The following is a 60,948-nucleotide window of genomic DNA, read 5'->3' on the forward strand; positions in this document are numbered from 1 at the left end:
GAGCTGCTCCGTCGAGAAGTCGCGCCCGTTTCGAAACACCGGAGAATGAGGCGGAAGCTGCACCGGCCGCACCCGCAGCCTGCCCGTCTCTGTCGCCGCTGTCGAGGAGACAAGGCCAACCGTGAAGGGCTTGCTATTCATGCTGCCCAGCGCGCGGGGAACCACGTAGTAAGGATGCGCCGAAGGTGGTAAAGTCACGCGGAGCGCCGTGTCCCGGCCTAAGATATAGTTCAGTTGGTCTGTAGGGGTGTCCGGGTCGGTGGAGCACACGTGCCGAATGCGCTGATCAAATGGGGAGTCGTCGTCGATATTTTCGCCGTGTTCATTGTTGTGAAGATGGCTGCTGACACAGAGCATCAGTGGGTACAGCGCTCGGTTCGGCTGACCTGGGGGCAGACCGCGATCGTCGTCCTGGGACAGAATACCGTACGCCTCGACGGGCTTGGCTCCGTCTTCGCAGTCGCTGACGCGCACTTCCAACACAACAGAGGGGATCCCGTCATGGAAGAATCCCCGCATCCGGCAGTCGTGCGCCCAGTCCCAACGACTGCAACAGACACCTCCCCCGTCAAACATCGCTAGCGCCTCAGACCAGTCCAGCCACAAGCTCGCTAGCTCCGGCCCGCCAGCACCATCCATCCCGCACAAGCGGGCAAGATCCGGTTCCTGCTTCCACCGCGTGCTCTCGGCACACCACAGCCCGCTGCTGTCCGGCCTCAAGGTGGGGCAGCGAATCTGGAGAACCCGGTAGCTTCCGTGCCGAACAAGCCGCAGCACCATGTATGACATGCCGAACATCATGCCCATCTGCGCAGCCTGGGCTTCGGCAGGCCCGTCGTCCGGCAGGCTCAAGCAGACAATGTAGCCGCGTTGATGCACCTCCTCCTCCATGAATGTGAAGAGATGCTCCGACGGTGTGTTGCATGGCGAAGCCTCGTTTGCACGGGCGCCGGCGCCGCTCTGCCTCACCTCCGCCCACTCCTCATCAAACCGAAACGTCGGATAGCCGGTGAGCTCCTGCAGCGCCTCGAGCGGGTCACCACATTGAATGGCAGCGTAGGAGCCGTGCAGCTTCGCGTATGCCTTCTCCAGCAGGGGATACCAGAGCTTGCGCAGATCGTGCGAGCAGCGGCCGAGGTCTGGGCCCTTGAGCGACGCTGGCAGGTAGCTATCGAGAATGGTAGGCGTCCACCAGCCTCCGTGGCACAGCGTAACGTGGTAAGCGCCGACACCTCGCTCACGGCTGCCCGCGTCTGCAGAAATGGGGTGCCGAAACAGTCGAGCCACCTGCGCGGGGTACTCAGCGAGAGCGGAGGCGGCGCTGCACAGGTAAGCGTCACCGCCGTCCCCTCTGCACGGGTCGGTCGGCAGTACCGCGCGAGCGAACAGGCACACCTCAGAGCGCTGTGTAGAGGGCAGGTAATCACAGGGCCGCCGCCAGGGCATATCCCAGAGAAACACGTCGTCCAAGCCGTTGCGGTGGAGCGATGCGCGGCATGGCGGGAAGTCCGGGTCCACAAAATGCAGACCATCCGGAGACTGGGCAGCCATCTCCACGTCGCTGATTTCGCCTGCACAACACTCCAGCACATCTTCCGCAGTGAGCAGCGATACAGACGATTTTCCTGTCCGGTGGGCAAAGCGGTTCAGCAGGGCGCGCGCACGCGCGGTGGAGGCGGTGGCATGCGGATTCGTATAGTGAAAGTCTACCGGCACGGCGGTAGAGAGGCTCTTGAAGCCGTTCACCTCGCCGATGAGGAGCACCTCCGTCTCTTGTGGCCAGACCGTCACCTCTGCCTCATACTCGCCCGACGCTCGCTGCCGCAGCGACGCTTTCGGGCCGGCCGTAACAGCGGAGGAGGCGCCGACAATGTACTTCACCCGCATCTTGTACTGCTGCGAGTCGTTGTAGAACAGCCACGACCCGTCGGGAGCGGTGCAGCGATAGAGAATGCCGTTCTGAAAGACGGGGGTGTAGCAGCCAACAACGGCGGGCTGCCCGTATCGGTACGGCTGCAGCTGGTGCGCGGCATCAAGGGGATCCATGTAGGGACACGCGTTCAGCGGGTCGACGTGGGCCTCTCCAAACTCGTCGTCACGAGCTTGTGAGGAGACGCGGCCGGCAACGGCGGTGCCAGTCCCTGTCTTCGAAATGTCGCCCGAGCGCGGCATCGACAGCGTGTGGGCTGTCGACGCCTCCGACGCGTTTTGGGTCATGCGAGCCACGATGGCGGCGCCGCAGAGGTGCTGCTGTTCCGCCTCCAGGCGTGCGCACTCCGCCTCCAGCGCTTGCAGCTCCTTCTCCTGCTGCTTGCAGTACAGCATGTAGTGGCGAATAAGGTCGTACGCATCTGCGTCGCGCACGTCGCTGGTGAGAACCGCAAAGTCACCGCTATCATCACTTGTGATCTCTTCGCGCGACACCCCAACTGGCGGTGCGAGGATGGTGCTGACACGATGGCTTGCACGGTGCAGAACGCTTCCTTCGGTGCCCTCTGCGGTGGTGTGCGGATCCCTGTCACAGTGTAAAACTCCGAAGGCGGACAAGAGGCCGCTCCCCAGCATCGACGCGCAGGCCGCTTCAGAGATGTGGTGCGCCTCATCTTGCGAGGCGCTGCCTAGAGAGGTTGCAGTCAGCCTATCGCGCCCGGTGTCGAAACAACCAAACGAAGACTGCTGCATGTATTCCTCCAGCATGGCATCCGTGACGAAGTCTTCGTCACCGGTCGGACCGATGATGCTGCCGTCCATCGATGTCCATAGGAGGGTGAGTAGGCTCTGTGCTCACCAGCTGCAGCCCCGTGAACAGCAGAAAGGAATAGTGGAAAAAGAAAAATGCGCACGAAAAAAAAAGGAGCTGGCAGCGTTTCCGCCAGAACGCCGCGAGGTGAGCGTGACCGCCACAAAGAAGAGCCTCTGTGGAGGCCCACACACTCATGCCGAGGCGGGCCGGAGTACGTCAACGAGACTGCCTCCCTGGCGTTGTGTCTGGGGAGGGGAAGGGGAGAAGCAGAGGTGTCTGCGTTCGCGTGTGCAGTGAATGTGCAAAAGGTTCGAAGAGTCAGACATCGGCGGGGCGCCGCATCAAAAGTAAAGAAGAAAAGAGAGACGTATGCGGGATGGGTGATGGCGCCGAGCGATCGAGAGAGAGAGAGACGGCAAGCGGGGGCGAGCAGTCGATGGGGCTGTCGTCCTCAGCAGACGGCCACGTAAAACGGAGTCGTGCTCGCATCGTTGAAGGGGGACGGAAAGGGACAGAGACTTTCAGGACGCTGGCGATACCGAGACAGACAGGCAGAGCACAAAATCGATAGGAGAGCGCTGCTGCAGTCACACCCGCTCCTTGAGCGCCCACACATCGCATGTTGTCGGAGAGGAGCTGTAGGAGGGGGGGTAAGGTAGGCGACCGACGCGCAGACGATGCTCTGGCCTTCACGCTCTCCACACCTCTTTCACGCTTGGGCTTTTATTTACAGGCGATGAAGGTATAAAGAAGAGAGACATCCATAGGAAAAACAAATGGGAGAGACGTACAGCGACACTGACAACAACGCGCGAGCGCATCCTTTCCTCCCATCTGCTGCGGTTTCGAAGGGGAAGGGCGGCGGGAAGAAAGGGGAAAGTGAAAGAGGAGAAGGGGTAGGGGTAAAAGAGAGAAAGAGAGAGCAGCAGCCCGCGCGCGTCTGGAGAGCCGGCAACCAGCCACGCCAACCGCACACACTTGCGCAAATACTTGGCAGCGCACTGCCTTCTCTCACCCGTCCCTCACGCTCGGCAACGCCTTCCATTACGCCACCGTACTACCCCTTACACCCTCACTCCGATCTCTATAGGCTTCCGTCTGTGCTCTCCCATAGGATGAGGGCATCTCGGAGGAGGGCGAGAGGGAGGGAAGGATAGACCGAAGGAGTCGATGCAGTAAACACCGCTGCAAAGGACAGTACACATGCGAAACGGAAAAAAAACATCACGAAGCGTGCGACCTTACGACAGAGGATCCCATGCGAGTACAGCATCGATGCACACGCAGTCAACGGCGACCACACGCCAAATAAAACCGTTCGTCGCCACCAACGACAGGTCCCTTGGCGAAACAAAAGCACTTCCCTTGGTCGGTACAGGAGAGAGGAGAGGAGAGAGAGGGAGAGAGGTGGTAAACAAGAGCCAAAGAGATGAGGGGCAAATCCACGTCAGAGGAACATGTAAGAAATGGGGGGAGGAGGGGAAGAGGAGAAGGGCGAAGGTACCACACCCCCTTCTTCCCCCCCTCAGCGACGTCCCTATGCCACCCCGCGGAAACGGGAAGAAAGGGGGTGGGCGCACAAGCGTGCTAGATTTCACACACGCACAAACAGGCCCGCAAAAAAGGTACAGACGGAGGGGCGTTACGGGTGGATCAGAGGGAAGAGAGCCAAAGACAGGTGAGGAGCTGTGCAACAGTCGTTGAGCTTTATGCCGAGTCGCCTCGGAAGGAGAAGGGGCTCTTCCATCATCGAAGAGAACAGCGAGGCTCCGGCACATCAGAGGCCGTCGCCGCCCTGCTCTCCCTCCCTGCCGCCTCGCCAGTGACAACAGAGATACAATGGAGCGCACGGAAGAAGATAAACGTACAGGTGCGATTAGACCCCGCCACACCATCACCATTGCAAACGCACGCACGCAGACCAGCGAAGGAGTCCATCAAAGAAGAAAAAACGCGTGCGCAGTGAATGGGCATCGCCTGTCTGCTACGCGCCCTGCACACGCACCGACCCCGGCTCTGGCAACGGATTTGGCAGAGGAGGGTGGGGGCGGAGGCTTGACCATCTGACGGCGTGTAGGTGTGTGCGTGTGTGGGGGGTGGGTGTGCACGCGCGCTGCGGTGAGCGGACGTTCTCTCCTGTTCCTCTCTCCTCATCGAAGCGCTCACAAATCTTTTTACACAAAAGGTGGGCAATGGCGAACAATTACACAGCCGAACGTGTGTGTGAGAGGGAAGAGGGGGGAGTGAGGCAAGCGAACCCACAGCGACGGCGACGTCAAACCGCTATTGCTGGTGCGCCGATCCTCCCTCACAAGAGAGCGATCGCGGAAGCGAGGCAGAGCGGAAGACAGTGGCGAGAGAGAGAGGGGCGTCGGAAGCAGTGAACACACCTGAGGGGATGCTCACTGTTTCCGCGAAGTAAGTAAGAGGGGGACGGGTGGGTCGCTCGAGGTGGTCGAGAGGCGGGCGGACTCAGTCGAGAGAGAGAGGGAAACCCGCGCCTTCTGAGCTGAAAGAAAAATCGTCATGACGCGGAACAAAAACCGGAGAAGAGAGGAGAGGTCTATCACACAGACGCAGATGACAGCGCCGCGCGCGCCTCTCCGAGTGTGTGTGTTCCACGTCTCTCATCAGCTGTCTTGTCCCCTCCTCTCGACGTCGTCTCCGTTGCGAAAAGATTCACCTGCGTCCGCTCCCCACCTCCCTGCCCGCCTTTTCGATCCTTCTGTTCTCCTGCTCCAAGAAGCCGCCTCCCTTCACGTCCAGACAGAGAATTGGCGGGTCATCGCGTCAGGGCTGACGCCTCCTATAGTGACGGGAAAAAAACGTTGGTGTTCGGTCACCGGCTTGGCTCCCCACTACGTAGGCGGTCGCACCTCAGGCGGCACGCGCTCAAATCACTGTGGTGGACACATTCGTTACAGGGGCCTTGCCAGGGAGGCGCGTCTGGTGCTCCGCCTGAACGGGCTGCGGCGCTCCTGAGCGGTACAGGCTGTAGTTGGTGAACACGTTCGAGTCGCTCTCAATGCACATCGCCTGCGCCCGAACCTTTCCCTCGAGTGGAGCGTACGATAGGATGCCGACCACGTACGGACGGTGGTATTGGCTCTTCACGCCTTTGCAGTGCATGCGCGGCACCACATGATATACCTCTCCAGCCTCCAGCGTGAACCACATGCCGACGTCGCGGCCGACGACGAAGTTGCACTCGTTGGAGGGCATCTCGGGGTTCCAGCTTGTGTTCTTCTGCACCCGCTGCATGTCGCCCTCCTTCTTGGAGACCGTGAGCATGATCGGAGCGAAGCGCGCCGCACCATCTGTTAGGTCAACGCCACGCTTGTCGGGCTGCGAGAGAGTGAGGAGCACCCGGGTGTTTTCGACAGCCATAATCTCAAGAATCACGGTTGGGATGGTGCCGTCGAAGAAGCCCTTCACGCGGTAGTCCTCGGCCGCGGAGGTGGGATAGAAGACACCACCGCCGTCAAAGTATTCACAGGCATCTTTCCAGCAGATCCAAAAGCTGCCGTCTTGCGGGTCTTCCTGGGCGTCGCAGACGGAGCAGACGTCCGGGTTCTCCCCCCACTCCGCTGAGCCGTAGCTCCACGCGCCATTCCACTGGCCTGACGAGCGCCACGGGTTGCGCAGCTTGAAGAGGAGGGTCTGCTGCTTCTGGAGGGTCACGACTCGCTCTACAAAGTACGTGTAGCCGGTTCGCAGGCCGCACTTCGTATAGCGGGCGCGGAAGCCCTCTGGATCACTTTCCTGATTGCAGCCCAGGTAGCTCTCCGAGGTGTGCCCAGGCGTGCTGAGTACCACAGAGGCACCAGAACGGGAGAGTCCCACCAGAGCATCTGCAAGCTCTTCTGCCTTTGTCACGTCTAGCGCCGCCACCTCCCACTCCTTGTCGAAGCGATACATCAGCGAGCCGGCGAAGTCAGCGAGCGCCTGCAGCGCGTCGCCGCCGGTGATCGCAGCATAGGAGCCGTGCACCTTCGCGTAAGCCTTCTGCAAGAGCGAGACCCACATCTCCGCCGGGTTATCGCACACGCGCGCGAACACGGGCGTGCGGCTGAACGTGGGCAAGTAGTCGTCGAGGAGCACAGTGATCCACCAGCCGTTCTTGTTCATCAAGAGGCGGTAGGCGCCCACCGCCTTCTCTGCCGGTGTGCCCTGCATGAGCAAATTGTGTATGGCCGTCTCATCCTCCGCCAGAATGGCCAGAGCGCACATGAGCCACGAGTCGCCAAGGCTACCGTGCTCGATCGAGTGGGGCACGACTGCCCCGATGACATCGTTCACCATCGCGCACATGTCCTCTGGTAGGTATTGTGTTGGGCGCATCATGGCCATCACCGGGAAGCTGCGGCTGTCCCTGCCGGCACGCGCGAGCGCCGCGGCGCACGGCGGGAACGTCAGGTCAACGTACGGCGTGTTCGTCTCTACGCAGCGGCGCAGAATCTCATCCTCATCGGTCAGGTTGCCAGCAAGACGGCGAACGGTCTCTGTCTCCATCTCGGCATTGCGGTTGGCAGCCGCGCATGCCTTAAGGCGGTACGAATCATCGAGGGGCTTGATTGTGATGCTGCACTGGTAGCCGCAGACCTTCCCGGAGACGCACTGCACCGTCTCCAGCGGGTACACAGCAGCGTATGCGCGCGTCCAGTTATTCTCCATCACCTCCATCATCGTCCGCTCACACGTGGCAATCTGCGAGCCTGGGCCAAAGAGCAGCTCCACTTGCGCCTCGTAATCAAGAGTGTCGTTGTAGATGTGCCAGCAGCCATCCTTGACGATGCAGTAAATGAGGCCATCTTCGAAGTAGCACTTCACATCGCCCCCTACGACAGTGCAGGCGCCATAGCGGTAGGGGCAGCCTTTGTTACGGGCGCAGATGGCCTGGATGCGCGCGGCACGCGGGTCCGCCAGCTCCTGGGCCGCCTTCGCGTCCGCCTCGGTTGACTGCCCCCCGGGCGTCTCCTCTTCCGCGGAGCTCTCTGTCGAGTCCCTTACCTCGTCTGTCTTCTGCTTCACATCTTCCTCTGCCGGTTGGACATCCAGCGGCGGCCTCCCCGCCCCCTTGGGCTCTTTGGTGTTCTTCGAGTTGCAGCAGCCCATTCTGCACCGAGACGACTGCAACGGCGGAGACAGTGATGGGGGAGGTGAAGTACGGATGTGTGTGACCACAACAACAACAGAAGAGTTCGATGAAGGCGTGCGGGCGTGCTGTTTACTGAAAGGGAGGAACAGAGAGAGGGGGGAAGGCCGGAGCAACCGACAGACGCAAGGAGCGAGTGGGTGAGAGGAAGATGGGAAGGGGGGGACGTATGAATCAACAATGGTACCTGAGGTTCGTTTGCTATTCGGGCTACGGTATACGTTTAGCGCTGACGGCTTGCACGTGCATGTGTGTGTGTGTGTTAAAGACAGAAAGAGAGGGGAGGGGAGGAGAGGGGTGAGAGGCAGTTGCACGCCGAGGCTGTAGCGGCAGAAGTAGAGCGCGTCTCGTACACAAAAGCCCTCATGCGTGTGTATATGCATCGAGTCTGTGCGCCGACGAGAGTGCGAAGCAGCCCACCCTTCAAGCTTTCTGTGGCCTCTTCGTGTCACCCGTTGACCCCTTTTGCTTCTACTATGCGGGGTCGCGGCTCGCCTCGCGCGCGAGACTTTCAGTGTTTTTTGTGTAGTGGGCAGTAGCTCACGTATGACAGGGGTGCGTCACGGAGCTCCATCTTGACGGAGGGGCCGCAGCTCCAGCAGGCAGATCAAGAAAAAGGAAGGCTAAGGCTTGCTGAGTCGCTGTGAACCACTCCGCGATGCGCTACAATTCACACCGGCATCGGGGACGTGCCACCAACGCGTGCCAGCGCGATAAGAGCCCACGCACTGCCACCCCGCTTTGCGCACGCAGCCCCTGTGTGCCCAGGATCGCGTCGATGCAGAGATCATACCCCGCGTCAGTGGACATCGCCATCGGTGTGGCGCACCCGTGGTGTGCTCGCTGCAATCCACAGGCGTCTTTCACTCAGCCCGCCCTGCGCCCTTGCGGCCAGCGTTGTCAAAGATTTCGCCAAGCGGTACCAAATGAGACCCCTCCCCGCGGAAGAAGAGGCCGTAACCCTTCGAGGAAGGGCCAGCGTCGATGATGCGGAGCCATCACGACGTGGGCCGAGCGCCACAGTTGCCTTGCAAGCGGCCGCAGACACATTGCGTTGGCACATCTCGAGTTGACGCTCACGTGTAGTAAGCAGGCGACTGATCCGCTTCCAGGCGAGAGAGGATTCGCCCTGCGGTCGCGCGCGGCCCCGGTGGGCCCATGAGACGGAAGAAAGGAGGAAGAGCCCCTCTGACCCCGCCATTGCCGAGAGTAACTTTGAAGCGGCCTGCTGCCTTTGGCACTGGCTTCATTGGCTACCCGACTGCTCGGCACGTGCCCGAAACCTGTACGTGGGCGATCCGCGCATTCGTCTTCATATTCTCGGCAGGTTGCGCAGCGTTAGCGAGGGGTGGTTGGTCGATGCGGCCGTCACCATTCCCATCGGCTCAGCCTCCTATGCCCCACCCCACTCGCACAAGTCCCAGCCGGTCAGTCAGCTCGTGCCAGCGGCGCGGAGCAGACACAGACGAGGCCTCAGCCCTGCAGGCATGGCCACCTGTAAGCACTACCCTTTTAGATCTGCCACTGCACCTGCGCTGCACAGAGCTCCCTGTCGCAACAAGCGCTTCAGCTGGAGGCCCACTTTGCCTCCTTCGCGGAGAGCGGCCTGTTCACCTATCGCAGACACACGATGAATCATCTCGCGGCTTGTCTCCCTCTCGCCTTCGCTACAAAAGCCCGTTAAGAATGGCGCTCTGCGCTGTCTACCGCCTCGACTCTTGCAGGGTCCTCCACTGCCGCAGTCGTAGGGCTCTGTGACGCGGATAGGTGGAGGCAGGCACGAGCGCGACAGCTCCTGCACCTCTTCAACCCTAAGACGCTGCTGCAGCGGCACGCCCGCACATGCGACGGAAACGTTCACTGTGTCTTGCACAACTGACCCCCCCAGCTCCGGTAGCTGGCCCCCCTCTACGGTTTCGGCAAAGTCCTCGTCAGATGCAGTAGACACACCAGGGAGCCAGTCCCCACATGACGCACCATCGGCTGCTGCCATCCAGTGCGACGTATCATGCGAGGTCGCCGCGCACCTCAAACAGAGGAGAGGGCCTGCCAAGAGGCAGTACCACCAAGAGCAGCCGGCCTGACTCCAGCAGGAACCCCTGACGGTGACCGACTGCTCCTCCGTTGAGGCTGTGAGTTAATGGCGTGCAGTGAGCTAAAGATGCCTCTGATTGAGGGGGTGAGGAGGACACCCAAAAAAAGCGTCCCGTCTCTCCCTTCTCCATGAACAGTCTGCGGTGGTGGCTGAGCAGCGTCGCACGACGCAGAGTGTACCCAGGCGAAGGAGCCCCCGTGAGTGGCACTAACGTGCAGATCGCTCTTGAGGCCAACTATCGCAGTGCCAGTTCGTAGAGCGCCCGGTCCTGCCTCTGTAGAGCACGCATGAGGTGCCGCACTTACGTGCGTTGTGTCCGACGCGGCGCCCTCCCGTGGTGGAGGAACCAAATGACCCTGCGCTCGCTCAACGGAGAGTCGCTCGTGCGAGTGAACAGCCAGGCATATGTCCACAGGCCACGAAGTTGCGTCGACGATCCCGCGCTCGAAATAATCTGCAGAGGTGGCTTTCCACGCATTGCTCGAGCTGTAAGACGCTTACTGTCGGTGAGGCGGTGCGTGCGGGGGTCGGCGTTGTGAACTTAGTCGTGCAGAGGTGCCCCTGCTCCACCCGGCCGCCTTTTCTTCCGCGCCCGCCTGTGTTGGCGCCCCCTCACCATCCCCCTCCCCCCGCGGTCAGGCCTGTGATGGTGGGATCGCTTGCGTTACTGCGGGTTTGAAGGCACCTGTGCGCTTGCAACGACGACCCCCGCCTCCATCCACGTACGCGCGATACCGCATCACCCGCGCGTGCCGGAAAGCCGGGCTGCGCACAACGATCCGGCTCGAAAACTGCGCTGCCAAAAAAAGCGGAATCAATCTAACGATTCATTCGAGGAGGGTGCCGCGCCACAAAGCTCTCGGGCAGCATTCGTGTCGTGTTCACCCCCCCCTGTCAAGCGCATCATGGCAAAATATCAAGGCACAGCCGAGGGTCGCATCGTGTGCGTCCCTAAGGACGTCGTGAGCTGATACGGACAATGAAGGTGAGAGCGTGTGTTCCGCAAGGCCCCGGCCACGTCGCGCGAGTGCACGCTCCGACAGCAGCGGCAATCTTTTCTTATCCATCCAAGCATGCGCTTCCCTCTTCCGGGTAGTTTTCACTTGCGCGAACACGCCTGTTGGACCGGGTGGGCACGGCGTGAAAGGACGGAAACGGAACGGTTGTTTGCCGCCGAAGGGCTCCGCGGTCTGCTGTACATCAGCCCGCTCGGCCCGTGATGACACCTGTAGGATGGGCTGGTGCAGGCTGCGTGCCTGTCCTGCTGTGCAGATTTGCCTGCATGCTGCCAGTTACGTGCGGAGGAAGCGCGTTGGAAGAGCATCATCGTTTCCTCTTGTCCGAATGTCCTTATGCGATGGGAACGCACCGAAGTTGCGCAACTCATGCATTTACCCCCCCCCACACACACACACGCACACACACGCACACAGCTCATCCCCAGTCAGCAGCCGCTTCACCCTCTCGCAGCGGCTGTCGTAGGCTTCTATGAAGATGCCGAGAGCAGGCATGCGGCGACTCGCGTACTCCTCGGGCACCCGCACCCCCTATCTTCACCAGCACGAGCACTGCATCATCCGCTATCATCACCCTCACGTGTGCAGGGCGCGCATTGTCTCCCCAGTCCTCGAAGAGAATGGAGTGGCATCCGTGACTGGTGCGAACGCTCCTGAGCTCGGCAAACGCGGGGCCGCGCAAGTCTCGGGTTGCGCGTCAGAGGGCCGAGAGCGGTTAGCACTCCAAACTTAGCCCGTCAGAGTTGACTCAGAATGGGGCTACTCTCCGCACGGTAGAGACCGCAGACGCAGGTAGCGCATTTCTGCCTCACAAAGCTCTCACATCATGAGAAGAACGAAGAGGGGAAGGGGAGTTCACGTAAGGCCGCTTATGTATAGCCGCTGTGCACCCGGGCCGCTTTCCCGGGGGCGTGGAGCTCTTCCGTGCTGGTGTGCACGATAGAGAGATGAGAAAGAGGAGTAGAGAGAGGGGGGAGAGGAGTGCGCTGGAGAGCGCGCCAGAGAGTCTGTTATCGGCAGTTGTTGTTCAGCGAATGCGCCTTGAGCGCAGTGCGCTATAGCGGCCCGCGCACGCGAGAGAGAGAGAGGCAGTAGCAGACGGTCGCCGCGTTTATCGCTGCCTCGGCTGCTGCTGTTGTTGTGGAAGTAGCGAAGAGAGCACCAAGTATGGCACAGCAGAGCGTGCAACGGCCGATATGGTGAGCGTGAAGGAGTGGACGCACCCCTCAACGCCTCCACAGCACTCGGGGCGTCCACAGGACAAAACAAATGGGGGGATGCGATGACGAGAGGGAGAGAGGAGGGAGGGGGAGGGGGAGGGGGGTGAAAAGAGGTGCTGCGGATGCAGCGACCCCAAGGCGAAAGAGCACCGATCCGATCGTCTAAAGGGAAAAAAACATGATGATAGCGGCGATGTCAGAGAGAAGGAGAGTTGGCCTCTGCTGCGCGGGGGCAGTGCACACGCACCACGGGGGGCGGGGGGCGCGACTCAAAGTGAGTGCAGGTCCTCGTCGTGTGCATGGCGCACAAGAGAAGTTGTTGGCGCCACATGCGTCAGGTGTCTCTTCAGGCAAGACCCGGCTGCCGTACCGCAGGCGGCACCCTCCGTACGCGCAGAGATCGACTACACAGCGGCAGTGAACGAAAAAAAAAAGTGCAGCTCTCTCGCCGCGCTTTTTCTCCGCGCTGGCACACCACTCAAGAGTGGAAGGGGAGCCCATCACGCACGCGGACCGCCTCAAAGGCGTTGAGGCCGGCCATCACGCAGGGCACGCCACCATGCCTTCTCGACTGGAACTGAACATATGTCACCTCCTCGCCGCCCAGATGGAAAGAGGCCGCGTTGCGGAATGTCGGACACGCGTCGGGCAGGCGCACAAACGACACCCGCAGGCCGCTCTTGGTGGATTTGTTGGGGGTCAGCATACCCAATGTGAAGTCCCTTGGGCCGCTTTCGTTCGCCGCCATGACGCATGGAATGATGTAGTACGGCTCGTGCGCGGGGTCAAGCTCGAGCTCGAGGCCAACGTCGCGGGCAGTAACGTACTCGTACTTGTCCGGCGGATGCACCTCAGGGTTGTCAGTGCTGAGGGCGAGAACCTGCTGCATGCCCTCCTCCGCGTTGTGCCCAGTGATGGAGAGGAGTAGGCCCCTGTACAGCTCCTCCGAGTCCTCGAGGCTCCGCAGGCGGCGGTCCTTCTGCGAGAGGGTGAAGAAGGCCGCTTGCTTCTTTGTGAGCTCGATCTTCAGCACCATGGACGGGTGGCTGCCGAGAAACTGACCTGGGAAGCGGTACTGGTGCCACGCCTTCTTAACCGTGCACACCCCGCCGCCCTCGAAGAACTTCACCGCGTCCTGCCATTCCATCCAGAAGGTGCCGCCGCTTGCCTCGCTCGGCCTGCAGGACCTGCGCACCAGCCAGTGCTTCCCCCACATGTCGCTGTGCTTGCCCCACGCGCCGGTCCATTCACCACCGCTGCCGCATGGGTCGCGGATCTTGAGCAGCTTCACACGCGGGATGGAAAACTGGCGCACCTTCAGCACAGCGTACCAGTGGCCTGCCCTCAGCCCTACCGCCTTGTAGCGCGCCTCGAGCGAAGCCTCGCCCTCATTCCGGTCGCCTTTCCGGCACGCGCCCGCGTCCCTGCCTGGGGTATTAATCGAAATGAGGTAGCCCTCCCTTCGGTAGCGCAGCAGGTCCCTGAAGAGCTTCGACGACACCCTCTCCTCCTCCGATGCCATCCTCCACGTGCTTGTAAAGGGGAACGCCGGGAACCCCGTTAAATCCTGTAAGGCGTGCAGGTGATTGCCGCCAGCAATCGACGCGTACGAGCCCAACGATTTGGCGTATGCCTTCTCCAGCAGCGGCACCCACAGCTCGAATGGGTCTCCGGCGGAGTGGGCGAAGTACATGCCTCCTCCATACGTCGGCAAGTAGCTGTCTACAATGACGCTGTGGAACCAGCCGTTCTTACAGATGCACACGCGGTAGCCACCGGCCCGCTGCTCTTTGCGGCGCATCGAGTTGGAGAGAGGGTGGCGGAAAATGTCCATCACGATCTTGCTCTCCGCCACAGCCGCGATCGCGCACATGAGCCAGCAGTTGTTGAGGTGGCCCTGCGCAACGGTATCAGCTCCCACGCCGCTGCGGAATAGCTTTATCTTCCTGTGCGTCATCACCGGTAGGAGGTCTTGCGGCCGCTGCCACGTGATGGCGTTCACGTTCGCCAGCGTCTTCTCGTCGTGCGGTCGCCGCAGAGACGCCTCGCATGGTGGAAAGCTCATGTCGATGAACGGGATGCCGCTCCTCCAGCAATTGTACAAGAGCTCCTCTTCGCTGTGGCTCACCCCAGCAACACCAGCGACCTTCTGCATCTCCCTCGCGCACTTTGCCTTCGCCACGCAGTTCATCGTCTCAACATGGGCCGCGGACAGGCTGTGCGATCGGCCGAACACGCTGTACACTATCTCCGTCTTCTTGCCGAACCGCACGAAGGGCAACGTCTCCAGAGGGTAGACAACGGCGAAGCACTGCGTCCCGCCAGCAAGCGTCTTGGTCATCTCCGTACGGCCATTCTGTGCGCTGAGCACGACGGTCGATTTCGAAAAGGTAAAGATGACGTGCATCTCCATGTTCAGCGAGTCGTTGTAGAGGTACCAGCGGTCCTTGTCCACCTCCACCCGGTAGCATTGACCGTCTTCAAAAAGAGGGTAGCAGTCCCCCTGCACCGCTGGGCCGCCGTACCTGAAGCGGTGGGCCCTTTTCGGGCCCCCGCGATTCTTCGCCTCCTCCTCCGAAACGCTGCCGTTACTGCGGAGCCCCATACCGCGGTGCCACGGGATCGTCTAGGGCAGTACGCTCCAGCGTTGGTGGCAGGAAGGGAAAGGGACAGGAGGAGTGCTCACCGTGTCGCCTGCACGTGATTCAGCGATGAGACAAAGAGAACGAGAAAAAGGGCGCGACACAGTAATGCTGACGAAAACACGATGCCACAAAGTAGCTCGCATGTTCAGCCGTGTCCATTGGCTGCCACAGCGCAACGGGGGGAGGGGGGGCTCCACACACCATCCAGCCTGCCGCACAGGCCCCCACCGCCTCGTCGTGCGAAGCAGTCCTAGAAACGCGCGCTACAGCAATGCGCTAACTCAGCTCCCCACCCGCTGCGCAGCTTTCCTCGCAGCCGCACCCATCCTGCCGACCCCCACCTGGTGAGGACCCCTTTCAGGGTACCCCTCAGGCCCTCCTCACCCCAGCGGGCAGTGGTGTGGGTCGGCTACGGCCATCGTGGGCAACGCAAACAGGAGCATAGGGGAACGGGGAGGACACCGAGGGTGTGCGCGCGTCGCGTCTCTCAAGTCGATCGACGAATAAAAAGGCGCGAGTTCCACGCAGAAAATCCACGTGAAGAGATCGAAAGCGGAGAGGAAGTGCAGCGTGGGCGTCAAGCCCAGCCGGAGAGCCGTTGTGAGATCTAAAAAAAAATTCGCAGCGTTTGTCGCCCGCCGCCGCAAAACACAACACGTCAGTGCTCCTCTCCGCTTCGCCCGTCGCTGTGCCCCACCCGTCCACCCACTGCCTGGAGGGAAGAGAGAGAAAGGGAAGGGTGGGCTGACGGGCCGTTGACCTACGAGAGAGCGACGCGTCGAGCAGCAGTTACTGCGGTTGGCCGCCGATACGTTCACGGCGCTCCACACCCCTCTGCACTGTGTTGGAAGAGATGACGCGGACGCTGCGCGCACCGCTCTCCCCTTCGCGAAAGACGGGCAACGGTGCCGCGTCAGGCCGCCTCTGTCTGTTCAGTGAAGAGCCGCACGGCAGCGCGTGCGCGCGCCCCTGACGCGTGTGTGCACGAAGCAGACGCCCCGCTAGGAGCACCACTTCACCTCCCCCGATTACATCCGATAAAAAAGGCGAAAGAGGGGGTGGGGTGCCATGGGGGAGATTCGGAGGCGAATGGGCGACAGGGGGAGCGGCTCACTGTCTCCCACCACGAGAGCAACGACGCCTGTCCGTACACGCCGTTTTAGAGGCGCCCATCAAGAAGAGACGAAGAAGGGGGACAACAGGCTCGCCTCAGGGAAGAGAGGAGGAGGGCGTGCCGGCGATACGTGCCAGCGGGCAGCTGTTGATATAGAGGGAGGTGAAGAGGAGGGAGTCCAGGGAAGCGCTACATGCGGGAGAGGAGGTCTGTCACCGCAGCTACAACACAAAGAGAGCAGAGGAGAGCGAGATGAGGAAGATCAGGAGAGGGTGAGACAGAGAAGTGATGACGTCCAAGACGTCCGTGTCCGCTCTGTGACGACGTGTAGACAACAAGGTAAGAGGCAGGCGCCGCGACGCATGGCCCTCCCCCTCTTGGCGTCCTCCTCTGCAGCCCACTCCACGCGTAACCCTCTCGTCAGCCACCTCGGCGCAGAGCACCACATCGGGGCTAACAATGAAACGCACGATGTCAGCACGCCGTATTGGGGCGTCGCATATGCGCCCACCGCACTTCACCTCTTTTCCGTCGGCCGATTCCGCCAATCGAATGTGAACGCCACTGACGGGCAGCTCAGCGCAGCGCAGTGCACCGTGCAGAGACACGCCGCCATCTCGTCAACCATACGCTCAAAGCACCCGCAGTACATCAGCTCCTCATGCACAATCGATTCCGCCATGTGAGATACGCTGGCGGCGGTGACGGTGCCGCCCCTGCTGCTGCGCGGTCGGCGGTGGTTGGGGTGATGTGCACCGTCCCTGACGCGCCAATCCACACACTTACCAGCGGAAAGGCAGAGTAGGGCAGTGACAGCTGCGTCGCCGATTCCGGGAGGTGGTTGGTGACGAGGACGTAAAAGAAGACCCGGCTGTGGGCGTTCATCCACTCATGCACGTTTTCCAAGTAAGAGAGACACGAGGCGATGGCGGAGGTGAAGAGGACCTCGGAGTTCTGTCCGGCCCGCTTGCTGCGGCGATCAGCCGTCGCCGTCACCTCGAAGCCGTCGTCGTCAACGAGCACCAGCGTCGGCACCGCTCGGGTCGTGCGAAAGCCCATCATCTCACGCAGCGCCGCAGTCCAGCTTTCGACGTAGATGAATTCGATGCGGCCGAGAGCCGCTTCTGACAAGGTGCTCAGTGGGGTGAAGGGCTGAGGCACCTTGGCGTACAGGGCGGACTCCTGGCAGAGGACCACCACACTACCGCCGGCGCACTGAACTGTGTTGATGGCTGCCTGGAAGGCGAGAGACGTCTTGCCGACTGCCCGGGCACCATGCAGCAGAAAACCGTGGCCGTGGAGCGGCTGCGCAGGTCGACTTCCTTCGGGGAAGAAGACGCCAGGATCCACCGAGGAGCGCGCGGCATATCCCCGCAAGTGAACCGCCATGTCCAGCCAGCGTACACTCGCCTCACTACGGACCTGTGGCATGCGCCGAGTATGGCAGTGCGGCGCCTCAAGAACAGCGTGCAGGGGATGCAGATAAGGTGCCGGTGAGGTGGCGCCAAACGAAACGTTTTTTAGGGCGGGAACAAACAGAAAGAGAGAGAGAGGGTCGTGAGAGTGAGAGGGAGAGGGGAAAAGAGGGGCGGCACGAAGGGGGGCAGCTGTGCCCCAACACCACCTCCATGAACGCCGCCCTATGCGTCCGTGGGCCGCCATGACTGCCTCGGCACCCGTCTTTGCATCCCTGCGACGTTGCCGAGGTCCCTTTTCGAGCCGGATGAGGCGGAGTGCAGAGGATCGCAATTCCACATGGCCTACCGCCTTCCGCGAAATGCGATGAAGAGCTGCGTCTCTCTGCCACATTGCCACGAGAGCGGTTGCGCTCCTGTTCTCTGTCTCCGCTTCTTCGTACTTCGACTCGGGCAGAGGGAGCTCCGGCCGGCTAAAATCACTCGTCCACACCCAGCTGCCATGATCGCTTCTCCACACGCTCCCAAAAGAGGTGGAAGACTGAGAAGGCAGCCCCAGGAGACGCCGCGCCAGCGGATGACCTGGGCAAGGCTAGGCGAGCCACCAGCCACCCTACCCATGTGCGCGCGGAAGCCTCAGCGTACGCCGCCCTCGCCGCCCTCCCGTAAGGTAAGGCTGAAAATCCGCGCAGAGCGACTGTGTTGGTTGGTGGCGTTGCGAGCGGTGAAGGACACGGAGCACCGAATGAAGCCTCACCGTAGCGCAAATCATACGCACACACAGAGAGAGCCCTTCCGGCTTGACGGGTATTCGACGAAGGCGATACGCATGCGCGTGGGTCGGCAAAAAAAAGGGAGGAGGTGTATGTCGGTGGGGAAGGGAAAGAGATCACAGCACGAGATGGGGAGAAGCCATCGAGAAGCGGGGACAGCACGTTTTTTTTTGGTAAAGCCTCAATACCTCTGCCCGAATGTACGACGCCGTGCAACGAGAGCGAGGCATCAGTCACGCGGCGCACATCCTTTGCGCCAACGCACACACACGCCATGACTATCGTAGCTGTGGATGGCACGTCGCTGCCCTCCCGACTATCGTACAGAGGCGGCACTCGACGACACCTTTTTTGGGGGGAGGGAGGGCTGTGTTACGCTTTTTGTGTGTGTCTCTGTGAACAACCGCGCCAGTTAAACGGCCACCAACGGTCAGCTCTCCTTTCCATTAACAACGTGCGCGGGTACGGAGAGGCCCGGTTTCACCTACAGGAGGGCCTCCCTCATTCACTGTGCGCATCACTGAGCCGCCACGCTGCTGCTACGTCGCCTCAGAGTTCGCTGCCTGTGTGCGATCATCGCCACCAGCCACCTTCCAAGCAGGCACGGCGTCGTCAGAGCCGAAGGCTACACGGTAGTCTGTGTACAGGTCCTTCATGAACCTCAAAAGGCCCTCGCAGTGGGGCAGCATCGTTACAATGACCCAAAGAGCGCAGATGAACCCCACGACGTACTGCAGCGTGTAGGCGCGGTCGATTCGCTCCTGCAGCCTCCCGAGCGCACGGAGGCCATTCTCATACGCGGGGAAGGGGACAGAGGGGGTGGGTTTGTCCAGAAAGGTGCAGAGCGGCTCCCAGCCGTCGCCATAGCGGTACACAAGTAGTGAGCTTGGCGGAATCGACATCCTCACGCTGTCCTCGTACAGCTGCAGCGCGACCGCTCGCGAACGCTGTAATCGACCGTCACTCGCCTCGCTCGTCCTCTCCTGCCTTTCCTGCTGCGCGCTAGCTGTGCCTCCAGAATGTTCGCCAAGGTCATCCGTGTTTGTGGTGGACAGAGCCTCGCTTTCACGGAATCCTCGCTTCAACTTCGCCGCCTCGGCAGCGAGAGAGCGACGCAGGGTGGTGACAGAGGACATCGCGAGGTCCCAAGACTTTTCCGCGCGCCGAGATGACGCAGAATCAGCTGCAGCAGCCATTGCCGCCCCAGAGGCATCGTCGTCAACGACCATCTTTCTCATCATCACCTCAAAAGCCTGTACAATTCGATTCCTTGACGCGCGCCTCGTCGAGAGCTGCAGGCGCTTCAGATATGCGTCGTACTCTTCTGCCCACCTATCCTTGTCCGTCTCCTCCACCAGGATCACCTTGGTGTAGCTCGGGGCCTGGCGCAGCAGCACGTCGTACGCCATGGCACCCGGTGGGCCAACAACGGCATCATAGTCCGCGAGCACCTTGGGGGGCAGCGCAGTTGTTTTTCCATCGAGCAGCTTGGACCACTCGATAGGGTGCGTCCTGGCGTGGCCTTGTTGATAAGTGGAACAAAGTGTGTAGGGTGTGTAGCCCAACTTGCGCAGTGCAGGCGTGAGCGCGCCACCGTCGGGCAGCATTGTCAAGCACAGCACCCGCAGTCGCAGAAGAGAAGCGCCGCGGAGCATCGAGGCAGCGCCGCGCTCGCAAAGCGGCAGCGATGCGGCAGATGAGGATGTTCGAGTCGACCTGCGCGAAGGTGCGCCGCCGCTTTCCGTCGGAGGCAGCGCCCTCCCTCAGCGGAAATGGCGAAGAAAGCAAAAAAAGAGTGAGCAGAAAGGGGAGGCGCTGACGCTCCGTCACAGTCGCCTGTAATGCAGCGCAGCCGTACGGGATCCGAGGGGGGAGGGAAGGCAGACGAAAAGGGCACAGACGAGGCGGTGAGTGTGCGGTGTGCACAGCGCAGAGGGAGCGAGAGAGAGGGAGAGAGACAGAAAGAGAGCGGGTGGGCGGGCAGATAAGAATTTCAGCCGGCAGTCACTTCCCCGACGCTGAGGTGACAGCTCAGAAGGGTGAGGAAGCGCGGATTAGCGAGCGTACACTCCTCGCACGGCTTTCAAGGGCTGCACTGTGTGCGGCCTCGTCATCGCTGAAGAGAAAGCCGGCGTCACACGCACACACAGTTCAATCCAAAGGAAAGGTGAAGGACTGAGCACTTCGATGTGTGTCTGTGAGTGTTTTTTGGGGGGGGCGTATTTTAGGGGAAGGGGGAGTTCATTACATCGGAAGATCCAACCAAACAGTATAGAAGAGGGGCAAACGAGGAAGAGGTGCTGACTGCATGCGCGACGCCCGTGTCGGAACAAGCTGAGACGTCGCGCGAAGGAGCAGGACGGCCTCGCACTGAAGCGCACCGGCTGAAAGGCGCACACACACACACACGGTCACTAAAGCAGAATAGAGTAGGCGGCACCGCGGCTGAAGTGCGCCCAGTAAACGTTGGATATAACGGAAACAATCGATGAAAGAAAAGAGGCGTAGCGGAAACGAGAAGCTCCCTTGAGCCTCTTAACGACCTCGGATGTACAGCGGCAGCGGCAGCGGCAGCAGCGACGTGCACACAAAGAGATGCGCATGTGCAAAAGTGTTTACGTCAGGCAGCCTTCCGTCGCCGGCACGGTCATGACCTTTTGATATCGCTCGCTGGACCACAGACGCTGCAGATATGGCAGCGCTGGACGGAAGAGGCCCGAAAAGGACTCGGCCGGTACGCACAGCATGTGAGCACGGTGCTTACACACGTACGCTACGGAGGACGGGCGCCTCTCCATCACCTCCTGCCCACCGACGATGTCGCCCACCCCGAACGACGCCACCAGCACCTCCTCGCCCTCCTGTTGGGTTACTCCGCCATCCTCCACACTTCCTCTGACGTAGGCACCGATACGGCCGTCGAAGATGAGCGACACCCACTTGCAGGGTGCCCCACGAACGCCGACGAGGTCACCACCGCATGCCACGCGCTCCGTTGTGCAGCTGAAAAGATACCGCCAGTAAAGCTCCGGTAGGTACTCGGAGAAGAGGAAGACGCAGAACATTCCGCACCAGTCCTGAAGCGCGTCACAATACGGCCGCTGCAGGAACTCCCTGAACGCGGGCCTGCTGAGCTCAAACATTTCGCACCCATTGGGGCTGGAGACGACCGCGCACGTGCGCAAGGGCGTCGTCGTGGAGAAGCACCCCGGTGGCGAGATCAGCGGAGGGAGCAGCAACTCTTCACCCAGCGTGTTGCCGCGAGAGACGCGGTAGATTTCCTCGCCGGTGTCGCGGTTCATGAGGGTAATCTGGCCAGAGACGACAGCGTAGAGACACCCGGGGGCCTCTGAAGGCGCCGCAGATGCAGAAGTGTCTGCCGTGCTCGCGACACCGTTCTCGCCACCGCTTTGTGAAAATTCTCCGCTCACGTGCATCGCGCCCTCGTCACCCGCACTACACTCGACGTGGAACAGAACCGTGGCGGCTGGATATCGCTTGCGTGGGGCAAAAGTGGCCATGGAAAGCCCGCGCTCCCGCCCATCCGCACGCCGATACGTCTGTCGCGGAAATATTTGCTCGAGGAAGAAGGCTGTCGCTCTGGCGCCCTTCACGTATACATCCTGCGCGGACTCGTCTAGGAGCTGCCCGGAGAGCGGCAATGCGGCATTCACGTGTCCTCTCTGCAACTCCAGGGCATCTTTGCCGTCGTCGGTGACGCTCGTCAGGAAGCACGGCTCCTCAGGATGCTGCAGGGCATCCTCCGCTTGCCGCTGCCGCCGTTCCACCTCTTGCACGTTGCGGCTGCGCTCCCGCATATGCTGCAGATCCTGCCAAGAAAGCACAGCAAGGGCATCCTCGATAGGGATGCGGATGGCCCTTACCGCCTGCACCACCACGTACGTGTAGCGGGAAGCCATCACCGTCAACCTCTCCGAGGCAGTGGTGTTCGCGTCCTCTCCTGCCGCGTAACGCACCGGCATCAGCTCAGCGTCGCCCACGCAGTCGCCTGCGCCGAGAGCAGCCGGCGGGACGCAGGTCTGACCTGAATGGCCACCACCGCACCCCTGCTCCTGCTCGAGGGCCACGATCCCGGATATCAAAAAAAGGAGATCGGTCGGCACCTCGCCCGTCTGCAACACATGCGCTGATGGGTCACGCGCCACCATCGCTGCTCTCTCACAGAGGCGCCGTATCTGAGCGCGGGACAGATGCTGAAAGAGGGGCGACTGGGAGATCCATTTGATGAGCTCATACAGCGCCGTGTTGTGAATGATACGCATCAGCTGCTGGTAGCACGTGCGATTCAACCCCCACGTAACGGTGGGCACAGGCGCATCAAGCAGGCCGGCCGCCCGCACGGCTGCACCCTCGTCACCGGGATATAAGGGGTAGAGCAGGCCCTCGCTCCCAAAGTAGTGCCCGACAGCCCACTCCTGTCGCTGCGCCGTTTCTGAAGCAGTCGCTGCGTCACCATCGCCAAGGTCCGCAACGGCTTTGCTCTGCACCACGACATGGAAAGCGTCTTCGTCACCTGGCGAGACGATGACCTCCCCAGGCTGCGTCTCATGCCGCTGAAAGGCCTCCGCAACCTCTTGTAGCGTAAACACGTCCTGGCTGCAGAGAGCAAAAAGTGGATGCGCACACAGCACTTTGCGGATTAGCGCCCCCTCACCGGGCGAGTCGGCGTCAGCACCGCGCAGCACGCCGCTTCTGTGTGGCGTCTGCTGCCACCACATGGCGCCCGAGAGGTCGCTCAAGTCCGTCTCTCCCGACACGCTGCCGCGTCGGCCCCGAATTCGCACGTACGTCGATGAGTGTGTGTCGCTCGCCAGCTCATCAGATCCGCTGTCTCTGTCGCACTGCTCCTCAGCACCGACCCCGCTTATGCTGCCTGAAGCGAACGGCATCGAAACAGCGGTGTCTGTGTCGCTCTCCGAAGCGTTTGACGGCGTGATGGGGCACACAGTGGGCTCAGAGAGAGCAGTTGACGAGGGAATCTCCTGGCTCTCCTGGCCTCCCTGGGGGGCGTCCTTCGCCCCCTCCTCCATCACTGTCGTCACGGAGGAGGTGGGATGACTGGAGCAGCAGACACCCATCCATGCATGCGGGGGAGCAGGACAGGGCGTGGCGCTGCGCTGCAGAGGCGTCAAACAGCACAGCGTGTCCAGCGGAAAGGGACACGCACACAACAAAGGCCAAGTCCCTGTGAACCGAAACTGCGCGTGCGAAAGAAGAAGAGAAAAGAAGAGGCGAGCCGAAGCGACGGCGTTGGCGGCGGCAGTGTCGATCACATGCGGCGAGATGGAGGCGTCCGCACTGAAGTGCACTGGGAGAGGGCGCAGAGTGAGGAAGAAGAGTTGGACGTGGGGAGAGGAGGGAGGGTGAGGCAAAAGAAATGGAGAGTGGAAGAATAGCGCCGCGCAAGCGGGCTGGCGGGGGAGGAGAGTGAGCATGGCACAAGAATATTATGCTCGTGTCCGCGCAAGCCGACAGACCGCCCGTCACCGCATTCTCCTGTACTTTCCCCCCTCCCCCTCACTCCTCCCTGTGCGTTCGCACCTTGTAATTAAGTGGAGGCGGAGCTCGCCGGGGGATCCACTGAGAGGAGGCGGCCACCTGAAGCACCGCGCTTTCCCCCTCGCGTTTGGAGATGACGAAGCCGTCGACGAGCGCTTTCATCTGCCTCCTCCAGCACAAGATGCTCTCGGCGTGGACCGCATTCGCCCTTTCTGACAGGAAACGTGCACACGCTCAGTGGGTGACAAGAGGACAGAGCCCAGCGCGAGCACTCCGAGAAGCTCAGACACAGCAGCGTCTCGTCTCGCTGCAGCAGTGCCAGTGCCTCTCTACCTGGTCTGCTTCATCTCAAAAAAGAGAACCGTAATTGATGCACATAGCCGCACGGCACGGCACGCACTGCAAGAGAGGGAGAGAGATGAGGCGAAGAAGAAAGAATAAGCGTCGGCAAGCACACAGACAGGCAATGAAGAGAGTAAGAAAGGAAAAGAGTGTGCGTGTGTGTGTCTGTGTGTGAGAAGGGGGGAGGCGACGAGGCATGCACCGGGGTAGGAAGCGGTTTTATCGAACATGTGCAAGGAAGGCGAGGGGAGAGTGGGATGCTGATAACGCGTTCAGGCCGTGGCAGCAGCGGGAGCACCGATGGGCGCTTACAATGCCGTCCAATGCACCTCCCGTACGAAAGCCGCTGGGCAGAACTCCGTGGCAGTAGAGAGAGAGGCGGAGAGGCAGTGCGCGGTACTGTCCTCCCATCCTTCGGTCAGTCGCCAATCTTCGTTTTCTCGCGCCGCCACGAAGCGCTTGAGACTGCCACGCGCGTGGATGCCCAGCGAAAAAAAAAAGAGGGGAGACACATAATGGGGCTACCAAAATCGGAAGGAGAGCCACGCACGTGTGCGCGGCTGTAAGAAAGAGGGGGGAGGAGGGAGCTGGCGGGGGCGGTCGGTACCCACACCGACGAGCAGAAGCGTTAACGCAAACAGAAAGACAGGGAGAAAGCCTGAGGTGCTGAGAAGAGGCTGTGCATAGCAACGGCACACAGCTGTCAGTGAATGCGCCGGGGCCTACGCTTCTGCAGCGACCACAGTACACATTTCTCTGCAGAAAGAAGGAGGAGGAGGTGACAGACAGACAGCGGCCGCACGCGCAGGGCACAGAAGGCATCACCCGTGACAAGAAGCGGCGCCGACTGCGAACGACGAGGAGCAAAAGAGCGCAGAGACTCCGATAAAAAGAAAAAGTGTGTCTCTCCCACTCGGGGCACCATCCAACCACACATACAGAGAGAGAGAGACGGTGCTGAAAGCAAAGAATGCAGCGCTGATAACAAAAAAAGATGCCATTGAGCAAATAAAAGGGCGGAGTGATGTGCGATGCCGGTAAGGCAGCGGCAAACGGGGAGCCAATCGAGGAAGCATAAATGAGTCCCCCACTGAGCGCACATCGTGTCTTCATGCCGCGGTAAAGTCTCACGCGCATGCACGCACGAGCGAAAGCTTCGCCTGCTCACGTATTCGTCAAGAGAAGCTTCAGGGGTGCTCGAGCAGTTCGCTTACGTGGTGCTCTCCTGAAAGAAGTCGATGACGTTCTGCATGAGCGGCGCGACGTCGCTGTTGAGGGCGGCACAGCCACGCGGGACTGCGCCTGCACCTCCTACTTTAGGTGTGACTGTCGCACTTCCGGTGGCCGTAGGCGAGCTGGCGGACGCCTCTCCACCCCATTCCCGACGGCCACTGATGTCTGCAGGCCCTCCGCTCTTCTTTGACCGTTCCTCCTGTTCAAGCGAAGCGATGTACCCGCGTAGCTGGTGCTCCACAGCCATTACGACGTCGCGCTTCAGCTGCTCCTCATCTTGCAGCGCTCCCAGCGCCTTCTGTAGCGTAAGGTTAGGGGGCGCCCGGGAGCAATCCAAAACGCTGCGGGCAGAGGGCACGATGGCAGGACTCCCACCACCCACCGCCACGGCTGCCAGGGCGCTGGCGGGCGCATCGCCCCAGCTGTCATCCTCGTCATTCGCGCCGCCCGCTAAGCCGAGCGCCTTTGAGTCAAGAGACAAGCAGAGCTCCACGCGAGGCCTCTCCGCATTACCCACAGAGCCGCTGCCGCCTCGCTGATTCACGCCGGTCTTCATAACTGCGTTCGCGTCCACGGTGTGCTTATCATGCACCAGGGCCTGTCTCTGAGAAGATGGCGGAAGGGGCCTACTGGCTTGTCGAGGGTCTTCACTGCTGTCGCGCATCGGTGCGAGGGTGTTATTGAGGTGGACGTCCTTTTCACATCGATGCGGCGATGAAGAAAGCACTCCTCGCATGGATTTACTGACAGAGATGTCGTTCATGTTGGGCCGCGTACCGACGGAGCGAAACATGGCCTGCTCGCCCACATGCATCGGCACCAGCATGGTATCAGAGTCCTCCTCTCCAGTGACGTGCTGCATGCTGCTCTGCGTCGGGAAGTGCATCAGGTTGAAAAAGTTCTTGTCCAGGCCGAGAGAGGACAAAAGGGAGAGGTTCGACACGGCTCCCTGCCCTCGGAGCCCCCCGGGGCCGAGGATATTTCCCATCGCCTGGCTCACAAACACCGACACCTCGTCGCTGTCGTGCCCGCAACCGGTGCCCACGCCGTTGCCATGGCTCAGGTGCGGCGACGCCGTTGCGCGGCAAGTGCTACTCTGGCGAGTGCCGCTGTACGTGATTGGGTGATCGTCGTCTGTCCCGGTGGCGGCCTGGAACTCGCCGCGCGTCGACGTTGCCCGGCGGCTGTAGGCACGCGCAAGCGACTCTACGAGGGTGCCGATGTGGTCGCTTTGTGAGCGATGGCCGCTGAGGGAGGGGCGCCTCTTCGTTAGCGGGCCTTTGGCTCTCGGAGGCACACCGCACGAGGAGGCTGTTGGCGGCGGTGGCCCACGTCTCGCTGCCAGCGGCTCCACAGGAATGCCCGATTCGCCAGGGCCCACCTTTCCATCTGCGGGATGCGCACCCTCGCTACCGTCTGACCCAACGACGCCGCGGACCGTCTTGTCGCCGTACATCACCGTCAGGAAGTCGGCCATGTTCTGACGGAAGTCCACTGCGTAGTCACGCGCGGCGCCGTGGCGCGACGTCGACGGCCGAGGGCTGCCCTGATCGCTCACATCAGACCGCCTATAATGCACCGACGATGTAGCAGCAATGATGCTGTTGGGATCACCTACTCCAAGCGCCTTGGCATCCAAGTTGCTGTGACTCGCACCAACAGCACCCGGTGGGGCACCACCGCCTACAGCAGAATGCCAGCCTTGGGCCCGGCGACTTGCCTTCGTTGCAGCTGTTGCGGGGTTGGCGTTCTGCACCTCACTGAGCGAAGGTGCTGCCTTCGTGGGGTCCGTAATCGAAAGCGGTGACGCTTCCCATCTACTGTGGGCGCTGGCGTCGCGGGCACTGGGCATGGTGGTGACGCTTGGCCCTTGCTAGCTTGCACAACCCGCGCTCAGAGGCACACCGAGACACCCCCACAGGCAGCGCTACGTGTGTGCCTGTCGCCCTCTCCCTCTCGATGTATGTATATCAACGCGGCGAAAGAGACCTCAGAAACGCCCGCTGTCTGTTCAAGCCGACACGAGCGGGGAGCCGGCTGGTCGTGAAGAGACGCACCGTCGGGAGGGGGGGCGAATGCGGGCACGACCGAATGATGATGCGAAATAGGAAGAAAATGCCAGACGGAGTGAAAGCAGCTGGCGCGTGTGTAGAGGTGCGTGGCAGAGCTTCGAGGGTCCCCCCTCCTCGCTCTGTTGCGTGGGAAGTGAGAAGGAGGTGAAGAGGGGAGTGGGGGGGGGGCAGCAAGAGAAGAGGTGGCAGACAGCGCTGCGGTCGCGTGCAGCACGTATGAATCCGCAGCAACCAAGGGCGCGCGCTGTCGATGACCACACACATACACACAGAGAGAGGGGGGGCAAAGCAGAAGGGAGGGGGTGTGCGAGGAACAGAAGGTAGACGAGAAAGGTGGCATCGGCAGGTGTCAACGACTTCACATTATCTGCCGTGACTCGGAGTGGGCCGGCGCAGCCGTGGAGGGCATCGACGAAGAGGCGCATGCCTTTTGGCGCTGTCGGAGTCAAGAGAGGGGGGACGCGGAAGTCCTCACCTTTTCATGCCCACTGAGCGAGGCCGCCAAGCACGCACGATTGATAGGCGGCGCGGCCGAACAGCCACTCTCACCTGCGCTTGCTGGCGCGGAAATGAATGGCCGACATCACAGAGAGAGAGACACACACAGAGAAAGAAAGAAAGAGGGGGAGCAAAGGCGTTGGGAAGTGTACGCTGAGTTACGAGCGATATGTCGATGCTGCTGCTTTGTTTAAAAGGGACCCAAAAGACGTGGGAAGAAGCTGGGCCACAGATGCGGGATGGGCGTGGGCGTGCACGTGGGCCTGAGCGCACACCGGAGTGCAGCACCCACAGCGGTGCACTTCACCATCCCAAAGAGGGAAACAGAAAAGCTCACGAAAAGCACCGGTGAAACAGAAAGTTCTCCTGCACGTGAAGATATATGCACGCGTCTTACGGCGCCGTCCCGGCTCCAGTGTTGGAAGCGTTGGCAGGTGTCTGGGCGGCCGCTTTGCTCTCCGTCGCCGCAGCAGCGGCTCCAGAGGAAGCGATGGCGGCCACGCTCTCGCGCGAAGCCACCTCGCGGGTAACCTCCTTCATGGCCATCACGCTCAGCTCCTCCAGGCGCATCGCACGCACCTGGCGCTGCCCGGGAGTCACACTCGTGTCGAAGAGCACGAGTCGGCACGCCTGCAGCACAATGTGCCGTACGTCGCTCTCGTTCGCCACCGCCAGAACGCGCAGAATGTCCTCCTCTCCGAGGTTTTTGTCCACAAAGGCCCGTCGGGCGGTGCGCGCGCTCATTGCGGTCCAGTGCCACAGCGAGGACGCTGACATTGCCCACGATGAGTACCAGCTATCCATCTCTCTTTTCCAACTGCTGCCGTGGAGCTGCTGGCGCGAGGCGAGGTGGTACTCCTCCGCCACGTAGGACACGAAAACAGGGCCAAGGGCGGTGGATACAGCATCTCGAAGCGCGAGCTGAGCGGACTCAAACCCAGGCACGCCATTGTCGAGCCACGAAATCAGGTTCTTTGCGACGCGCAGACGGCGACGCGCGTGCAGCTCACGCTGCATCTCTGCCGTGAAGAGGACGCCCTCCTCGAACACGAGAAAGAAGCGCAGCGGCCCCACCAACGCCTCCAGGAAAGCGGCCCCCAACAGCTCCTTCATGGGGTTTCCCGTCATCTCCGGCACATTTGCCGGGTCGACGGTGCCGTATCGGTCGTACGTTGCCCGTGTGTCCTCGTGACTGAGTACGTTGTAGACCTTGTTCAGCTCCTGGAACCGTATCGTGGCGTTGGGGTCGTTTGGGTTCTTGTCGGGGTGCATCTCGAGCGCCTTGCGGGTGTACGCCTTTCGTATCTCGCCCGCCGTGGCGGTTGCCTCCACGCCCAGGAAGGCGTAGTAGTTGGCCGGCACAGCCGCCACAGGCCCCGGCTCTCTCGTGCCTGCCCCTGAGGGCGCTGAAGGAGCTCGCGCGCCCTCTGTTGCACTGCTTGCAGACGCCTCCCCACCCTCTGCCGAGCCCCCAGGTTGTGTGGCTGACACTGTTGTGGGCAGCGTGCCGTCCTTTCTCGCTTTCTCATACGCCTTGCGGGCTTCGCTGAGCAAGTCCTCATCTGTCTGTGGCAGTGCTTCGAAGTCGCAGGCGAGGTTGACCCGCACCCAGGCCTGCGCGTTGCTATCCCAGTATGCCTCCCCCTTGCTTACCTCACTCACAGCGCTGCGGGTGTTGTTGACACCGCGCACGATCTGCCTAACCCCGGCGTACGCGCCGTAGCCGGTCAACCCAACGAAACCCGCCACGCCCGCCCCAAAGCCTTTTGCCATGCCACCCCACCCGCCCTCCTTCGCGCCACCGTAAGTGCCGGCCACCACGCCGGCAAGGCCAAGCCCAATACCCGTGGCCGCATTACGAAGACCGTCCGACAGTCCTTGCAGCGCATGCTTGGGGTTGCGGCTGGCGAAGAGGCTCGTGATCTCCTCGAAAACGGGGTCGAGTGCCTCCCCCTCAGCAGGCGCCTCTCCGCTGTCACCGGTGGCTGGAGAGGAGGCACTTAGCTCGCTCGGTACCGACATCCCAGAGAGCGGCGGCGCCGCCGAGCCGCGCGCGGGGCCGTTTGCCTCCTTTACCTCTTTGCTGGGCTTCTCCATAGCCGTTGGTGCTTCCTCCTGCGGCCGGGTCGTGACGCGGCGGGAGAAGACGATTGCAACGAAAGCGGCAGCGACGAGTCTCCAGTGCGCAAGACACCAGCTGATCCACAGTATTCACTCCCTCCCCTGGCCGTTGAGAGCAGGAGAGGGGAAAGCGGCAAACGAAGAAGGTAAAGAGATATGGCGCTCCGCAGCTGAAACAGTTTCACTGATGACGGTACGGGGTCAATGAGGCCCCGCACAGTGCAGCGCCACAAGACGCCGATGGCGCTGAAGGTGAGAACCGGCAATGATCCGCTGTGCGTGCGTGCGTGCGTGCGTGTGTGTGTGCATAGGAGGTGACAGAAAGCAAAGGGGTGCGCACATGAAAGAGGGTGAAAAAGAGTCTGCAACCCGCAAGCGGAGAGGACAGCGCGCACCCGCGCGTGTGACCGGCACACAGCCGCAAACGGTAAGGAAAGCGTCTGTGGGCTTCGATCCGCACAGAAAAAAAGATGCGCTCTCCTCCCCGCCCAGCAGGCGCACGCCATCGTCGCATCAGACGGGTGCCAGCAGTTGGGCCACGCCAATGGTCCGCTTCGCCCATGTTTGCCCAGCCCAGCCCATTATTCTCTGCGGGCTTGGTTTTCCGCCGCTGCACGAGGACGTCAAGCGCAACTCTGGGAGAGATGAATGCAAGCCGGTGGGCATGCCAGTCTCACCTTTCTCCCGCTGCCCACTATTGGCGGCGGTGAAGGCACAACACAAGCGAATACAACTGAATCGATGTCGCATGAGTAACGGCATCCGGGCCGCCAAAAGGAGTGCGCACGAGCTCCCGTTGCCCAGACGCCACGAGCGCGTCTGCCTCAGTCCACCTCACCTCCTCCTGCGTCATGCCCGAAAGGCTACCAAGCAGACGTTCTCCTCGGTCACCTCACGTGTGGTGTACTGACATTGAAACGCCACGTAGCCGAGGCGGCGCAGAAAATGCACGCGAAGCTGGTCAATAATGCGCTTGCACTTGCGCCCAATCATGCGCCGCTCCTCGTCGACAGCGTCGCCGCAGACGGCCCACGAGGACATGCTGGCCAGAGCGGCGAATTCCAGCTCGGACCACGTGAAGGGGGTGCCAGGAAGCACGAGGGGCGCCGGTGCCACCTCGTGTTGATCAGGTGGGTTCACATGTCTCAGCTCACATCGGTGGTGGCAGCAGGTCGCGATCACGACGATCGGCAGCCGCACCTGTGCCTGCGATTGGAGCAAGGGGCCTTCCGTCAGGCACGACAACGCAAAATCTGTGCACGCGCCACACAGGTGTTTGCCAAGCACGGCCCAGCTTTCTAAGGGCCGCAAGATCGCGCTCGCCACCGCAGCCGCCGCCGTCTCGCCCCCTTCCTGTGCCACTGGGCAAATGGCAGAGAGAAAAGCGTGGGTCAAGTCCAAATCCTTAATGTTGATTCGAAGACGCTGCAGAGGAACCGCAGAGTGCCGTACCCGCGCGTCACCCTTCCGACGAAAGCTGCCCATATCCAGCACCACGAGCCGCGGTCGAGGTGCCACCTTTGCTAAAAATTCGAGCTGGAACCCGAGCGGCGGCGTTAAGGATGGCGTCTCCGCGGGTACCGGACGCCGACTTGGGGGGACAGACTCACACTGCAGCTCTCCATCGACAGATGTTGTGGCAGAGCCCACTTCTCCAAGGCCCCGAGCAACGAGCTGCTGCAGCGCCACGGAGAGACCGCCCTTGCCGGCCCCGAACTCCACGAAGCCGTCCACGTGAATCGGCGCGCATTGACCACTACCGCGATTGGCCAGTATCGAGCCGGCATCGTGTGTCTGCAGAATCACATCGCTTAGGCAGCGGAGTAGCGCCACGTGCTGAGGTCCGTGCTTCAGCGACAGCACTTGAACATGGTCCACATGGGCAGAGCAATCGAGGGAAGCTGTGACCGCTGGTGTCGGGGTGGCGCCCGACTCTGCAGAGGCGGCATCGCGGTCTCCTGACGGTTCCTGCAAGATGACAAGGTCAGGTGCAACACATGTGTCATAGCAGCATTGCACCTTGCGTATGAGCGACGCCAAATCCTCTGCAGAAAGGTCGCGATGGGTACATCGCTGACGCTTTCCTTCGGGTACTGCCGCACTGCACGCACTTGCCACGAAAAGCGCGCCGCGATTCGCGTGCTTGTCTTCTCTAAAGTAGGGCAGCCTATGGGTCGCATGACGCAGGTCCGGGCAGACCTTCACGTGCTTCTCAAGCCGCGACGCGTAAACGCTGTGGTTGGGGTTGATAGGGCAAGGGACTCGCATATTCTTCGTGGAGCCAGCAGCGTCTTCTGGGGATGACGCGACATCCCTCCCTGCGTGTGGTGCACCGGAGGGAGCCACACCTGCCTCTGAAACGCCATGTGTGCAGCAGTACAGAGAACCAGGCTTGCACTCAGTGCGGCAGAATCGGTGCTTACGCGCGACGTAGTAGCTGCAGAGGTGTGGATTCGGGTTGCGCATGGGCGTCTCCATCTTTGACGCCTTGCATGCAGGGGCACATGCCTCCGCGTGCTCTGCGGTGAGAGGCATAGACGGCGATCCACAGCACACCGCAGGCTGACAGGGCGCTGCTCAGCCTCAGCTAAAGCGCCTCTTTGAGCCGGGGGATGTGTTGTGTCCGCGAAGTGGGGCCGAGGGGTGTGGGCGGTGGTGAAGTGCAGCAGACGAGTGGCAGGGCGGGAAGGGGAAGAGGGTGAGGACGGTGAAAGAGGAAACAAGTCGGGCACCCTCGCGACTTCGCAGGTAGACAGACAGACGGAGAGGGAGTACGTCAGTTTAATCTTCTCCGCTGGGAAACGCCAAGAGGAGAAATACCGCCCCCATGGAGGGGGGAGGAGGTGGACCATGGAAGAGGGGTCTCGGCGATACCCAATCATTCCTCTTCGTAGCCTGCAGCCCCCTCCCTTTCCCCCACCCCGCCTTCGGCTATTCGGTTAGAGCGCTTTTCAGTGGCTCACCACCGGCCACACATTAGCCGGTGGGGGTACACGACACTCAGTGGCAAGGGATCTGAAGTGGAAGCACACATGCAGAGAGAGACACACACAATGACAGATTCCTCGGCGCGGTATCGCACACGACTCGGAAGGGCCCTTTCGAAGTCAGAACACATAAAACCAAACGGGAACGGTGCGCCTCTCTTCTTCGTGCGCGGCGCAGTTTTGCGGCAGAGCGGGCAACCGATGAGCAACTCGGGAGTGAGACGGAAGGCGGCTCACCACGACGCACTCAATCGTCGACGTTGGGAGGCAGTAAAAAGAGTGGGTAGAAGAGGAAGAGGGGAGGTGGGAGGAGCGGGGCCTGGGCAAACATACCCGCACAGGGCGGCAACTTGAAGCTGTGGTGAAGTCAGTGACGACTAAAGTCTTCTGAGAAGCGCACCAAGAAAGACATTACCTTTACGCGGCGTATCCATTGGCTGCCACAGCGCAACGGGGGGAGGGGGGGCTCCACACACCATCCAGCCTGCCGCACAGGCCCCCACCGCCTCGTCGTGCGAAGCAGTCCTAGAAACGCGCGCTACAGCAATGCGCTAACTCAGCTCCCCACCCGCTGCGCAGCTTTCCTCGCAGCCGCACCCATCCTGCCGACCCCCACCTGGTGAGGACCCCTTTCAGGGTACCCCTCAGGCCCTCCTCACCCCAGCGGGCAGTGGTGCGGGTGACAGAGATGCTTGCGTGAGATCGGCACGCTGCTCATTGTGCGCACTATACAAGCATCTCCACTGCCGCAAACTTCTCCGGCGCAGTGCCATCCGGGACCGTCCCCGCGATATCTGTGGCGATGCATCGCCCTGACGTTTTCCACACCGTCGTGGCCAGAGCTCTGTCACCACGTGAAGCAGTTCGGGTACGGCAGAGATACAGAGGCTGCGTGGCCCCCTCGCGGTGGGTGAGGACTTGCGATATCGAGGGCGAGGGTGGCGAAAGCGAAGAGCAGAAAAAAAACAACCGAAGAAAAAGGGACTCTGTGCCCGAACGCGCACGGCAGTGAGTGACTTCCAGTCACACCCCACTCAGTACATAAGCACGCGCCGGCCAACACATGTGAAGGCAGGGCTGCCGACATAGGGGAGCAGGAGGCACGTAAGAGCAGGCGTCCCGTTAGGTCCACTCGACCGTACCCGAGGCCTCACAGAGGCGGCGACAGAGCGGGAGAGGAGAAAAAGGAAAGAGACCTAAGTGGCGGTGCATGAAGGAGGTGGGGGCTCTCAGATCAAGGAGGCGCACTGGCAGGTACGCACCTGCCGAGGAAGCGGAGGCATGCACACAGATTCGCTACTTCCCTGCACTTCGACACGTCACCACCATCGACCCTTCGGGGGAGGTGAAGCGGAAGAAGAAAGAACACTGAGGGATGATCAGATAAACTTTCGTTCACTCGCGCACAGCTTTTTTCACCCCCGTGCCGAGCAGCAGCCAGTGAAGGCGCTAAGCGGGAGAGGAGCGTACGCAGCCGAAGTCGCGAATCGCTCCTTTGAGCCGCACATGTGTACAAACGTGAATGAAAGGAGTGAGCACGCAGTGGCGAGAGCTGCGTCGTTGTCTGCCTTCTCGGCGATGACCGCCCGTTGTAGAGCGGGGGGGTGCAAGGGTAAAGGAGAGCGCTGTGCGCGTGTGTCAGAGAGGCAGCCATTCGCACGTGGTGCAGCCGGTGAGTGAAAACACGTGAGGCTTCGATCAGCGCGCAACCGCGCCTATGGTCCTGTGCTTTGCGTCTGAGCACACACGCACCACTTCCCTCTCTCTGTCTCCTCCGTGGCATCTGAGCTAGACGAGTGCGCTTAGTAAATCAGTCGTTTCTTTTTTTTGGGGGGGGGATGGACTCATTACAGCGACACCACGTCAGAGCGATTCCTCACGGTAGTGGGGCTTCCTTTGAGCAGCGCACCGGAGAGGGGGCGCCTACGCGGGGGAGCCTTAGCTGAAGAGGGGAGAGAAGGAGAGGGAGGGAAAAATGTCTATGGACAGATCCACGGGCACGAAAAAAAAAGAAAGTGAAGGTGGCCAAGAAGAGAGTAAAGCGGCTGAACTAAAAGGGCAAGATAAACACGTGAACGCAGTGGAACGAGGAGACGAGCAGCGAGTGCGATTCTTCACCTCCGCCAGACAAAGGCTCGCAAAGTGGCGTGGGGCACACCTCATCCCGCACCCCAATAGGAGGCGCGGCCCCCCACCCACCGCGAGGGGGCCACGCAGCCTCTGTATCTCTGCCGTACCCGAACTGCTTCACGTGGTGACAGAGCTCTGGCCACGACGGTGTGGAAAACGTCAGGGCGATGCATCGCCACAGATATCGCGGGGACGGTCCCGGATGGCACTGCGCCGGAGAAGTTTGCGGCAGTGGAGATGCTTGTATAGTGCGCACAATGAGCAGCGTGCCGATCTCACGCAAGCATCTCTGTCACCCGCACCACTGCCCGCTGGGGTGAGGAGGGCCTGAGGGGTACCCTGAAAGGGGTCCTCACCAGGTGGGGGTCGGCAGGATGGGTGCGGCTGCGAGGAAAGCTGCGCAGCGGGTGGGGAGCTGAGTTAGCGCATTGCTGTAGCGCGCGTTTCTAGGACTGCTTCGCACGACGAGGCGGTGGGGGCCTGTGCGGCAGGCTGGATGGTGTGTGGAGCCCCCCCTCCCCCCGTTGCGCTGTGGCAGCCAATGGATACGGTAGGACGGGAAAAGGTGGGAAGGGAGCACACAGCGAACGAAAACGGGCCAGAGCGAATGGCAGAAGGCGGTGAGGGGTGAGGAAGAGGTGAAATGGGAAGAGGGGCACGGCGCCAGACGAGCGAGATAGAAAAGGGCACGAAGGGGAAAAGGAGAAAGGAGAGAGGAGGGGGAGGGTAGTCGTGTATGTTTGCGGAGAAGAGAGTACGAGAGGAGGGCAGAGAGGGGAGGCGACCCCCTAACCTCCCCGCCTGAAAAAAAAAAAGAAAAGATCACTCGGCACGAAAAGTGGGCGAAGAAAAGGGGTGGGGCACCGCGTGCCAAAGACGCATCACGTGAAAAGCGGAGACAAAGGTGGAAAAAAAAGAGAAGAGCCGATCAACTGACAAGAATGCACAACGGCATCAACGCCAACGGAAAGAGAGAGAGAGGAGAAGAGAGGGGAGGGGAGGGGGTAAAGGGGAGCATCGACAACAGAATGGGAGGAAAAAGAAAGAGTAACACAGAAGATGACGCGCACAAACGACAGAGAGCGTTTCGTCCTCTGTGCTGGTCATTTTTCGTTCTCTGCTGCCTTTGTGCTGCAGCAGGCGCCTGTGAGTGTTCGCCTTCTGCGCGTGAGCGCCAACGCAGGCAGAGAAGTGAAAGAGAGAGAGCGCACGTGCTACAACAGAGGAGGCAGAAGTCGTCGAAGAAGCGAGAAGAGAATGAGGGGACTCAGCTGGGTTCAACATGTGTGGGAGGTATCTCCATACCTGTCTCCCACCCCCCACTCAGCTGCACCTCCAGGCAGCACAAACGATGGGTATTTCAAAGACGGAAAAAAAAGGCCCTGGGAAAAGCTCCATGATGGGCTGCGACTCCTTCAACGACCGCGCGTGGTATGGCCCTGTACGCTGCGGACTTCTTTGGTTTTGGTAATGAGAGGAAAAAAGGGAGAGGAGAGGGGCAGAAGCGGTCGCACGCCAACTCGTCTCTACGACAGCGCCGGTACCCAGCACACGGGTACACGCCACCTACAAGAGAGCGGGCACCGGCGTGCAAGAGAGAGGTGGAATGGAGCACGGGATGAGGGGGAAAGGGCTCAGGAGAGGGGAAGGGAGGGGGCGGCTGTAAACTAACAAAAATAACGCGAAGAATAGAGAGAGAGAGCACCTGTGTTGGAGCACACGCGCAGAGAGCACAGAAAACAATGCGAACCACAACGAAATGGAATATATAAAAAAACGGAGGAGCCGACGGTTCGATGGCGACGTGAAAAAAAAGGGTAACGAAGGGGGAAGTAAAACTCGGAGCGAGAGGGGTGCGACCATAGCAACGTTTGCGGGCGGGAGGGGGAGAGGGGGGAGGAGGAGGAAAAAAAAAAAGAAGATTCCGCGGGCGAAAGAGCGGGTCGCAGAAGAGTGGTGGTGCAGCGCAGAGAAGAGATACGTAGTCGCCGTGGCTTTGAGCATCAAACGCCCCTCCCACCACCTACCACTCCCTCTTCTTCACCCCACCTGTTGGGTACCCGCACGCGCTTGCGCCCCCTTGGTGTAAAGCTGGTGGGCATGCACGGCACGAGAGCCCACGGGAACGGGCTGTGGATGTCTATGACGAATGCGTCGTTGAAATCCGACAAGGGTAAGGGTGCCGGTAGGCTCGCCCACGCGTGCATGGCGGCTGAGTCGCGTCATATGCTCCCACCGCCGCATACTGTCCTCCTCCGCAAACACATCCACACACACACACACACTCGATCACCACCCCGCATTCCGCCGCAGAAGAAGACCGTGCGCGAGGAGGGAAGAGCGATGGCCTTCCAGTCCAGAGGAAAACGCCGCAAAAGAAAAATCGGCACCTGAGACGTTTGGGGCGGCGACCAAAGCAACGATCCGACGAGTAGCCGCGAGAGGCGAGGCGAGGCGAGGGGGAGAGAAGGGGGAGATGGAGAGGGGGAGAGGGGTGACGCACACACACACAGCAAGGAGGAAGGAGCGAGCCGCTGAAGGGGACGAGAAACGCACGAAGAGACGCGTGAGCAAGGCAACGTGGAACGACGTGTGGGGGGAAGAAGGGAGAGAGAGGCAAAACGAGAGGTTTGTGTGTGTGTGTCGGTGAGAGGAGGGGAGTGAGGTGTGGAGCAGAGGAAGAGCGCACCGAGGAGGATAGCGAGACAGGCACCCCTTCCCGTACGTGCGAGCCCAGAGATACAGCGAGAAAGAACGACTCACACGACTGCGCGCAATAGCGCACACGCACATACGGCAGCGGAGGGAGGGGAAGAGGAGGGGGAAGGGGGGGATAGAACCCTTGCGCAGACATCCGAGCAGCTTCAAAGCGATGTTGGTCTTCGTTTCCCATAAGGGCAGGTGGCCTCCATTGCGTCCCCCTCTTTCGTTTATTGAATAGAGGAGGGGGAAGCGGCGAGGTAGCCGCTGTGAGAGCGAGACGGGTGGAGAGCAGAGGAGGCTGTAGAGGGGGGGGTAGAGCAGGTTTCTACTCGAAACACGCAAGGAAAGGGGGGAGGGGAGCAAACAGATATGGGAATACGTTGGGAAGGCGTTTGACTGCGTGTGCGCGTTTGTGCACGTCACGAAAAAGAGACTGAGGGAGGGAGATGAGGAGATGAGGAAAGGACAAGCGAGAGGAGGTGATTACAATGACGCTGATGCGGCGGTGCTGGCGGTGAGACGTATCGCAGCACCTCCGCTGGAGAGCAGACGAGAGAGCGCCATAGATATACATATACATATATTCCCCGCTACACTACGACGCCCGCGGCTGATGATGTCTGCGCAAATACAACACGTCCGAGTCCGCAAGCCACCTCTTCGTCTGACATCCACTTCACACCAATTCATAACACATGGGAAGCAGGAGGGGGGATGGGGAAAGAAACGAAGCACGCGATAGAGGCCATCTCACAGGGATGCTGTCCACGCAGCACCGCATGTACTTGTAAAGAGACATAGGCGGCATGGAAAAATGAGCGGAGCACCTCAACGACTTCCCCTCCTATCCTCCACTGCAGCGATATTAAGATTTTTCACTTGTGTTGGCCGACGAAGAGAGTGACTCCGGCGCGGCGATGCTTACCCACGTTCGCTGCCCTCCCTTCTTCGGCTCACGGAATATGCGCTGCATCACCGACCGTCGATCCCGTTCCCCCACTGGTTGCGACCCCGTCGGCGGCACAGCATTTCCCGGTGCCACAGCATCCGCCCCGCTCATGGTCGACACCTCGTGAGACGGGATGGAGGACGACAGCTCATGCACGTTAAGCTGCGAATGCCGCTGTGACTGTGAGCCAATAAGAACGCCTGCATGGCGCGCTGTAACCGCTGACGGAGAGCAGGCGGGGTTGAAGGTGGGCGTGTCCACCTCGTTACCCCCCTCAGCAGAAATATTCCCTTCGAAGGGTGCCGGCAGGCCTTCATTGCGCAGCCAAATGGCCTCGAGGGGGGATCGCACGCCCTGTTGTCTGCCCCGCAGTGCGCGAGCCGCCCCGGAGGGGAAGAGCTGTGCGGCAGGTGTAAAGGTGAGGGGGGGTGTCGGGGTTAGCGATATAGGAGAGTACGGCGATGCAGAGGTCGATAGAGCGGCAGAGTGCGCGCGGGTGATGAAGGCGGGCCTGGGGGTACTTAGCGGCACGCTGCGCTGCGAAGGGCGGGCGTTCGAGGGAGCATGCGAAGCAGACGGAGACGGTCGAACCTCCTCTTTGGCGCTTAGCAGAGCTACGGACGTGTTCTGCGAGGCAAGCGGGGGGAGGAGACCACTGAAGCCAAGCCTGCTAGTTTGCAGTAGCGACGGCACTGCGGAGGACTCCGCCACGGCTGCCCCGCTGCTTCTGGGATTGCTGACGCTCGGTGACAGCTGGCGAGAGGAACCGGTTTCGTTGTGTACCGTCCCTGGAGACGACGCGCTGTTGTCCGCGGGCTCACCGTAGAGTACTTGAGGAGCACCACTGGCCTGCCGAAGTTTTCGCGTCGAGGTATCCCCAGTGGAGGTCCTGACGGTAGGATCGAACACGGGAAAGGTCATGAGCGGCGGTAGCTGCTTGGCACCGAGCGCGGCACGCGAGGACTGCACGGGGATGGCCGAGGCGTCCAAGCTGCACGACGAAACGCAGAAAGGCTGTGGCGGCTGCGCGTGCAGCGGTAGTCGCGGATTCGGGGGGGACGTGACGTAGATGGTGTCGGCAGTCGACTGGCGTGAGGTGCTCGTCGATGTGCGCTGCAGAGTCGGCAAGGAAGAAGTCGATGGCCCGCCTCTTGCCAGGGCAAGTGGTACGTGCATCTCTGTTGCCCCCAGCGTCTCCACGCCGCGAGAGCTGCTCGTCGCCGCGCTCCGCTCGAGCGTTGTCGAGCGCGGTGCAGCACCCTGCAACTTCAGTGATTTGCTAAGGCTGGCAAGGAGCGGCTTTGGGCAGCAGCATAGCGTCTCTGTCGTCACCCCCGTGGTGGAGGTCGTTCTATCCATGACTGCCTGAGAAGAAGTGCTCTGTTGTACAACGGATGCGTTGTCGCCGACGCCGAGGTGACCGATGTTGATCGACTTCGGCTCCGGCTTCTCAGTTTTCCCCGCTGCGGCTGACCCTTTCATCTCACGCGGCGAGGATGGAGCAGCGAGCCCTGTCAGGTCTGCTGTGAGTGACACCGGGCGAACCAGCAGCTCTTCCACACGCGCCTCCTCCTCGTTCTTTGCGTAGGAGCCCCTTGAAACCATCTCCATCTCCGCTAGCGAGTCAACGCGGGTAAGCGGGAGACACTGAAACACTCGTGAAATCTGCTGCGGCGACCAAATGGAGGGCAGACCACTGCTGCGGCAGAGCGTCAGTGGGCCCTCGTGATGCGGTGGTGCGGGGGGCACCGTAATGAGACTCGTGCCGGTGGAGCCCAGGAAGGACGTCGCGAAGCTGCTCATGTGTGCCGGCGAGTCCTGCGACATGGCGGCGGAGTCCGACGACATCGACTGCGCAACGCGGACCAGCAGGGGGCCCACTGGGGGGTCGAGTGGCGCAGAGGAGCGCGGCCCCGCCGGCGCAGAGCCAGCGTGGTGCCCCAAAGGGTTTATCCTCGCTTTCTGTTCACGCATGTGTGTGCGTGTGCTGGATACCTTTCCGGTGTTCCCTGGGTCGATCCGCGTCTGACGCGCGCGCGCGCACGCCAACGGAGCAACAACAACAAAAAAAGAGAGCGGTAAGGCAGTGGGATGGAGGCGGGGAGGGGTGAAGCGGGTGGCGGGACGGACGAACGCGCCACCACGCCTGCCCCTGCGTCGTATCTCACGCGTGTCGAGTGGCTGGTGAAGCACAGCTCTTTTGGCGACTGTGAAAAGAGACACAGGGCGAAGAGAGAGGCTCCGTGGCAGAGAAACCGTTCCCGCGGCCAACAAGCAATGGGAAAGGCACCGTAACACGCACAGTCAAGCACAACAATGGGAGAGCGCGTGGACAGTAAGTGAAGCAACGCGTTGGCGATGAAGGGAGCCCCCCCAGCGCGCAACACCGAGAGAGACAGGGGTGAAGCGCGCAAAGAAAGACGAGGAACAAAACCACGAGAAGAGAGCTATCCGCAGCGCCAACGCTGAGGCGGTTTCGTGGCGCGTCTTTGATCCACACAGAAAAATACCGGAGAGATCGAGGCGGCGCAATAAAGCGCACGAGGGGGAGGGGGAGGGAGAGGGAGAGGGGGTATCGGCGTTTGTGAAAGAGGAGGAGGAAACGAATTGGAGGGGGAGGGAGAAGCGAGCAGCGGATAATGGCAACCTCGAAAGTGAACAAAGCATGTGGGCAGCGGTACACCGCAATACAGTAATAGAGAGAGAGATGCGCGCACACACACACACCTGTCAGCAGCAGCCAGCACACGCCGAAACAACAGTTCGTCAGCAACAACAAATATAAAAAAAGAGCAAAAAAACACACGGAAAGAGACGCAGTACTCTTTGTACAAGTACGGCCACCTGCAGAGTGTGTGGCGGAGGGTGAGGGGGAGATGTGAAGGAGAGGCCTACAGCCTCGCAGCTAACGATGTGTCTCACTTCTATATATATGTATATATATTCGATAGAGAAGGCCTTTGTATGGAAGTAGAGAGCCTTCACAGACGGCAACACCTTTCAGGTCTCAGCAGCAAAGCAAACTGAGGAGAAAGGATAAGAGAAGGATGGTGGAAGCGGAGGGGGGCGCGTGAGGAATACGCGCAGCTTAGGTGGATATCCACGTGTGCGTGTCCGTCTATTCACATACCTGTATGGTGGGAAGTAGTGGTACCAGTCGAAGTAGTGGTAGTGGTAGTGGTAGTGGTAGCAGCCGCAGTATGGTGATTCTGGGGAAGAGGGTGAGATAAAGCACCCGTGAGTGAAGGAATAAACGCAATCAAGACGTGCCGCACAGAAGAATGAAATTGAATATATATTTCTATATATATATATACTGTGCGTGTGCGTGTGTGTGTGTGTGTGTCTGTACGACACGCGGGAGCCCACAGTTGTGAAGGCAGAGAAAAAGATAAAAGCAAAGGGAGTGCACACGTACACATAGACACATACACAGAGAGAGAGAAGAGAGAGAGGAGAAAGGCGCAGCCGGTGGGTAGCGGATGGGTGGCAATGCACAGAAGCGACGAACGCAAAAACAGTCGAGCTGCTTTTCGTTTTATGCCTTCGGGCGCCAACAGAGTGTTCACCGGCCGATGATGAGACGCCGACGGACGCACACACACGCACAGACACAAGAGATTGTTGGGGCGGAAAAGAGAGCGGGTCCGGACGAAGAGGTGAGCACTCGTGGGCAGAACGTTAGACGACCACCAAGAACAACGCCGAATGAGTGAGGAACTGACGGGTCAACTGGGCCCGCGTACTAAAAGAAGAGGTGAAAGAGAGAGAGAGAAGGAGACGGAGAGGAGAGGAGGGTGGAGGGTGGAGTGGGGTGGAGGCTCTAACGTTATTTGTTTGTTTGATGGATTGCGGTTATCTGTAGACGATATTTATTTGTGTTCAAAGAAGAAGAAAATACAATGCCAACACACTCGAATGCGTGCATGTGTGTCTGTGCGTGTGAGGTGGAGAGAGAGAGAGGAGCGGGGGCAGAGAAGAGGGGCGTAAAGGTGCGAAGAGGGTGCCCGCAAGTAACCGTGTGCGCGTCTTCCTCGCCGCACGAGCTCGAGAGGCGGAGTGGAGCCGAAGGGAAGATATACAAAGAGCGAGATCCAGAGAGAGAGAGGGAAAGAAAAAGGGCACGAAAGAGAGCGTGTGTAGAAGAGAAGGCGGGGGAGAAACCGCACCAGTGAGATTTGCCTAAGGCCTAACGTAGTGAGATAGGGACAGGAAACGGAAGAGAGGGAAGGCAAATAAAAAGAGGTTGCTCTTCTGCTCAGCGAGAAGGAAAGCTGGCGAGGGAGATGGCGTCCCGTCCCCCCGGTGACTGTTCTTCAAAGCACTGGTGCTGCGTGGCCCGTAACGGCATGAGAACCCTCGCACGTTGTTTGTGGGTGTGGGTGTGGGTGTGTGCGTATCTCGACGGGCACCGATGTGAGTAACGGCGGGGGGAAACGAAAAAAGAGACAAGAAGAGGGAAGGACAAGGGGGGAGGAGGGGAGCACTGCAGCATACGGCTAGGCCGGGCCGTCCAAACAGCTGGCACCAGGACGGATACGCAAGGGAGCTGCACGCACATGGTATGATACAACGGCATTGAAGAGACGTGTGGGCCATCAGGCGCATGCTCGGTGCACACGATCACGTCAGGGATGTGCTCGGCATCTCCTTCGGTTGTCCTTCGCAGGTGGCCCTCCATGCTCGGGGTGCGCACCACATTGTGGAAAAAGGGGTGGGAGGGAAGGGAGGCACCACCGCGAGCCGCCGCCCCGCTCCTCATCGAGATGAGTGCTGTCCTCCTCTAACGCGGCACAACGGAAGTAGAAAACGGCAGATTCAAAAACACCAGCAGGTCTTCATCGAACAAACTATGGGAGAAGATGTGCGCGTAGGCGCCCACCCCCTTCCTCTTTCCTCACCCTCACACACACACACACACCTCTCTCGCTGAGGGGACAAGAGCGCGCAAAGGTGCGCGTGTGGCGCATACGGACCCTATGGAAGGAGCCTCCCTCAGTAGAAGGCACAAGAAGCGGAGACGAGGGAAGGAAAGTGAAGCGCCGCACACACACACGCACACACACACGAGAAGCGGAGCCGCATTTGAGCCCAAGGCGGCATCACCTTCGGACGCCATTCATACGCCTACCACCACCACCACCGCCACCTCATAGAACTGGGAAAACACGTAGGCTGCGCACGATAGGTGAGATGGAGGCGATGAGAAAGGGGGCAAAGATGAAGCCTCCACAGAGGGATCGTTGCCAATCAAAAGTAGCGAGAGCGGTGTGTGCTTGTGAGGGAGGGATGGAGGGAGGGGCTTCTTTGCGGCAGAGACGTGACTGGTCATATTCACACCGAAAAAAAAAGGTGCGGCGTTGCTTCACTTTCTCCGCCGCTGACCTCTGCAGATCTCTTTTCGGTGAGCCGGCATCCTTCCCTCAACATGATGCGCGACACTCTTTCCGCCCCAGCACTCATCGCTTCGAAGTAATCTGAAGATCCACCGAAACCCTCTTCTCGGCCTCCACCGGGGTCTCGAAAACGACCGTCGTGTTGGCGCCGGAGCCGCGGTGCCTGTGCGAGCGCCTGCGCCGCGACGACCTGTGCGTCCCCTTGTCACCTACGTCTGCCTCTGTCTTCTCAGCTTTCAAAATGGGCTGCGCCGGATAATCTCCCGTTGCCACATCCGCCTCGTCCTCGCCACAGAGGCGGTCCGTGACGGCGAGGCGCACCTCTGTACCTATCAGCGACGGGTCCGACGCAGAGTGCACGGCTGTCAGCACCAGCGCCGAGGCGCCCGTTTGGTACTGCAGCGGCGAGAACATGTAGCCACCGTTGCCGTCGAAGTAGAGAATCCAGTTGTGGTACGGCCACACGCTGCGGCGGTGCGCAATCGTGATGACAGTGATGCCGAGGTCGACGCAGCGGTTGTACATCTGCCGCTCTCCATCGAGGTCGACCAGGCTGCTGCACTCATCGAGAATGGCGAAACGCGGGCGGTGGAAGAAGAGGCGGGCCATAGCGAGACGCTGCTGCTCACCAAGTGAGAGGGCGTCGTCGCCCCATGAAAGCCGCGTCTCCCACGACATGTTCAGTTTGGTAAACACGTATTCTAGTCCGGCCATCTGCATGTAGCCGTACAGCTCGGCCTCACCGATGGTGAGGTCCTTCTTTTTCAGGGGGTAGATGACCTGCTCGAGGAGAGTACCGCTGTACATGTACGGTCGCTGCGGGACGTAGTACAGCTGCTCCGCCTCCGGCTTCTTGATACGGCCACCCCGCAGTGGCCACAGCTCCCCCAGAAGGCGGAACGTGGAGGACTTGCCGCACCCATTGCGGCCCACAATGAGAAGGTTCATTCCCGGCTTGACATAAAACGACAGGGAGTTGCAGAGGCACTCGCCGGTGGGCAGCACAAGCGGGACGTCGACGAACTCTATGTGGTCACCACGCACGATGTGACCGCAAGAGCCCTCGTAGTCGGCCGCGCGCCCCTCCTCAGCCTTGCCTGCCAGAGCAGCACCAGGGGCGCGGTGCGCCGTCGAGGACTGCGCTGTGGTGTCCGTATGCATCTCGACCAGCATGTCTGCACGCTCCAGCGCAGTAAGCAGCTGCGTCAGTCGGCGTGTGTAGCCGCCGATGACGAACATCAGCTTGACGTTCCACAAAAACCGGCCGATCGCGGTCGCGAGAGTCTTGAAAGTGTACGAAGTGCTCGTCAGAGTCGCGGTGGCCGCGCCGGCGGTCTTCGTATGCTCCCGCTGATGCATGGCGGCCATCGCGCACACCGCGTAGCCCAGCAGCACCGACCCATACTTGTTGTGTAGAGCCTCCGTCAAGTTGAAGCGGGCCCGCACGTAGGCGGCGTAGCGCGACTGGTCCGTGACTGCCTTGAAGAGACGCTTCAGCAGCTTCTCATAGAACTGAAGCCCCTTGGTTAGCGTGATTTCCTCTGTGTGTGCCAGCAGGCGCTGGTGTGCCCTCCGCACGGCACCCTCCTTCTCCATACGCTGGTGAATCATCCAATCAAGGTTGGGTGCGAAGCGCAAGACCCAAACGGCAAAGCCCAGGTAGTACGACCATGTCATGAACGGCCCTTTCCACCCCGTCTGTCGCGCCAATGTGAAGGAGAAGGTGAGGGCCTCGATCAGCGGGCGCGGAAGGCTAGTGAAGAGGGCCGCCGACGCACGCGACCAGCTGCGAACATCCTCGGTAATGCGCTGGTCCACGTCGTCCACCTCGCGCAGACCAGCCACCTGGAAGAAGACGCGCCGCTTCAGGTAACGGTCGGAGAAGTACGCGGCGAGGTTTTCACGAAAGTGCAGCCCCAGCATCTCGGAGTAGTAGTCGAGCGTTACGTTCAGAAGAGTGGCTGGGACACATAACGCCGCAAATGTCGCCAGTGCACGAATGACGCTCCGCAAATTGCCCTCGACAGCCGTGCGGCTGACCCACCCGCTGACTTTCACAACCCGCACCGAGACGTAGGCGCGCGCAAGCATGAGCACAAAGAGGATGTAAACGCGTCGCGCCTCACGGCCATGGCAGCTGGGAAGCGCCACGCGCAGGAGCTGCGTAAAGCGCTGAAGCATAGACATCTGGCTGGCCTCCTCGTTGTTGGCCGCAGACGCTGTTGCGAAGGTAGAGGTGATGGTAGGCACAGCAGCAGCGGTCGACACTGGAGAAGAGAGAGACCGAGAGACCAACTGCGCGGTGGATGCGGAGCGTTTCATATTTCGTCCCTCATATCCCGTGTTGCCGTACGCAATGCTGGCCTGAGTGCCTCGCAGCGATGGTGGTGGCATCGCCTTGGCCAGTTGCCGCCCACTCGAGGTTACGTACATGGTTGCGAGGAAAACGAGAGAGCCACCCACCCACCTGGTCATGACAGGGTCTCGCAGCCGCGACGCCGCGTACTCCCTCACGTACTCGCCGAGCACCTCCGAGGAGACCATCTTCGCAAGGAGGCGCCGTGAGATGACGTGCAAATGTGAAAGCGAACGGAAAGAATGAGCGAGGAGGAGGAGGGAGAAAGCGTCTCTGCATCAGTTGCGTCAGCGTCGATCAACGGACCCCCGAATGTCGTCGTGCACCTGATGCACCGCGTACGCACATGTGAGAGTGGGTTTGGATAGCGTGGTGCATGAGAGAGAGGGAGAGGAAGAGGGACAGGGACGCAACAGAAGAAAGGAATACGCACGGTGAGTTGCAGCAGACAGTCGTGGCGCACAGCGAGGGGGACCTTCGTCGGACGCGCTAAGAGTGTGTAGAGGGCAGTGTCAGCTTTCACACCCCGCACAGTTGAGCACCAGCTGGTGCAACAAGGCGGTAAGGGAGCAGGCGCAGCTACCTCCAGATGCGAGAAAGAAGGTCGGAGGGGAGGGGGGGGGGCGTTTTCGTACACGCACTTAACCCCCATGAGGCAGCGCCAGCGGCACTTGGCGAAGGGCGCTGCAAGAGGGAAGGGGAGGGGGCGTATGAAAGAAGCGAAAAAAAACAGTGATGTGTGCGCACGGGCGGATGTAGAAAACGTTCAGCCGATAAGGACAGCAACGATTGAAGATTCTCAAAAGCAGATGCCGGCGCACAGCGTCAGAAGAACCGCATTCGTCGGCGCGTGTCGCTCCAACCACCCTTGTGATGGAGCAACGCCAACGGCACCGCTGCTGCCTTCCTTCGCCTTCCCCTCTCCTTCGCGCCCCACCAGCAGCAGGCAGGTGCCACTGTGGTCTTCCCGCTTCTACCCCCCTTCTGACTTTCCTTGCCACACCTCATGTAAAGCCTCAGCGCTGTTTCGGCTATGAGATTGAGGCACAGCGCGAAGGAGCACACACAAGGCAGTGCCTGAACCAGGAAGCGTATAAGGGGCGGGCACACGCAACACAAGTAGAGAGCTGCGACCGGGCGTCGCACCACCCCATATGCATAAGAGCTCAGGTGCGTCACAGACGACCACACAGAGTGAACGGAGTAGGTATGAATAAAAAGGCCTCATAGTGTACGGCACAGCGCGCAGGCGTAGGCACGAATTTGCACCCAAGCAAAGGGTCCTGATGAGGGAGTCGAGTCGTCGTCGAGCAGCGTCGACGGCGACGAGAGAGGAGCCGAGGGAGCCGACGAAATGAGGTACAACGACAACAGCGTCTCCAACACAGTTGGTGCCCGCTCAAGCCTATTTTGCCCCTCTCACAGCTGACCGTACACGACTGCCGACCAGGTGGCGCTTGGAGTCGACGTTCCAGCGGTGGTTTTCCGAAGCCACAGAGCAAGGCTGGACGGCAATAGAACACGTGCTTGGTGACCCGCTAGACGGCCCCCGACCCCCTGCCAACAGCAGGCGCAGCAGCTACTCCCCATGCAAGCGATGGCACCAAAATAGTCCCCCGGCACTCTCCCCCTCCTCCAACACTGACGCCTACGCTGCCTCCGCGGCGCTCAGCAGTTCTTGAATGTATCGGTGATACGTATCATTTGTCTCGTACAGGGACAGAAGCTCACGGTGCAGCTGCTCGTACTCCGCCACCGGCACGGGCACCGTGAGCTGTGGGAAGGTTGTGGTGTGCGTGATGGGAGCCAGTGCAGCATTCACAAGGCTGCGCAGCTGAGCCTCGGGTAGCAGTAGCGAAACGCCCGCCACTGACTCTGAGGAGGCAGATGCGTCTGTCAGATTCCCCGCGAGAAGCGCCGCACGCTTTGCCATGAGCAAACGGCGCGTACGAAAGAAGGCATCGATCAGCTTCGACCCCCGTTCGAGTGATGGGCATCGGAGAGCGGCAAGGATGAGAGCCGGTAGAAGTCCAGCGCACAGAAAAATGAGCAGCTGCGTGATCGACTCGGCCTCGGGGGGTGGCGGAGCCCCGGAAGAGATAGCAGCTGAGCCAGATGATGCCTTGGGCCCACCCACCGACGCTGGCCACGCTGCCGAGATGCCCAGTGACGACAGCGTGAGGGATTTCATATTCGCTCGGTGTCCATATCTGCTGGTTGCACCGCCTTCGCCGTTTGCAACCGCATCGTCCATCTCTTGCGCCCAGCCGAAGAGAAGACATTCGTGACGAGCCACGTACATGAGCAGCTGCGCCACGTCATTCCTCTGTGCCGAGCCCCGATGCGGTCGCGCAGCCCCAAGGAGCCCGGTGGCCTCTGCCGGTGAACTTGCGCTGTGCCGAACCCCGCCGAGTGCGGCCATGACAGAGAGGGCCGCCGCGCACAACGCGAATTGCGCTATTGGGAGGTGGTCACTCAGAAGGCCGCTCGTGAGGAGCGTGGCGAGGCGCATCGAGCACAGCGGGCGTCCTGACGCTGTCCCGCCGCTTGCAGTCGTTTCCTCGTCTCCTGCGTCCTCCTCGGGTAGCGTAGTCGTTTCTGGAAGCTCAGCGCATAAGGCGAGAAACAGATCGTCGGGCGCTGGCGCGTCGGCACCCTCGCTGCTGCGGTTTGCTTGGTTCGTCGCCTTGCCGTCCTCGTAGTGAGATACGTGGAGGAGTATTGCTCGACAGCACCTCCACTTGAAGGAGCTGTCGATTGAGCAAGCCGCTGCTGGAGAGCGCAGACACACGCACATGGCAGCCATAATGAGCGAGTATCCGGTCAGAGGATCTGGACGGAGATCCGCACGGTTACCGAACAAGCCCGCAGCACTCGCCAATGCATAGAAGCACTTGGCCGAGTCCGCGGGGCTCAGCACTGTCGCCTGAAGCTGTGCGTCCAACACGTGTTGCAGCTGGAAAAGAAACCGGCGCCACGTCACAGGAAGGCGTAGCGGGTCCTCCTCGTGCCCTAAGAGCCCCTCAATCCTCAGGAGGGTGAAGCCGATGTGGTATAGCGGGCCGACCGCCGCGACACGCAGCCTCTCATTCTCGTTGAGATGGCGCTGCACATATGTCGAAAACCGCACCGAGGCCTCTTCTGTGCACCCCAGCAGCCACTCAGACAAGTCAACCGGAACGGGGTAGAGCGTCCCTTCGTCCTCGTACCGCTCCAGCTCCACGAAGTCCATCAACGGCGTCTCCGCGTCGGCCTCCTCCTCCCCGGTGTCGTCCTTGCCTGGAGCCTTCACGTCCGCTAGTGCCGACGTAGCAGTGGCTTTGGCTGTCTCCAGCTCCGCAGCGAGTACCTGCACCTGTGCGTCTCGCTGCGTCACGAGCCGCTGGGCCGCCTCCAGTTCGCTCTCCATCTCCGCCAGGGCGCCGACACGGTGCTCCAGCTTGCGCTTGAGGGCCAAACGCTCTCGACTCATGCGCTTCAGCGACTGCTGCAATCTGCGAACGTCCACGCCCGTCGTCGGCGAATCCGCCGCATCCCCCACATCGTCGCTGTCTACCCTGTCACGATCGCTGGGGGTGCCGGTTTTGCCCATCTGAAGCGAAGCTTTGCCACCATCTTCCCTGAGTCCTCCGAACCGTAGCGGGCTCGTCGTCTCAGACGAGTTCTCTACCGGGGCGCCGTTACACACCAAAGAAAGGGAGCACGATCGGTCTGAAACGCTTAGGGCTGCCGCCACTTTACCAGCGACACTTTTCAGCTCCGCCCGCATCTGCGCCGCGTCTGCACTGCGCTCCGCCAGTTCCACTTCCACCCTCTCCTTGGCCTCTTGTAAGCTGAGAAGTTCTACCTCCTTTCCTGCTAGGATAGCGCTGTGAGACTCCGACAACGCGGCCGCTTCAGCTCGATGTGCCACGGACAGTTCCTCCAGCTTGCGCAGCGTCGACTCGATGACACAAGCCTGTGCTTGCAGTTCCGCTTCCAATGGGTGCAACTGACTTTCCAGCGCTGCAATACGCTGGCGGTGGAAAACCTCAGCTTGCTGGCTCCGAGTCCGCAGCTCTGCGTGCGTAGCCTGTAGGGCACGGTACTCCTCCTGCAAACTCGAGAGGGCAGCCTGCTTGTTATCAAGCTCCTGCTGTAGCTGTGCAAGGTGTCCCTCCCGCACCTCTGCCACTGAGGCACCACCAACGTCGTCTGCCACAGCAACTGCGACCGAGGCAGGAGGCACCACCGCTGCTTCGGAGGCCGCTTCGGCAGTCTGCTCTGACTGCATCAGCGCTGCGACCTCCCGTTCCCAGGCTTTCTCGCGTCGGCTGTGCTGCTCGCACCTCTCCACCAGCGCCTCCTCGCTCGCCCGAGCACGCCGTGCCCACTCCGTCTTCTCCTCCACGAGCCCCTCAACCGTCTCCTGCATCGCGCGCAGCGCCTCGTCTTTCTCGGCAGCCTCTCGCCGAAGCTGCGCTGCCACGTCGCTGAGGTGGTCCGCGATGGACAGCACAGCGAGGCAATCACTTTGCCTCTCCTCCTCGAGGGCGTGGATGTGGTGCAAGAGGTCTGACCCTGTAGCAGCAACGATTTTGCTGCCAGCCGTCATGGAGGCTAGGCGTGGCAGAAACTCGGCAAGGCAATGGAGTGTGTCCGCCACCTCCTCCGTTGTCAGCGGCGGGCTGATGTTGCCATGCGGGAGCTCCATGTTCAACTCCCCCTCATGCGATGCGGCCAACGCTGAGGATCTCGCGCACTGCGGTACACTAGTGTTCTCTTTCACGGCGCCTGACTTGACCTTTGCCTCGCGTACTATGTCGGGGTAGCAGCGAGCCACTTGCCTCACAACGGCGAGTGCCGCTTCGTGGACTATGGACGGCGCGCTAGCCTCGCCAGCAGAGGGGGACGCAAGGGGAGCTTCCGTGCAAATGATCCCTGGAGCGCCGCGGGACGCCTCGCTAAGAAGGCTAGCCCACTCCATGCACTGTCGTTGCAATTTGTTCCGCTCCTGCACGAGACGCTCCACCTCCTGCTGGCTCTCACGCAATGCCGTCGCTGACGCATGAGTCCACGCCAGCCGGTGTGAGGCAGGCGCCGTAGTCCAACTTTGTTGAGAAGGTGAGCCCACAACGCCGCTTGGGCTCTCGAAGGCGGGCGCCATCCAGGAAGAGCCGGAAGGCGGCTGCACAGAGAAAGTAGACGATGGTAGTGACCAGCCCCGCGAAGGCGGTGCGGACATGCTCGGCGTACCGTCACGACTGACGGTAGAGCAGAGCGCCTGCTTCAGCTGCTGGATATGCTGCAGGTTCTTGCGATGCCGTTCCTCCGCGGCCACGAGGCGCGGAACGGCTGTGCCATCGACACCGTTCGCGCGCGAGAAGGTGCGCCGCTGTTGTGTTGGTGGCGCCGTCTGCATGTGATCTGCCGATCCTTTAAAGAGAAACGAGGAATCAATGAAAAACTGACAGAGAAATAAAGGCAACCCAGTCAGCCAGTCTGACGCTGAGTTCTACGGCAGCTCTTTTCACCAGCAGGAGTTGCTAGCCTATATGACTTCTGGCAGGGCTGTCCAATGAGCTGTATCGATGTTGTTGTCAATGTCTATGTATCTATTCAGAACCCAAGTGGTGCCTCGCTAGGGCTATTCATAGAGAAGAATAAAAAAAGGAAAGCGGAGGTAAGTGTAATAACAGCATCTACACAAATCACAGACATACTCCACTCACCCCTGGACTGAGTGGACAGCGAGTCGACTATTCAGATGATTGCGAGAGAAATGTATGAAGGCATGTGAATTCGTTAGAGGACTAGCCTCTACGCTGCCAGAGTCCCGCTTACCAGCCCCACTTCGGAAGGCTGAAGGCCGATAGCGCATCTGGGTAGAGCCCATCGAAGGGCTCCAAGCACTAGAGTACGTTGACTCGACTTCTCTCCCTGGGCACACAACGATCGAGAGAGAGAGAGAGAACAGGGAAAGCAAAGGCTCTCGGTTACCACGTCGGCAGTCGCTTCGCATCCAATAACGGGTGACGTACCCACTTGCCGGTGAAGGAGCACTTTGGAAACCCGGCCTTCTCAAAGAGAGGTTGCCCACTCATCTTTTCCTCGAATGTCTCTCGGGAGGTTAACAAACAACACTAGTGGAAGACGATATACTTGAAGGAATTAAAGAGAATGTTTTCACTGGCTGGCGGCAATGCCACCACGCTAGAGGCTCGCTCTAGCACAAGGTTCTACTGCGTACTTCCAGATAAACATCGCTTCGGGGCACTCTGCCTTTAGGCCCTTCACCATGATGTCGCGATGTTCTTCGGATGCCGCCAAGGCCACGGCGATACCGCCACGGCCGGTGCCGGACAGCTTCGCGCCCAGAGCACCATGGGCCCGACATACCCGCACAATCGAATCCAACTCGCGGCACGAAATGTTCATTTCGCGGCACAGATCGTGGTTGGCATTCATCAGCTGGCCCAAAAGTGGGAGGTCACCCTTCTGCAATGCCTCCCGAGCCCGAGAGACGATGTGGTTGTAGCTGTTGCACAGTCGCTGGAACTTTTCTGGTTGTTTTTTCTTCATCTGGCACACGTCACTTACGACTTCCACGGTGCTGGCAGTGATGCCGGTGCCCACGACAACAAGGTAGAGGCTGCTCTTGAGTGGAATAGGCTGGAATAGAGACTTGCCACCCTGGCGACGGAACGAAATGAGCCCCCCATACGTGGCAGCTGTGTTGTCCACCCCACTCGGTGTCCCATGGTAGCCACCCTCACCGATATAGGCGCTCTGATTCACCTGCTCTTCTGTCAGGCTCAGCTGGTACAGCTCACTCAAGGCGCGCGAGAAAGCAACGACATCACTGGCGGAAGCACCGATCCCGCTACTCGGAACCAGTGGTCCGCCAATGAACATCTTTAGCCCATCTTGAGATAGATCCACCTTCAGGTGATCAAGGACAAGCTGATGTGCTTTCCTCTGCTCCTCGCGCTTCTTTGCAGTGTATCCAGGTATCGCAGGGCGCTGGTCGTCCACCTGGAGTCCGGAGACTCCGGGGTTGACCTCGAGACGGCACTCTGTGTACTCCCTAATGCCGCCAACAATCGCCTCATATCCATACACGACAAAGTGCTCCCCAAAGAGAATCACTTTGCCATAGCCGATATTCTTGCCGGTGGTTTTGGTTTTCACGGGCCTCGGCATAGAGAAGATGCGAAAAGGTAAATTAGGAGAGAGGCGAGCAACGCTTATGGAAAGAGAGAGATGTAGTAGGGACTGACGTGAGAGCTACCCAGTTGCAGGAGAGAACTTCGCGGGCTAGAAGACAGACCCTATGTGATAGAAAAGGTAAAGCGGGGGTTAAACGAGATGATGTAGACGAAAGTTTCTGAAGCGTGAGAAGATACAAGTAAACTCCAAGTGAAAGGGTTAGAGGCTTCTGGCGCTGAGGTGGTGTAGAAAAAGCCACGTTTCGAAAAGTGTATCTGAGTGATGCACCAGCCGCAGAGAGCCCTGAAAACGCTCGAGACTGGCAGACAACTGGTTCAGTGGTAAAGAGGCCTTTGTGAGAGGGCAACTAAGTGCGCACGTTTGCATGGGTTTACAAGCACCACACACCTTCTCTCCAAGACGTTTGCTACTGATTCTGCACAGAGGTAGAGGCTTCATTGGCCAACGGACCCCCCTCTACCCACACCCGTTCTGGCGATTGCTGTTGTCGAAAATTTAAGACGGACGACCCGACATGATTAGCATCCTGGTGCTTGAATAGCAAGAGGGAGACTTCAAAATCTCAGACGCGCGGTGTTGCATCAAACATCGTGCCCCGATGCCTCATTGTTCAACACGATACCCCATTGCAATGTGTCAAAGCTCACCATCGAGGAGACGTGGTGTGCGACACGTACACCAGCGTCGAAGTTCACTTGCTATGTTGGCACTATAAAGCAAAGTCACAACAAAGGGCGAAAGCATGCTTAGAGACATGCTTCATTACAGAGTGCAGGTACGGTGGGGCGTGTGAAGATGGGGAGCAGCACATGCACCAAATCATCAGTATACCTCAGCTGATTGACCCGGCAAACATCTGTTCTGACTGCAGCAACACTCTCAAGCCAAAGTGCAGTTATATTGAATCTCTCCCTTTCTTGAAGGGCATGCGTGACAGGGCCGAGAGCGAAAGCACATGCTTCAGCATTAGAGGATACGAAAACACCTGGAAAGAACCATCCAAGAGAGCGCTTTAGAAAGAGACAAAAAGTTAGCAATCCGGCTTGCATTCCGTCACTTTGCGTGGATGACTACCTAGATACACGCGTAGTGCACACAACCTAGTTGACTACCTGCACGTGAGCCGAGTGAGCCGGATAGCGGAAGACCACCAGAGTGGACCGCCAAAGTTACTTGAGAGAGAGATAGACGAGAGCGGAAAAGAAAGGCCATCAAACACCGGTGTCTTGTAGACAGCCGATAGCGATAAGCCTCGTGCCGAAAGCCGCAGAGAAACGGGATCTAAGCCTATTCGTGTCACTCATGTCGCCGTTGGAGAGAAAGACAGAGTAGAGCAACGAGCGAGTGATATCTTCTCAGCCATATACACTTTAGTTGACGACGACACCATAAATCGTGGAGCTGGTGCCGAAGACGACAGCTACCACCCCAGCAATCAAAATAAGGTACGTGCAGCAGTAATTGAGTAAACCGACGGAGCGGAACGACCACCCTCCAGCGTACATGGCGAACAGAGCAGGAAGAATAAACCCGACAAAACCACCACACACACCTCCAGTGAACCCGAACACCATGTTCACGTTTGGCACAAAGAGCCCTAGAACGAGAACAAGGAGAGCAAGCAGCACGGCACCGATGAGGTACTTCCAGTACGCCACTGTGTAAGGGTCCCAGCCAATGAGGGGAAAGAGAGCGCTGCGACACGCGTTGCTCAGCAGGCCAAAAGAAGCGCAGATTTTGATGAACACACCAACGTAGCCCACGAGTACTTGCCGCTCTTTAAGTGGGTTGTAGCGCAAAAGGATGGAGCCATTATTCTCACCAAAATCAAGGTACCCAAAGAGGCCGGTGAGATAGTACAACGCGCCGCAAATCGTCATACTAACAGTGGCGCACAGAGTGAAGCGGCGCACACTTCGGGGACGCATCTCAAGTGCGACCTCCACGCAGTTGATCTGACACATGTAAGAGAAGATGAACACACCTAGGCCCTCGATGGCCGTGTTGCCAGTGTTGATCAGACTCGTCCTTGGACGAGGACTCGCGCTCATCCCGTTCATAGCGCTGTGGATGATCACCACGAGCGCCAGGTACAGAATGAAGAGAATACCGAAGGCAGAGACGTAGCGGAGCGAGTTGATCTGGCGCGGCAGGATGAGTGGGAACATAAACACGAGCCAGAGGCCGGTAATGAGCAGCTTCAGCCCTACGGGGGTAAGAAGGAACGATGGTGTTGACGCCGAGGAGCTGAGGATCGGCTTGAGGAGGTCACCAATGGTAACGACGTAAGCAACGGAACCGCCGTAGATGTGCAGCGCACGAATGATAGCTACAAAGATCTCTGCACGTGGATGCAAAAGGTGCTTCGCCATCATCTCGAAGGAGCGTAGCCCTGTCTTCTCTGAGACCTGCACCAGCAGGCGCATGGAGTACACCGTCTCAGCTGTGATCAGTACTAGGTATATGGTGGCCATTACGATGCCGACGCTGTGAAAGGCGGCGGGCAGGCCGAGAATTCCGGCGCCTATAGACGTAGATGCCATGCTAAAGCCGCTTGACAGCATGCCACCGTATGGGATGATGACCTGCAGGAGGCGGCCAACAGTTCGAAGGCTGCTGTCGTCCTCCTCCTTGCGATTCAGATTTTCATCTTGAAGGCCCTCCGCCCGCTGCTTGCTGCTACTGGGTGTATCAACCTCAGCGAGCTCCTCGCCGCACGTGTCAGCTTCTCGCTCAGTTCCCAGAATCAGCATTGTGCCCCGTTCCTCCCTTGCAACTCTTGTCTCCATCCTGATATGAGAGTAAGTATTTATAGTGAGCGATATTTGAGAGCTGCAACAGAGAAGGGTAAATCCAATAAAAGGAGCGAGAGGGCTAGGCAGTGCGCAGCGTACCACAAAGCAGATGCTGTGGCAGGAGATGGGGTGAGCACTTCATGCAGAGCACGAATGCAGTGGCTTGCGGCACGGAGGTCTCGTACCAAGAAGTACTGGGCATAGGCGACCGCCTGGGCACGCCGTCACCACTGAAGAGGGCAGGTGGCACTCAGCTGTTAAGAGAAAATACACGAAGCGCGTATCCCAGCCAAGGCTTCGAAGGCCTTTACTCCGACTTGCGACCAGAAAGAGATCCTCTCCTGCCGGCGAAAGGGGCGCCACGGAGGCGGTGGAATAGGGGGGGGGGGCGGAAGTTGGCCTCGGGGCTTTCGTAAACATCACTTTGCGGCCGCCCCCCCCCCTTCCTTCTCCACGGCCAATGGTTTTTCACACCGCCTGATACGCATCCAATCGATGCGCTTTGGCCAACGACGCTATGCCATGGAAAAAATTGGAGCTGCTCCCCTGGAACAGTGGAACTCCAGGGAAACAACCTTTGGTTATAATTTCTATTCCTTTGCCCGAAGGCAGTATCAGGAGTTACTCTGATAAGAACAGTTTATAAACATGATCTTAGCTAAAAAGCCGAGAAGATATGACATAGTCATCTCAAAACAAAGAGATGGGGTACCTTCTTGCATAACTGCCTTTCCTGAGAAACTTTCATATGTTACGATTCCACGAAGGCTGGCTATTATCTGTGGCTCGTTGGTTCTTGGGAGCCCCCGAGCCAGCGGTATGCAGGTTCGAACCCTGAACTGGGCGTTCTATAAACTGCTCGGCCCGCTACCAGGAGGAAGAGTCGAAGGGGATGTAGCTCAGATGGTAGAGCGACCGCTTAGCATGCGGTAGGTATTGGGATCGATACCCAACTTCTCCAACTTTTTGCTCTGTACAAGCAGGGCGCCTTCGCCACCCACCGCAGGGGCCCCTTGACCTCGATTTTCGTTTTTCTGCGTGTGTCGCAGACCACCCACGCAGTTTCTGCTCGCGTTTCTTTTCCACGGTGCGCGATCGAGAGGGGGTGTGGGGTGGGGATGTGGGAAGGGGGGGCGAGGTATGCCTCGTGGCGACGATAGGGGGGGGGGCGGCCAGCGCAGTGCGGGCGCGCGCGAGTGTCTGCGGCGCATGAGCGCCTCGACGTGCTCTCTGCAGGAAAGCCTGCCGGCAGCGAGCGTATCGCAGCAAGGGAGAAGGACGGTAAAGAAACAAGTGGCCCGATCACGGTGAAGGCGTCCCTGACCCTCTTCCCTCACCGCCGCCTGCTCGGTGCTGCGATAGGCGCGTCCCCATCTTACGGTCGTGAGAGCGATTCGGAGGCGCGTGCGCATACACACGGCGCGAGGGAGGAGGAGGAGGAGCGGAAGGGAAGGGCGAGACACTCTCAGATGGCGGCGTGGGGTCAACAAAGCCGACGGGCAAGTCTCACACGCGCTTTCTATGCAGGAGAAGCAGCGGAGGGTACAAAAGGAAAAAAAAACGTTCTTCGCGGAGGCACAGCGTACGGAGCAGAGCGATAGCAAAGCAGTAAAAAGAGATGTAAGGCGCGCCCGACCGTTCCGCCCACCGCTCCCACACGCTGCCCGAGATGCAAATGAAGCCGTCTCTCTCTCACTTTGCATCCCTGCCGCCTCGACATTCACGAGCAAACGATGCAGGCGTGTCTCCCCCTTCTCCCCTCTCGTGAGAAGTCTTGCACAGCACGACGGCGTGGCCACGGGAAGTGCGTGTGGAACACAGAAAGAAAGGGGGTGCTGGCGGGCGCTTGCGGTGTCGGGGGTCCGCCCTGCACCCGCAGCCTGTGCGCACTCCACGTACGTCCCCGCGCTTTCCGTACTGTCCTATCGCGCCCTGTGCTCGACGAAGCGACTGAGATACGGACACAAAAAGAAGAGATGCCGCAGAAGAGAGAGAGGAGGGGGGGCGGAGCGGGTAGGAGGCAGAAGCCCGCGAGCACACCTTCGCCGAAGTGAGCCGTGTCGCCGAGAAAGAAAAAGCCGAGCGGCATTTGCGCGAAGCAAAGGTCATCTGCCCGCAACGACAATCGCCCACGGCAGATTGCTCGAGAAGGCCGCAGTGAAGCGCCTCCCCGATGCACTCACCACTTCCGCTCCGCCAGTTCGACAAACAACACCGCAGCCACCGCGCAGAAAAAGGAGGTCAGCAAAACGACAGGCTGTGCAACAGGTACTCTACAGCATTAGACAGGGGAGGGGGGCAGCCCGAGAGGGAAAAAAGGGGGAGGGAGCAAAAATGACGATCATATCGAAGCTGGCGACCACCGTCTGCACTTAAGACACAAAATGACGGGACACCACTTCCTCGTACTTCCTCCCACCTAGTCGACAGATGCCTGCCCTTCCCACCCTCATCGACAGCCTCTTACACAAAAAAGCTGAAGTACACGGTAGAGAGGGTGCCGAGATAGTACCACACGCCCACCCTCCTGAGGGTCCAGCTGCCGCTGTACATGACATACAACGCTGGGAACACAAAGCCGATGAATCCACCGGAGAAGGCGCCGGCGAGGCCAAAGACGATGCCGATGTCGGGCACGAGCAGGCCGAGGATGAGGGCGCCGATGGCGATGAGCACACTCACGATGGTGTGCTTCCAGTACGGCATCGTCTCCATGTCCCAGTGCATCACCTGGAACAGCGCCGTGCGGCAGGCCAGCATGTTCAGCGAGAAGGCGGCGCACAGCTTCACGATGAGGCCGACAAAGACAACGAAGAAGATGGGGGTCTGGTACGGGTTGTACTTGTCGAGGATGTTGCCCTGCAGCGAAGGCCCGAAGTCCGCGTAGCCGAAGAAGCCGGCGAGGAAGTAGAGCGTTCCACAGACGCTGCAGCTCAGGGCGGCCTGCAGTGTGATTTTGCGTGTGCTGCTGCTCGTGTTCTCGAGGATGATGCGGCCGACGTTCACCTGGCACAGGTAGCTGAAGCAGAAGATGGACAGCCCCGAGATGGCCGCATTGCCGGGGCGCACCATGACGAGGTCCTTGCGGATGCCGTCCTTCAGCCCGTGCGCGATGGAGTGGTAGATGATGCAGCCGACAAACAGCACGATGAAGGCGACGCCGACGGCCGACACGTAGCGGAGGGTGTTGACTTTCTTGGGCAGCACCAGCGGCAGCATGAACAGCAGCCAGACGGCGCTCATGATGCAGCGACGACCGTTCGTCTCCTGCAGGAACGGCGGCACGGTAGGGTGCGCAAAGATCGGCTTGAAGATGTCGCCCACGGCGATCACGTAGCCGATCGAACCACCGAAGCAGAGAAGCCACATGAGCGCGGCCACAGCTATGTCGCCGCCGCGGCCGAAAAGAGCGCGGGCGAGCCCCTCGTAGCTGTAGATGCCCGTCCTCTGCATGGCGACAGACAGCAGCGTGATGGAGAAGACGGTGAGAACGCTGATGACGAGGAGGTACAGCACCGCCATGATGATTCCTGATGTGTTGAAGGCGGACGGGATCGACATAATGCCGGCGCCGAGCGTCACGCTCGCCAGGTTGAATGTGCCAGAGAGCAGGCCGCCGCATGGGATGACGGCGTTGAAGGTAGTCAAGGGGTGAGTGAGTCCTCCACGTCGGACAATCATGTCTTGACCTCCTCTCGTTGACTGCACTATTTGGGATGACGGTGACGGCTATTCGGTTGACCTTTTTCGTCCGATCGCCGGGGCGCCAGATCGGTTGCAAGCGAGAGAGCAGCAGTAACACGTCCGTTGAAGCAGTTGCACTGCATTGAACTACTAGTGGGGACCAAGACGATCGTGTGGAATGCTTCACGGCTGCTGCTTCCATCACGCAGCTCCATCTTGCCCTTCTCAGACGTGTGACGGCGCGTCGCCGGAAACGGGCGGGCGGGCGGGGAGGGGGACAAAAATCGGATTGTGGCGCTGGCTGCTAGTGCGGCTCAGGGGAAGGGTCGGTAGGCGTCATGGCACGCACGGAGGGGAAGCAGAGGGAGGAAAGGCCGCAGCTTCGAGGGCTGCTGACTTGGTGCGAGGAGGTAAGGGTCGGGGGAGGGGGGAGGATGGCGCTCCTGACGCGGGGCACAGAGAATGGCTTTTGCGTAAAGGGGAGGCAGTCACTCTGGGAGGCAGGTAGCGCAGCGAACGCGGCGCCAGGCAGCCCCAGTCGCGTATGAGAGGTCGAAGAGTGAAGGCGAGGGGCTGGCATGGGGGGGGGCGCAGAGTGAGGGGGGTTCAGAAGGGGACAGAGGCCGAAAGGAGAGCGTCAGCGAAGGATCATTAGACGAAGAAAACAGTATCGGCATCGTCGGTGAGAAGAGCGGATTCACTTCGATCAGCCCGCCTACACCTCTGCGGCACCCGCGTCTTCAGGCGTGACAGGCTGTGAGGGAGAGGCAGAGGTCC

General features: G+C 60.2%; 12 protein-coding genes across 12 annotated transcripts in view; all 12 read right to left on the bottom strand.

Moving 5' to 3' along the window:
• The window catches only part of LSCM1_01345 (uncharacterized protein), a gene marked incomplete at both ends in the record, with an annotated part of 2,832 nt that extends 81 nt beyond the window's left edge, over window positions 1–2,751 (bottom strand). The window contains one exon of the mRNA XM_067318967.1: window positions 1–2,751. This exon is cut by the window's left edge and continues 81 nt beyond it. Coding sequence (XP_067176246.1) covers window positions 1–2,751 — 2,751 coding nt within the window.
• Window positions 2,752–5,635: 2,884 nt separating this feature from the next.
• On the bottom strand, window positions 5,636–7,858 carry LSCM1_01346 (uncharacterized protein; the record flags this gene model as incomplete). The annotated part of the gene is made up of 1 exon (XM_067318968.1): window positions 5,636–7,858. One exon carries the CDS (start codon window positions 7,856–7,858, stop codon window positions 5,636–5,638), a length of 2,223 nt encoding a protein of 740 aa, XP_067176247.1.
• A 4,849-nt stretch (window positions 7,859–12,707) lies between these two features.
• On the bottom strand, window positions 12,708–14,834 carry LSCM1_01347 (uncharacterized protein; the record flags this gene model as incomplete). The annotated part of the gene is made up of 1 exon (XM_067318969.1): window positions 12,708–14,834. The coding sequence occupies one exon, from the start codon at window positions 14,832–14,834 to the stop codon at window positions 12,708–12,710; it is 2,127 nt and encodes a 708-aa protein (XP_067176248.1).
• A 1,805-nt stretch (window positions 14,835–16,639) lies between these two features.
• Window positions 16,640–17,377, bottom strand: LSCM1_01348 (uncharacterized protein; the record flags this gene model as incomplete). Its single annotated transcript, XM_067318970.1, has 1 exon — window positions 16,640–17,377. The coding sequence occupies one exon, from the start codon at window positions 17,375–17,377 to the stop codon at window positions 16,640–16,642; it is 738 nt and encodes a 245-aa protein (XP_067176249.1).
• Window positions 17,378–18,715: 1,338 nt separating this feature from the next.
• On the bottom strand, window positions 18,716–19,831 carry LSCM1_01349 (uncharacterized protein; the record flags this gene model as incomplete). The annotated part of the gene is made up of 1 exon (XM_067318971.1): window positions 18,716–19,831. The coding sequence occupies one exon, from the start codon at window positions 19,829–19,831 to the stop codon at window positions 18,716–18,718; it is 1,116 nt and encodes a 371-aa protein (XP_067176250.1).
• Window positions 19,832–20,791: 960 nt separating this feature from the next.
• Window positions 20,792–23,275, bottom strand: LSCM1_01350 (uncharacterized protein; the record flags this gene model as incomplete). Its single annotated transcript, XM_067318972.1, has 1 exon — window positions 20,792–23,275. One exon carries the CDS (start codon window positions 23,273–23,275, stop codon window positions 20,792–20,794), a length of 2,484 nt encoding a protein of 827 aa, XP_067176251.1.
• A 1,973-nt stretch (window positions 23,276–25,248) lies between these two features.
• Window positions 25,249–27,123, bottom strand: LSCM1_01351 (uncharacterized protein; the record flags this gene model as incomplete). Its single annotated transcript, XM_067318973.1, has 1 exon — window positions 25,249–27,123. One exon carries the CDS (start codon window positions 27,121–27,123, stop codon window positions 25,249–25,251), a length of 1,875 nt encoding a protein of 624 aa, XP_067176252.1.
• Window positions 27,124–30,811: 3,688 nt separating this feature from the next.
• Window positions 30,812–32,497, bottom strand: LSCM1_01353 (uncharacterized protein; the record flags this gene model as incomplete). The annotated part of the gene is made up of 1 exon (XM_067318974.1): window positions 30,812–32,497. The coding sequence occupies one exon, from the start codon at window positions 32,495–32,497 to the stop codon at window positions 30,812–30,814; it is 1,686 nt and encodes a 561-aa protein (XP_067176253.1).
• A 6,150-nt stretch (window positions 32,498–38,647) lies between these two features.
• On the bottom strand, window positions 38,648–40,705 carry LSCM1_01354 (uncharacterized protein; the record flags this gene model as incomplete). Its single annotated transcript, XM_067318975.1, has 1 exon — window positions 38,648–40,705. The coding sequence occupies one exon, from the start codon at window positions 40,703–40,705 to the stop codon at window positions 38,648–38,650; it is 2,058 nt and encodes a 685-aa protein (XP_067176254.1).
• Window positions 40,706–44,190: 3,485 nt separating this feature from the next.
• Window positions 44,191–46,671, bottom strand: LSCM1_01355 (uncharacterized protein; the record flags this gene model as incomplete). Its single annotated transcript, XM_067318976.1, has 1 exon — window positions 44,191–46,671. One exon carries the CDS (start codon window positions 46,669–46,671, stop codon window positions 44,191–44,193), a length of 2,481 nt encoding a protein of 826 aa, XP_067176255.1.
• Window positions 46,672–48,131: 1,460 nt separating this feature from the next.
• LSCM1_01356 (uncharacterized protein) lies at window positions 48,132–51,884 on the bottom strand (the record flags this gene model as incomplete). The annotated part of the gene is made up of 1 exon (XM_067318977.1): window positions 48,132–51,884. One exon carries the CDS (start codon window positions 51,882–51,884, stop codon window positions 48,132–48,134), a length of 3,753 nt encoding a protein of 1,250 aa, XP_067176256.1.
• A 791-nt stretch (window positions 51,885–52,675) lies between these two features.
• On the bottom strand, window positions 52,676–53,665 carry LSCM1_01357 (uncharacterized protein; the record flags this gene model as incomplete). The annotated part of the gene is made up of 1 exon (XM_067318978.1): window positions 52,676–53,665. The coding sequence occupies one exon, from the start codon at window positions 53,663–53,665 to the stop codon at window positions 52,676–52,678; it is 990 nt and encodes a 329-aa protein (XP_067176257.1).
• Window positions 53,666–60,948: the final 7,283 nt, after the last annotated feature.

Source organism: Leishmania martiniquensis, chromosome 31 (assembly GCF_017916325.1).
Source record: "Leishmania martiniquensis isolate LSCM1 chromosome 31, whole genome shotgun sequence".
Taxonomy (NCBI): domain Eukaryota; phylum Euglenozoa; class Kinetoplastea; order Trypanosomatida; family Trypanosomatidae; genus Leishmania; species Leishmania martiniquensis.